Raw genomic sequence first — 71,731 nt, forward strand, 5'->3', positions numbered from 1 at the left:
GTGTGTGTGTGTGTGTGTGTGTGTGTGTGTGTGTTTTGTTTTTTGAGACAGGGTTTCTCTGTGTAGCCTTGGCTGTCCTGGAACTTGCTCCATAGGCCAGGCTGGCCTCAAACTCAGAGATCCACCTGCCTCTGCCTCTGGAATGCTGGGATTAAAGGTGCCACTGCCGCTCAGTGTTCACGTATTTGAATGCTTAGTCACCAGGAAGTGGGACTTGTTTGGAAAAGATGAGGAGGTGTGGTCTTGTTAGAGGAGATGTCACTGGCTTTGAGGTTTCAAAAGCCCATGCCCACAAGACCCAGTCTCTGTCTGTCTGTCTGTCTCTCTCTCTGCCTGCCAACATACTCTTTTTTTCTCTTAAGTTGCCTTGTCATGGTGTCTCCTCCTCACAGCAATAGAGCAGTGACTAAGACAACTCTCAAGGGCTCTGTATCGAGAACTGACCTCATCAGCTTTGTGCACCTGCTTGCCCTGCCTCCATCAACTTGAGCCTACTCTGGGCAATCTAGCCCAGACACTTCTGTGTCTCCCTACTCTGCCCTGGTTTCTGCCTCTTCTCTCAATCCTTCCAGCAATACCCTGTCAGTGGATGCCCTTGGGGGTCCAAGACCTTACCAGTATTCCGGGAAATTCGCATAGCAATGGGATCTGCTCTGAACATTGCAACACCCAAGGAGCTCTCTTTGCACAGAGTGGAAGTCGGTCCAGCAAGAACACAGAGGTAAACATGGACCAGGCTGTGTAGGTGGAGTCCGTATCCTAAAGGAGAGGAACTCTGTATACACACACTCCATACACTCCCTCTCCCCCAGCTTGGCCCTCTGGACTCACCGGTCTGTCTCCTTCCTGTTCCCAAACTACCTCACAGCATCTGACTCCCTTGGTTCATCACAAAGAAAAGACTAGATGGGATACAAGGAGATCTTCGGTTGTAGAGAGAGACTCAACTTAAAGCCCCATGCATGCTGGTCAAGTGTTCTCTCACTGAACTAACCTCTGGGCCCTCACTGGGGGATTAGGCAGGTATGTATGCTACCACTTAGCTATGGCCTCACTTGTGGGTTCTAGGCAAGCATTCTACCACAGACAGACACATGACCCCTACACATCATTGGTGGACTCTAGGCAAGTGGACTGTTTCGAAGCCACGCTCCCAGCTCCTCGCTGTTAGATTCTAGGCAAGGTCCTTCAAACCAAGTTGTGTCACCATCCCTTGATATGAACTGAATGTAAGCTGTACTGCTGAGTCACACCCCCAAACCCCTCAGTCACTTACTGGTAGATTCTAGGCAGGACCTCTGTCAGAGTCTTCCCCCACCCTACCTCTCCATCTAAGCGCCCGTCCCCCTACCTCCCCACCCCCACACACAACCTCTCCAGGGAGCTCTTGCCCCGGAAAAGAATGAAAACACCAGTGACCTCCAGGCTTCCTCTTACCCTTCATCTTTAGGGTTAGGAAACCAAGGCCCAGGGAGCAGACACCAAGCCTCTCCTTTCTCCTGCTGTCCCCCCACTTCAGCATCCCAGGCCAACTTGAGCCAAGTGTCCCAAGCTTGCAACAGAAAGGCAGCGTGGGGGTGGCAGGGGCCGACCACAGAGTCTGACATTTCTGGGCAAAAACAAGGGGACATTTCAATCACTGGAGCTTCATGGAGATGCTGGAAGATGTCCGATTCCAAGGAGCAAGCCTTCCAGAGTGTCCCTCCTGCACAAAGTGGCTTCTAAGCTGGCAGGGAGTGAACCTGGCATCTGAGGCAGTCAGCCACTGTTCAGGAGATTCCCCAAGGGTGACATCCCCTCCCTCTGCAAAGCCACGCTTACCATAGCTCCTAGCTATGGTAAGGTATTTTGTTAATACCTGGAAACTTCACAAAGCTTGCAAATCTTCAAAATCCTGAACACACCCAAGTGGCTGCTTCTGTGCTCCAATAACAACAAAGCTTTGGGGGGGGGGCACTTGCCCTCCCACCCACCCTCACCCACCTCCACCCACTCTCACCCACCCCCACCCACCCTCACCCACCTCCACCCACCCTCACCCACCCCCACCCACCCTCACCCACCCCCAAGGAGCAAAGCCATTGACCTGTTTCAGTTCTGAGGCAATCATCCTCTTCTGGTCTGGGAGAGTTCCTGAGTGTCTCCTGGAACCAGGGAGTCCATGGAAAGAGAAAGAAGGAGAGCATCCTAGAGCCATGCAAATACCCTACCCTACATGTGTGCTGACAAGGCACATTCCAGGGGGCTGAAGGGTACTGCTTACACAGGAAGGACGGATGCAAGGCTCCCTCTCCTTCCTTCCTATGCTCTTAACTGGAAACAGTCCCTGCTCACAGCCCCTGCCTGCCCATCTCTGCTGGCAGTGGCAGTGTGATGCTCCCCTGAGCATCAGTCCTCTTCCTAAGGTCACCCCTGAGGACCCACTTCCTCCAAGAGCCTTGCCGTTTGCACTGGATGCTCTCATCCGTATCCTGGCTCTAGAAACAGACACCTGACTTGTGCATTGACAATGAGAACAGTCCCCAGGCTGCAAGAGCCAACCTCTCCTCTCATACCTGAGTCAGGGAGGCATGATCCCGAGGTCACAACAGCAGGTGTCCCCATGGTTTTCTCAGGAGATTCCCAGACAGCAAGTGAGCTTGACCATAGGGGGCCTTATGGTCAGGAGTCACCTCTCTGTTCTCTCTCTCTCTCTCTCTCTCTCTCTCTCTCTCTGTGTGTGTGTGTGTGTGTGTGTGTGTGTGTGTCTTCCTCTCTCCTTCCCTCCCTTTCCTCCTCCCCCTCCCCCACCCCTTCCCTCTCTCCTGTGTATGGGTAATTGGCTTGCATGTATGTATTTGTACCACGTGCTTGTCTGGTTCCCATGGAAGCCAGAAAAGGGCGTCAGATCTCTGGCAACTGGAGTTACAGCTGATTGTGAGCCACCATGTGGTGGCTGGGAACCGAACCTGAGTCCTCTGGAAGACCATCTGGTGTTCTTAACCACTGAGCCATCTCTTCAGCCCTGTGCAGATTTTTGTTGAGAAGGAAATCATCTAACAATAAACAGCTCAAGCCAGATAGTGGAATAACAGGGTATCCAAAACCACAATGGACACAGAGGCCCCTTTATTCAAGTCACAAACAAGTCAGTCTTTTTTGCCTCCTGAGCCAGTTCCTATGAGTCACAGCCCAGAAAGAAACACAATTCAGATAGAACTTGATTTGGGGGTACAAAGGCCTCTCAGCCCTCCTCAACTTAGAAAAATATTGATGCAGTAAGACCATTGGGTAGACGTACTGTGGCACAGCAGCCTGAGCCCTCCTGTCAGTCACAAGGGCCTGAGCAGCCCTCCTGTACTTGTGCACATTGATTCCACAGAGATGGAGGGGGGGGGGGTGTCTGTGTCTTAAAAGAAGTCCTTGGAAGAACTAGCAGGAGGCCTGATAGAGAACAAGAGGGTCAGTCCACGCCACTGTTCCCCTTCGTCCCACCTCCCTCCATTTTTCCTTTCACCTTCCTTGAAAACATTGTTTATTTCTCGGTGGTACCCAGCATTGAGCCTAGGCCTGTGCCCATGCTAGACCAGCTCCTTACCCACGGAGCCATGCCCCCAGCCTCCATCATTTGTGTGCATGTGTGTGTGTGTGTGTGAGAGAGAGAGAGAGAGAGAGAGAGAGAGAGAGAGAGAGAGAGAGAGAGAGAGAGACTGGAGACTGGGTCGTACTAAATTACTCAGGCTGGCCTGGGACTTACTACATAGGCCCTGAACTTGTCATCTTCCTGCCTCAGTGTCCTTGGTGGCCGAAATGGAGTTGTACCCACCAGGCTTGGAGTTGGCTCTTTTGTTTCTGTTCTCTTTGCAGTGCTGGAGATGGAACCCAGAGTCTTGCACATGTAAGGCAAGTAAGCTCTACACCACACAGCTTCTCCCCAAACACTCTTCCTGCTGTATGTGGAGACGCACGAGACTCAGTAAGTGGTTCCGGAGAGCAATACACTCACTCTGTAGCCCTGGCAAGCTTCAAACTTGTGATCCTCTTGTCTCAGTCTCCCAAGGAGCTGGGACCCCAAGTCTGAACCACTGGCTTTGATTTCTCCCCTCCCCCACTTTCTCTTAATTGCTATGAAACCTCCCTCTGGTGAAGCACATATGTCTTTTCAAGGATTTGTTTTTCTTAATTTAAATTATGGAGTAAGGGTCATATATATGCACATGAGTGCAGTTGCTTCAGAGGCCAGATAAGGGCATCTGATCCCCTGAGCTGGAGTTACAGGCAATTCTGAGCTGCCTGGCATGGGTGCTGGGAACTGAACCCAAGTCCTCTGCAGGAGTGGAAGACTGGTATGTATTTTTTTTTTTTTTTTTTTTTTTTTTTTTTTTTTGAGGCATAGTCTCACTGGCTAGTCTGGAGCTCAATATGTAGACTAGGATGCCTTGAATTTACAAAAATCCTCTTGCCTCTGCCTCCCACCTCCCAAGTGTAGAGATTAAATGCATGCAATACCACACCCAGCTGATATACACTCTTAACCACAGAGCCATCTTTCTAGTCCTTAGCACACTCTGTTTTGTTTGCTTCTTGAGACAGGGTCTCACTCCACAGCCTTGGCTGACCTGGAATTCACTCTGTAGACCAGGCTGGCCTCAAACTCACAGCAATCCTCCTGCCTCTCCCTCCTGAGTGCTGGGATTAAAGGCATGCATACCACTTACCTGGAAAAGCAAGTGTCCATTGTGCTAGGAGGGCATGTCAGCAAGTGGGCGGCATGGAGCTGGAAGCTGAGAGGTCACATCTTAACCCCAAGCATGAAACAGAGGGAGCAAACTGGAAGCAGGGTGAAGCCACATAATCTCAAAACCCACCCCCCAGTGACATACTGCCTCCAGCAAGGTCACACCTCTCAAACCTCCAAATAGCACCACCACCTGGGGACATGTTCAAATGGCTGACCCGATGGGGACATTTATCATTCACTCACCACACTACAGTTTTGTAGTCCTTTGCCCAGTGGACACTCTGGTTGTATTCAGATTTCTGACCTCACACCTTGTGCTGCCATGGTATGCCTTCCTTCCTTCTCTAGGAGGTCACTGACTCCCCCCATGGGTGTCTATCTGAGCCCTAGGTCATGGGGGGCCAGGGGCCTGCCTCCAAAGGGACAGTGAATGTTTAGGAGGCACGGACACCACAGGAAAAGGGAGCGGGCTGCTTCCTGTCTTTTTCACCTTTGTTGATTGGGTCAACGAATATCTGATGAGTGCCTCCAAGAACTGGGGTTAAGGCTGTGAACAAAACAGGCAAAGCTCTCTCCTGGAGCTCACCGGTGCAGGGAGATGGACAGGAAACACATTAGAAGTCTGTTACCGAAGGAATCCAAGGAATTTCACCCACAAACAACTGTGTACCTGGGGATCAAAATAAATGAAAGGCCCTCGGTGAGCAGAAGACACTGTGAGAGGGTTCCCTCAGCTGGATGAAGGACTTTAGGCGGCACCACAAGCTCCAAAGAACATACAGAGAGGGAGAGTCAGAGAGAGAGAGACAGGCAGAGAGATACAGAGACACACAGAGAGAGACAGAGAGAGAGAGAGAGAGAGAGAGGCAGCCACGGGGCCTGGACAGATTATCAGCTGTGGTTCGTTCATCTCCCAAGGGTCATTCAGTTTCCACAGCCTCCCAAGTTCACATTCCCATCACCGGCCTCCATGAAGAAAGACACAGAGGTATCTGCACCTCGATGGCTGGCGGTAGGTAACCACTCATCCGTGACTGTCCCTCCCAGGGGGTCCTGTGGAGAGGGCAGAAGTGATCTTCTTTGGCCTTCATAAGGTCTCATATCTCCCACGTTCTCCAGGGTTAGGAAGATTTCCTGCAAAGAGGAGCCATGATGCTTGTAAGGCACATGCCTGTCCATATGAGTTCAACCCCGCCGCCGGTGTGCTTTATGCCTTGTTAAATTGAAGAGATTATCTCAATATTCTACCCTGGATACAGATTCTTTTATTGTTCTTTTGATGCAACTAATGCCTAAGAAACACAAACATGAGAGTTTATTGAGAGAAGGGAGAGAAAAAGGGGGTAGCTGGTGGCCAACCAAAAGCAGGAGAGAGAGAGAGAGAGAGAGAGCAGGGGGCAGAGAGAGCGCAAGAGAGGGCAAGAGAGAGACCAGAGAGAGAGAGAGAGACGTGCTTGGCGCGCTTGCTTTAAAAGGGGGTCTTGCACATGTGTAACTGAGTCCTCTGGCAGCCAGGTAAAGCTTGAGCTGCCAGGTAAGGCTGACGTAGTGATGACACGGCCGTGATCGTCCCGCCCATCGTGGGGGGGGGGGCGGGGGTCAGCTGGCTGCTAGTTCCTAACACCTTTCATTTTGTGGAGGGGCAGTATGCTTGTGTTTGTCAGCTTGACACTAGCTCGAGTCATCCTAGGAAAGAAGGAACTTTGATTGAGGAATTGCCTCTCTCAGATTGGCCTTTGGGCATGTCTGTGGGCCATTTTCTTAATCAATGATTGATGTGGGAGGGTCCAGTCCACATCTGCCATCCCTAGGCAGATGTTTCTGGGTTATGTGAGAAAGCAAGCTAAGTGAGACACAGGCAGCAAGTCAGTAAGTAGCATTCCTCCATGGCCCCTGCCTCAGGGCCTGTGAGATGGACTGTAAGTTCTACCCTGCAATAAACCCTTTCTTTCCCAGGTTGCTTTTGGTCATGGTGTCTATCACAGGAACTGGTGGAGGCAAGCACAGTACCATGTTTACAGATGCTAACTACTGTGGAAAAGCAGCAAGACAGGGAGGGGGGACACTGAAGCTGTGGCTGGTTTCGGATGGACCAGGTGTTGGAAACAAACAGGCACGTTCCCGGAAAAGGTGCTCATACAGAGTACCCTGCAGAGTGGGCTACAGGTAGGAGCCCCTGCACCGGAGGGACCATGACTGGGACTTGAAGGAGGAAGGCATCAGAAGATGCAGCTTGGTATCTGAGACCTCATGACGGGGCCTTAAAGGAACAGCATCAAGAGAGAGAGCCATGGTATATATAGCAAGATGGGGAGGTTGAGGGGAAGAGCCCCTCAAATCCCACGAACAAAAGGGGTACTTACTCTTAAGATTTTCAGGGAGGGTGGGAACTTCCATATCATGTCACTCAGCCTGGCCTAGCCTCTGAGCCAGAGGACACAGAGCCAGGTAAGAGCATAGAGTTATCTTGTGATTGCAAGGAGGGGGGCCCGAGCTTGCTAGCCATAGTCATGTTCTGGAATTCCCCACCTTTCCTCTGCCTCATGAGCAACCCTCCCCACCATGGAAGTTTGTCAAAATGTGCTCTCCGGGCCCCTTCTATTAGTCTCTTTTCCGTTGCTGTGATAACCAAAGTAAATTACAGAAGAAAGCGGTTATTAGGGCTCGGGGTCCAGAGCTAAGAGGCAGGAGAATGGCAGGTATGACAACTCAAACAGCTCTGAGAACACTGGTTCTGAAACACAGTCAGAAGCAGAGGCAGTAGACTGCCTCTGAGTTATGTGTCACCAGGTACCATGCACCCCTTAAAGTGTCCGCCAGGCACAGTTCCCTCTCTTACCCCTCTTGCATCCTTTACCTCTCTCGCATCTTGTTCCTCTTCCCTGTTCTCTCCCCGTTCTGGCTAGCTGACTGCCTCTCATATGCCCACTCTGAGGCCTTTCCATCTTTCCCTGTCTCCCTTCCCCCTCCCCCAATAAACTTCTTGCAGTACTGTTGTGTGTGGCATGTTTGCTTAGTGGCATACCTTGGCAAGGCCCCCCAAAAGGTACCTGTAAGGAGAAAATTAAAAAGACCCCAACTAAGTAAGTGACCACTGAGTCTACTCTTTGGGACAGGAAGTCATGAACAGATCCCACAAAGGGGAGCCTAAGCTCATCACCAACCCTGTAAACATCACTCCCCACCTCATTGATTCTTAAGAAAACTGGGAACCAGGGAGCCTCCCCAACCTGCCAGTCATTAATCCCACAGACCCCAGGATATCCTTAAAGGAACAGGGAACTAGATAACCACTGCAGATACCAGGAAATGTTAATCAACCCTGCCTGGGCAGAGGACAGTTAAGGCGCCTTTGCCTATTCTTTCCTGTTCTTTGCTCTTTAAAAATGCCTTGCATTTCAGTTCTGGGATTCAACTCTCCCAAGAGATTGATGCCCCAGCTAGCTGGTTTTTCTAAATGAACACCTCCATGTGCTTGCATTCGGGCGTTGGTGGCTCCTTGAAGCTATGGGGGTCTCTTGGTTGGCACAACAGTATCCACTCTGATGTTTTTTGTTTCTTTTTTATCTTTTCTGAGGGGCCAGGTGAGAGGTGACACATGACTTTAATTTCAGTGCTAGGGATGCAGAGGCAGGTAGACCTCTGTGAGTTCCAGAAAAGCCTTTGTGCCCAAATTCTGAACCCCCAAATCACCAAGAGACCCATTCCAATTCAAAACATAGAGTCTTTAATAATTTTTGTTGTTCTTTTCCAGACAGGGTTTCTCTGTATTGATTTGGAGCCTATCCTGGAACTAGCTCTGTAGAACAGGCTGGCCTCCAACTCACAGAGTGAGCCTCTGCTTCCCCAGTATTGAGATTAAAGACCAAAGACCAGCTGTGGCTTTAATAATTAACAAGTTAACTCAGGCCTTTTGTCTGTCCATCCCACATGTTGGGTGGAGTGAGAAGGACCTGGAAAGCTCATAAGGCAGAGAATCTACTGGGCAGAGAAAGTAGAGTGTCCAGGGTCCACAACAGTGTCAGGATTGGAGCACTTCCAAGCTTGGGTGACCTGGCCTGTGTTGATTGGTCAATAGGCTCTCCCAAGGGGGCTTGCTATGCTCTGTCTGGCCTGCCCCCTAAGTTCTGCCACTGTTACCATAGAGCACATCCAGAGCTCACTAGCTAACTTCTGATTGATTCCTTGTCATATGCAGGGTATCTGACTTCCTAGTGACTGGGGCAGGTCCAGCAAGGTCAGAAGGCCAGAAACTCAGCAAAATGTTTTGAGTCAGAGGCGTCCATTTACCTCCACTCTATGACAAAATGCCCAAGAGCAACCAGTTAGGGAAGGAGGAGTTTCCTTTCATTCCTGTTTTCAGAGGGACAGTCCATCCTGGTGGCAGATGGACAAAGAGGTGTGGCTGTGCACAGCCTGCAGGGGTTGTTCTCATTGGCTGCATGAGGAGGCAGGGCTCACGGTGAGGAAAGATGGCTCAGCAACTAAAAGCATTGTTTATGTAGAGAACCTAAGTTCAATTCCCAGGACCCACATAGCAACTCATAAGCACCCATAACTTCAGTTCCAGAATGCACAAGACACAGACATACATGAGAGCAAACCTCATACACATACAATGAAGTCTTTAAAAAAGTAAAAAAAAAAAAAATTAAAATCCAAAATATTAAATTAATGGCTACACCATGAACAGAAAAAACAAAAACAAACAAACCCACCCCATCCCCACTTCCTCTGCTGATGCTGGAGGTAGTCAGAACTCACCTCAAGGCTGTGATTCACCTAACCAAGCCAGAACCCAATCTTCTGAGCCACATTATCATAATGGCCTCTGAAGCCCCTTCAGGCTAATGAAGCTACTAATCTCCTCCCAACCAACTGGAGACTTCACACAGAAGAGGAAGAGATGGATCCTGGCATTCTGTATACAAAAAAAAAAAAAAAAAAAAAAAAAAAAAGGCTGCAGGAGACCCAGTCAGTATTCTGCACTAGGATTGTTGAAAGCTCAGGAAGTCCTCAAGCCCTCTGCATCCCAACTCATAAACCAGACCCCACTGTGGCAGCATCCTGGGTTTTCAACGGTCACCACGAGAGGGCGCTGAGACACAGCGGCGGAAAAGTGAGCGTTTGCAGCTAGTTGGTGTCTCATAACCTTCAGCTGAGTGATCACACCCACCTTGCCTCGTTTTTCGGCTATGGAGTCTTGATCCAGACCCTAGGACCTCTGTCCTGCATTCCTCCCCTGGGCTTCCTTCCAGGCTCTGACTGTCACTGATTTGACAGAATCAAAGTCAGCACCCGACACAGGTTAATAACCGCGAGAGGGCGCTGCGACCCAGCTGCGGAAAAGTGAGTGGTTCACTACTAAATTGTACCTCATCCTTGCCTCTTTGCCTTCTTTTTCGGCTATGGGGTCTTAATCCTGCATCCCTGGCCATAGGATCTCTGCCCTGCATCCTTCCACGTGCACTTCGTTCCCGGTTCTGACTGTGTCTGACTTGACATAATCAAAGTCAAGTCTTGCTGAAAATACACCGTCTGCCTGTGGGAAAAAGAATCTCTGGCGCTGTCTCCTCAGGGCCTGACACAGGTTAATAACCAGCCTCCAAGCACATGGTTGTTTTTTATAATTACCGGATCGCTTGGGCTCCTCCCCAGAGGGAGCAGGTGCGTGTCACAACCCCGAATGTGCCCTGTCACCGTTAACACCAGCTACCTATGGTTACACAGCCCTGCTGGGAGCCCCTTCTCCCCAGGGAGGCCTGGACCCAGATTAAACACATAGTTGGTTTGCTGGAGAGAACTGCAACAAGACCTGCACGCCAAATCTCCCCAAATCTTAGAGGGTAAGTTAATGAAAGATTGCGACTGAGCAGCACATAATTTTAAACCCAGCCATTTTGCTCTGAGGAATCTGTCATAATCCAAGGACTATCAAAATCCAAACTACAGAGACAGTAACATAAGCATATTCGTTGCAGTGCTTTCTTGATAAGAACTGGCCTAAAACACACCGGATCCATGCTATGTTATAAAGGATACTGTGTAACTATTGCCAGTGTTTGAGGACTGTGAGACTACCCTTAAAAGTATCAAGTTGGGGTAGACAGATGGCTTCCTGGTTGAAAGCACTGGATGCTCTTGCAGACCACTCCAGTTCAATTGCCAGCACATGCATGGTTAACTCTAATTCCTAAAAATCTGATGCCGTCTACTGGCATATGTGGATATCAGGCATACCTGTCGTCCATATATACACCCAATCACGATATATATATATATATATATATATATATATATATGATTTTAAAAAGGAATACAACTTTAGTGGTGCATATCACTGAAGAATTAATTACACATTTCTAGATTATTCTATGTTTTAGGCAAAAATCATGGACAAATAAAAGCAAATGAACTGTTTCTAAGAACTGTAAAAAAAAAAAAAAAGTTAAAGGTGGGTATGGTGGCTCATGCCTGTAATCTTTGAATTGAGGTGGCTGAGGCAGGAGGCTCATGAGTTTGAGGACAGCATCTACCTACACACTGAGACCCTGTCTCAAAAATAACACCAAACTAATCTGAACCAAACCAACCACTTCAAGGCAAACCCGGCTGCTTGTGAGTCAGCTCAGAACACTGTCCTTCACCGTTTTAGTCCTTTGGCTCCCTTTAAGTGAGCCAGGCAGCTATTAGCTACTTAAACCAAAGTTTCACAAAAATAAATAAATAAATGCATTTAAATTAAAAAAAAAAAAAATACAGGGCTACGATATCTTTAAAGAGGGAATGGAGAAGCAATCACAAAGGAAACCTGGGAAAATGCTTTCATCTCCTCAAAGAAAGGACAGAAGCAACTGGGGTGCTGGTCCTGGTGCCACTGAGTCACAGGGGGACTGGCGGTCAAGGGACCCTCACTTGAGGGCTGCTCCATCACACACAAGTCAGACAGGAATCCCCAGGCTTGGCCCTCCAAGCCTGGTGCACAGTGGAACGTCATGCAGGAGGAGAGGGGAAGGTTGGGTTCCACTGCCTAGCAAAGGGAATTCTAATGCAACCCTGCCATTTCTACATGTATGGGTGTAAGCTTGGCAGAATTTACATACTGTGCAAAATGGGGCCCAAGGCGCTACTCACAACACTGGGGAGGCTGAGGCAGGGTTGCTGAGTTCCACAACCTGGATTATATATCCATAAAGTGAAGCCCTGACTCCAAACGACGAAATAAGAAAGAAAATCTCCCCTAACCTGAAAGCCTGAACAGAGCACCATTGCCGTGCACCTGCCCAGCAGTGTCTTCACCTCCACTCACAGGGTCACTGGAGAGCCCAGGGAAGTTGAAGCAGTGGGTGTGGTCCTGACCTCAGACTTGTAATTCAAGGGACTTGGGGGTCTTCATGTTCAGCATGAAGAATAGGGAGTGTCGTCGGTTCATCCAGAGGAGCCATAGTCTGCAAAGACAGCACCAGCTCCCTGCTCCGCCCTGTCTCTGTTCTCCAGGTGTTTTCCGGGTGTCACCGAGGCCAGGGAATCTGGTAAGGGCCAGCTAGCTGAGGTATTCTGATACAAAGGCTCCGGCCCCTCCATCCCCATGGGGTGAAGTCCACAGGAGATCTCTTTAACAGATGGAGCTATCTGCCCTGCCAAGGTCCTGAGATCTCTCAGGGGCCCTCAGTCCAGCAGCTGCCTCTGGCGGCCAAAATCCTGGGCTGCAGCCATGGATGGAATCTAGGTCCCAGAACTACCTGCATTGGGACTTGTGCACAGAGGGCTAGAGCAGGATAAGCAGGACAAGCAGCCTCAGCCTAAGCTGGGCAGCTTTTTCCCATCCTGTAAAGACACATATCAAACCACCCTCCCTTTTATGTTAAGGCTTCAATTCTCAGAAGTGATTCACACAAAATACACAGAAAGTGGCTTTTTCAAGGAAAAGTAATTTATTGGTACTTTGATGACATTTGGGTTGTAGTTTTGAAAGCAAAGAGAAGATACATCAGGAAAGACTTGGGGATAGGAACATTGTCTGTGGCCCACAGCCAGTGACTCACACCTGTAATCCCAGCACTCAGGAGGCAGGAGCAGACAGATCAGAGAGTTTGAGGTCAGCCTGGATACAATGCCAGTTCCAGGACAGCCAGGGCTACATGGAGAAACCCTGTCTCAAAGACCCACCAGTGCCAGGACCCCAAAAGGAAGACTGTTTGTCATCCTGTCACTTCAGGAGCAGCATACACTTACTAAAAATATTTCATGTGGAAAACATGTCCCAGAATTCCCTAGTGAAACCACATGGTGTTTGAGTGAGGGCTCTGGGTTCTAGAGTCTCCAGGATGAACTTGGCTTCAGTGGTTAGTAGCTCTGTGGTTTCAAGATGCTTGCAAATTCACTCTAGATTTCCTTTGTCGCAGGTTCCCTTCCCAGAGGAGTTCCATAGGAAGTGATTTCAAAATAATGACCCCCCCAAAAATTTTACAGAAGCACCAGCATAGTGGTTTATCTCTATAATCCCTACACTTAGGGGGATAGAGGCAGGAGGATCATGAATTTGATGTTCACCAAAACCACACAGAGACCCCCTGTTTTGAAAAACCAATACTTAGAGTTAGGAAGGTAGTTTAGCCAATATTGCTTTTTGCAGAAGTTCTGGGTTCAGTTCCCAGCTCCTTCCTACATGACTGTAACTCCAGTTTCAGGATGTCCAGTGCCCCCTTCTGGCATCTGTGGGATTCACACACATACATACTGTACTTGCATAAATGCAGACAAAACACGAAAAAAAGAAAAAAGGAAAACAACAGAAATACAAAAGTCATCAGTACATAGCAATATATATATATATATAGTGTCTGCCACATAGAAGCCATGGTGATAGGAGGGGTAATGAAGACACCCAGCTCCTTCCCTCCCTGAGTGCACATCTCTCATAGGGGAAAAAAGAAGGGACAAATGTTTCATCCTGTGCCCGGTGTCATTGGTTGAGCTCCAGCACTAGGACCAACTAGCCAAAGCAAAACTGAGCCACTCAAGGGCTGGGACTAGACTCAGCATTACAGCATTTGCTTTGGATCTACAAAAAGTGGGCTGAAGTAGGGCTCACTGGTGGAATTTACCTAGCTCCTGCAGGGCCCTGGGTTCCATCCACTGCACCACAAGGAAAGAAAAGCATCAAACAAGCTGTTTTTCAGATCTGAGCTGCTGTCACTTAGGGCAATCAAAGACAAGCTAACCAAATCCCAAAAGAGCCAGTTTCACCCCAGGTGATAAGGTGCCTACCCGTGGGTTAACCTTCCTGTTGGTATTTCTGCCCTTCCCTTAGTCTCCTCTGTCATCCTCCTCAATCCAGCTCATCAGAGCACCCACTGCATGTTGATTCTGTGATTGCAAATAAAAGGCAAGTAAGGTGATCAGTTATGTCCCCACCTCCTATCTCCCGGCTTCCTGAATGTTGTCCTGGTTGGTCTTGAACTCCTGGGCTCAAAGATGCTCTCGCTTTGGCCTTTCACTTATCTGGGACCCTGGATGTGCATCCCAGCCCCTAGCTCAGTTATGGCCTCTGAACTCAATTCATCGTTAATTTTGGCTTTTCGCACGAGTGAAGTGTAGATTGCACCAGTGCAGGGAGGAAACTGGTCTGGGACAGAGACCCTGAAAGAACTAACTGATCTGAAGTGGCAGAGACAACAGCCTTTGAGGTAAAGCTGGGTATGGGGGCACAAGCCTGCAGTCATAGGCACGTAGCAAAATCACTTGAGCCAAGAGTTCAAGTCCAGCCTAGGCAACACAGGAAGAAAAAAAATTGGAGTTAATTAACTTACACTACAAAAGTATAAAGAATCAAAAGGGCCCAGAACTGACAATAAAAGGAAGAGATAAATAAGTGCCATGATTTCCCACACGAAGGCAAAACAACTCTAGAAACTTAATCGGAGTTACTCAGGACAGCCTGGGAATTAGATAGACTCAGAGTACAGAAAGTGCCTGGCAGCTGTGGCTTCACTTAAATAGGAACCACTGTTATCATAAGGCCACGGGGAAATCCCTGGGGGAAGACGGGGAACACTCAGAAGGTAAGCACAATCCTGGCAAGAGCTGGCTCTGAATCCCAAGATCCCATAGCCTATGGGGGTCTAATCCTGTGACAGGTACCTAGAGGTCCTCTTCACAGGAAGAGGGGCATCTGTCACAGCTGGACAGCCAATGTAAGAACTTCAGTGAGAGCCACAGGAACTGTACTCCCAAGCTGTTTGTGGATGCCAACAGCCAGTACGTTTCAAGAGCACACACCTCTCCAGCAGAGGACAGTCCAACAGGATGTACCCACACTCCTGCTTACTACAGTCAATGCTCAAGATATGCAGGTTTCTCAGAGGTACCTGTCAGGTATCCCCCACTCCCAGGTCACTTTCTGGGAGCCATAGAATCATCCCCCAGGTAAAGTGGCCTAGTCACCATAGCAGATCTCAGCCCCCAGCTTCTTGGTTATATAAGTGGTTAGCATGGCCAGGAGTTTCTGCTGCATGGCCTCATTGCTCATGACCAGAGAAATGAGCTGTATAGCGTCTGTCCAGTCCAAGTTCCAGATGATGGCCTTGGCTTCGTTAACCAGTTTCTGCTGTTCAGCAGGGGGCAGCTCCATCAAGATCTGAGGTACAGGCTTAAACTGTCCACTTGTCATCCAGGCACCTAATAGACCCCCAACAGTCCCACCTGGAAAACAAGGAAGGATCAATTAGTCAGCCTCAACCTCCAACAGTGGCCTTGGTTTCCTTCGAGAAATGTGGCCACTATCATGACAAATGGGCACATTCATGAACAGGTCACGGCCAGCTAAGATTCAGCCTGATTACCAGCAGAGCAGAGGATTAGGTCCTCTCTAGTCCATTTGTCCAGGTGATTGACACCCATGCATGTCCCTCCCAATGCCCCCCACTTACACCCTCCCCACATCAGACCTGTGTCCACTAAGATCCCCTTCATATCTGAGCACTCCCACTCACTCCTGAGGTTCCTGAACAATCTGTCTCCACAAAGGGGTCTGACAGGGAAATGGTCTTCCGAGAAACCACTTGCCTGGACAGGATGAGAGGCTGAGCAGTTTCCATGGTATGGCTGTGATAAAACACCACGACAATAAACAACATGGGTGGAAAGAGTTCATTTCATCTTATGCTTCTCAGGTCACACTTGCTCACTGACAGAAGTCAGGGCAGGAACTAACTCAAGGCAGAAGGCAGGAGCTGATGCAAAGGCTTGGAGAGTGCTGCTTCCTGGCTCGCTTGACCTGCTTCCCTAAAGCATCCAGAACCACCAGCCCAGGGATGACCCTCCACAATGAGCCACACTCTTCCACATCAGCAGTCGCTCAAGAAAAACACAGTGAGCTTGCCCACAGGCCAGCCCAGTGGGGGTATTTCCTCATTGCAATTCTCCCTTCCAAAATAACTCAAGCTTGTGTCAAGTGGATACTAAATCAGTGGCTGGCAGGAAACAAGCCCGAGAGGCTAGCAAATCCCCAGAGAACTCACATGGGAAATGACTCTGGATGCAACTCATGTGCTTCCCTGGGAAACTGTCTTTTATTCCATCTCTCAGAAACAAAACAAAAACCAACATAATTTACCATTTCCTTTCCAATACTGGAACACTTCTACTGTCTCTTGCTTTTGTTTTTTTGGAGACCAAGTCCTGTTGCATAGCCCAGGGTAGCCTACAACTTTTGCTCTTACTGCCACAGCATCGCAGCCGAGAATCACAAGTGTGTGCCAGCCACCAAGCAAGCTAGAAATACTGTTTTTAGATTTCTGCTTCCTTCTTTTCCAGATCTTGTAGGATGGGGGTGGGAGGGTGGGTCGAGAATTGCAGCTAAGTACTCTAACACAAAGATATAACCTCAGCTAAAAACACTGGTTTTACGTTTTAATTTTATTTTATATTTCTCGAGGCAGGGTTTGTCTGTATAAGAGCCCAGGCTGTCCTGGAGCTCACACAGATCTGCCTGCTCTGCCTCTGGGATTAAAGGTGTCGATGGCCACTGCCTGGTTTAGAAATATTGTTTTCTAAAAAGATCTACATATTTATTTATTATATATACTGTGTTCTTCCTCCATGGCACAGGAGGGCCCCAGGTGGCTGTGAACCACTATGTGTTTGCTGGGAATTGAACTCAAAACCTATGGAAGGGAGTCAGTGCCCTTAACCACTGAGCCATCTCTCCAGCCCCTAGGTATATTGCTTTTAAATTTAACTTTCTGGTCACAGTTAAGGCATGCTGTTAATGAACCTGAAGATCTTGTAGGATGGAAAATGCCATGTCACCAGGTCCTGTGCTGCAGGACACAAGGTAAAGGAACAGTAGGGGCAGAGGTATCAGACTCAACACCTTCAAGGTCAGGGAAGTGATCCAAAGTGATGAAGAGAGCACCGGTCTGGCGGTAGACTCTTTTAAACCAGCCCTTGAGAGAAAGAGGCAGGTGCAGCTTGGAAGAGTTTGAGGCCAGCCTAAATAGCAAGAGTCTTTCTCAAAATAGCAAATGTTAAAGGGGGCAGAGGGGTCTGTGGTGGCCCGGGAAGCTAGGTTCCTGCCTGAAGGAAAAGCTACTATCATATTGTAGGCAGCCAACGGCTGCCACTGGGAACATCAGATCTGAGTTCGAAGGTCTCCTGTGAACTGCATATAACAACAATCAGATGCTCACAGACGCAGCCTGGCTGGACTTGGGAGTCTTTCCCAAGGAACAGAATATGGGAGGAGGTGCTGGGCGGTGGTGGTGCACGCCTTCAATGCCAACACTCGGGAGGCAGAGACCCCTGTGAGGTTGAGACCAGCCTGGTCTACAAGAGCTAGTTCCATGACAGCCTCTAAAACCACACACAAAAAAAAAAAAAAAAAAAAAAAAAAAAAAAAAAAACAGTAACAGAATACGGGATGAGAAACAGAAACTTGAGAGTAGAAATATCCAGCACACATGGCCTTGACCATGTTGCCAAGGTCAGTCTCACTGGAGGTGCCACAGGATGTCACATCTGGACTGCCACAGAACACACATAACCTCTGAGGCTTTCCCTCCCAAGACTACTGAGAAGCACATCACACAGCGGAGAATTTTACAGAACACCGCCCAGCCACTTCCCAAACCCAACTATGAAAAGCACAGCCTAGGAAACTGCCACAGGCCACAAGAGACTACTGGAAATGGACTCATTCAAAGGAGTGTCAACTTGGGTAGTGTCATCTGTCACATACCCTTGATCCCAGTACTTGGGAGGCAGAGGCAAGGGGATCTCTGTGAGTTCCAGGCCAGCCCAGTCTGCATAGTGAGTTCTAGGAGAGCTAGTGCTACATAGTGAGACCCTGTCTCAAAAAAAAAAAAAAAAAAATGGAAAAAAAATGGGGTATTTCAGAGCAAAACAAGGCTGTTGTGCAAAGTCTGGTCAAATGAAAATGTTTCACAGGCTGCATTAGTGCTGACTGCTCGGGCCCCACCGAGGATGCGAAACACATTCCCACCAGAACTAAATCTGAGAGAGGGACAAACCAGGACTTTCTGAACAATCTTTGCAACTTCTACACGTACAATGAGGATCTCGGGTGTGAGGTCCAATCTGTAATATATAGTTTCAGACCAGCTTGACGTACACAGAGAGACCACAGCTTAAAAGGTGTGGGTGGGACTGACCAGTTGGTTCAGTGGTTCAGAGCAGGGCACTGGATGCTCTTGCTGTGAGCTGATGTACACCCACATGGCAGCTCCAAGAAATCCTTAACTCCAGCTTCACAGAGCCTGATGCCCTCTTCTGGTCTCTGTGGGTATTGCAGCATACAGAACATGGACATACTATACAGGAAAACATCATACACATAAAATAAAAACAAACAAATCACTTTAGAAATATGCAATTAGGTAAACAGACAACACAGCTCAGTGAGAACCCACTGGTAGGCTGGGCTCAGAAGACAGAGGGCGACACACAAGTTTTCTGAATCTAAACAGGGTAGCCCCTGGGAGCAGACACTCCCCCTGGCTCCCAGTACAGGGGCAGCCAGTCTCTAAGGAAAGGATGATTGCAGGGGAAGAAAACCAGTTCATTCACACGTTTGACTGACTCTTTTTCCTCTTGAGCTGACTGTGCTACACACGTTTGTATGAACTCCTCACAATCATCAATATTTGACTTACAACAGCACTTCATTCGAAGGGTTATCGAGACACAGATGAACAAATTACTACTAGGTCTTAGAAGACAGGAGAATACCTATGTCTTTTGTGGAAAACCAAGCACCCACCCACGACCAGGGGCCAGAAGCAGCGAGTCCTTACCAGCGTTGCTCAATGTGAGTAAAATAATGGCTCCCACGACAGAGACAGCACACAGGTATATGATAAAACAGCCCCAACCCGGCTTCCCCTGAGCACTTAGATAGGAGTGGTGAGTCGAGGCAGTCACTGGGGAACAAGAAATGGGCTTGGCTTCTGCTTTTGTGGGAAGAAGCTGACGTCGGGACTACGGAAGTCACAGATTTGGGGAACACAAAAGGTGAAAGTCTGGGGCTATCATGTATTGAGGGGATACAGGGATACACTTGTCAGAAAACAGAACAGAAGTCAGCCTCAGTACTAAAGAGCTTCTCTCTGTCCAGCCTGTCCCAACCTGGGGACTGAAACCACCTAGCAATAGCTTCTAGAAGACTGGGGTCAAAGAACGGCTGTACCACTAGGTTGTTGGCTCTCAACAGTAGTCAGTAAAAAGCCACCCAGCTGCACATGGCAGGTGCCCAGCCTGTCATGGGGATGCCAGCCAAACTGTACTGAACGGTCCACAGTGGCCATCTCAGGAGAAGGCAAGCAGAGTGAGTGAGCAGCGATCTATGGCTTTTGCTTCGGTTCCTGCCTTGAGTTCCTGCCCTGACTTTTCTTCATAATGAACTCTAAGCTGCTCCAAGGTGCTTTATGTCCTGATGTTTTTTCACAGCAACAGAGAACAAACTAAGACACAGCCAGGCTGTGAGTAACTGATCATGGAAAGAACTTGGCAAACGTAGCTCCCTTCTCAGCTAACACGGTAACAATGATGTACGGAGGGGGGACATCGCGAGGGCCCAGGCACCCCAGTACCTTGAGACTCAAGGACACATTTCTAGGGAAAGGGCAGAGCCATGGGTTCCTAGAGGGAAGGTGCCTCCCAGGTCTGACAGATGCAAACACGAAGCTAAGAGAATCCTGTATCCCACGGAAGCTGTGAGGACATACTACATACATATACATACTACATACATACAGAAGCCACCGGCCTTATAAACTCCCAGCTCAGGGTATGAGGTAGGTACCATTCTTACTTACCAAGTCATTCTCCCATGAGGTTCCAAAATAACCTCAAGCATACATACCAGAAGCCTGGAATGTACTATATAGCCCAGGCTACCCTGCCTCCCCAGGGGCAAGGGATAACACATCTGAACTAGCTGTGAAGACACACTCACCAACAGCAATTCCTGGTGGGCCACCAACCAAACCTCCGACAAAGGCCATGATCCCTGTAACCATGGCACCCCTCATAGAGTGCTTGATGGCCGCCTTCATTTTTTTCTTCTCAGAAATGTAACACAGGAGCTTCATGATTTCATTCACCACGTTGGGCATCTTGGCAGACCTTAAAGGATGATTCAAAGAGATGGGTGGGTTGATGGGAGATGTCATTCTGTAAATATGTTTCTCTTAGTGGTTAATGAATAAAGCACTCTTGGCAAATAGGAAGGCAAGATAAGTGGTACTGGAAGACAAGGAGGATTGTGGGAGATGGAGGAGAGGAGTCAAGATGTAGGAACTTGAGAGAAAAGGTCTGTACCCTCTCTCCTATAAGCCAAGACTATTTGGAAACACTTAGATTAATATAAATGGGTTAACTCAATTGAAGAATGGTTAATGAAGATGTGGCACATCTACACAATGGAATACTACTCTGCAGAAAAAAATAATGGTATCTTGAAATTCGCAGGCAAGTGGATGGCACTTGAAGAAACCATCCTGAATGAGGTAACCCAGTCACAAAAAGAGAAACACAGTATGTACTCACTCATATATGGATTTTAGAACTAGATCAAATGATCACCAGCCTATAATTCACATCACCAGAGGAACTAGGATGCAAGGTGTATTCTAAGAGATTCATATAAAGTCCCTCGCAGAACTGGGAAGGGACAAGTCCCCCAGAGCTCAGGTAAAGTGGGGGGAGGACAGCTAATGAAGAGAGAAGTAGGAGAAAATGAGGGGGAGGAGAGGAAGGCATGTGCGACCAGGAGGATTGAGCCTGGTTAGGAATGGAAAATAGGAGAGAGAGAGAGAGAGAGAGAGAGAGAGAGAGAGAGAGAGAGAGAACATAAAAGAGGGAGCCAATATTGGTTTGAAGATAAAGTTGAACACAAAGAAAGGTCGAGGGAACTACAAGACTGCTCCCAACTAACAATCTCAGCTCCCGTGGAAAGGCTATCATAAATGCCCTTCCCGGAGAGTGAGATCAACAACTAACTTCTCCATGGAGTCCTCAACTAATGCCTGTTGAAAATAGGAGCAAACACCCATACATAAACAGTGAGCCGAACTAGAACCCAGAAGCAGATGGAGAGGACAAGACCATGCGGTAGAAGTACATAGAGACAGCTTACCTGAACAAGGAAGAGCTAAGGGCCACTAGACTGATAGCTGGGAAGCCAACAGGGGACTGACTCAGGCCCCCCTGAATATGGGTCTCAGCCAGAAGGTCTGAGCAGTCTAAGAGACCTCAGACAGTGGAGCCAGGATGTATCCCTGGTGCATAAAAGGACTTTGCAAACATATCCCCCAAGGAGGGATAACTGCCTTATTCTAGAGATAGGAGAGAAGCCCTAGTCCCTACTTCACAGGACCTGTCAGATCTACATGACCCCAACTGGATGGCATTCCCCTACATATGGTATTGTGGTGGGGGGTTGGGAGGGGAGGGTGTTTAGAATGAATGTGAGAGGGCAGAGAGGGTAAAAGGGAGGGAAGGGGGGAGAGAGGGATGGATGGGAGGGAGGGGGGGAGGGAGAGGGAACTGGGATAGACATGTAAAATAATAAATAAAAAAAAAAAAAAAAAAAAAAAAAACGCTTTGGCTCCAAAATTTAAGTTGAAGAACAAGTTACTGGGGAAAAGGATTTCTATTTTTGTTTCCACAGAAAATGAAAAGATGTGGATTCCTTCCAGACTAATGTGGTTTGATCACACCAGACCGCCTGAAACAGAGTACAAGCTGATCCTACATTCCAAACAGCTGGACAAAACAGCCCTACAGACTACAGCTAGGATATCTGAATCTTCTTCGAATCCCCCAAGACAGCGCCCCTTACCAGCAGGAAGTAGTTTGGAAAGAACGACGCCCAAATTCCCAAATATTGTGTATAAATGTTTGTTTTCATTTAATTGGACTTTGTTATATAAAATTAAATAAAAAATATTAAAAAAAATAGAAATGGGTTAATATTTAAGACGGAAGTAACCAATAAGAAATGCTAGTAACAGGCCAACAGCCTGATATCTAATACAGTGTCTCAGTGTGTTATTTGGGATTGATGCGGCTGTGGAACCAGGCTGGTGGGGAATCAGCGCATAACAGTGGTTTAGTGTTTGCTCAAGTGTGTACCTTAAACAAGGTGTTTCCAGGTGTTCTGTTGCATGGATGTCTGTGTACCACATGTGTTCAGTGCCCTTGCAGGCCAGTGGTCCCATGGAACTGCAGTTACAGACATGTGTGAGATACCATGTGGGTGCTGGGATTGAAACCTGGGTCCTTGAAAAGGGCGGCCAGGCCTCTCGACCTGTGAGTCTTTTCTCCAACCCCTGTTTTTGTATTTTGGTTTTATTTTTGAGAAAGTCCTCCCTTGCTACATACTCCAGATCAATCTATTTACTTTATTTATTTTCTTGAGATAATGCCTTACTACATACTCAGGACCATAATCCGTTTGCCTCAGGCTTTTGCCTGGGGGGAGAACAGGAGAGTAACAGCATACTCTGTGACTGAATGGGAGAGCTTTAATGACTTCTGAGTATATTGACCCAAATGCATCAGTTTCTTGAATCTCAAGAAGAGCACCAACCTTCCCATAAGAAGTTGCTTGGCCTTGTGCATGCCACATGGGCACCCAGTCCTGTGTGTTCTCTGCTGCCAAGGAGCCGGGCAGCTGCTAACAAGGAAACGGGAGTGGCAGAGTGGATGAAAGGTCTTTTCTGCCCTCAGAATGGGTTTAGACCTCAGACAAATGAGGAAGCATCCTCAGCCACAGGCTTTACCAGGCCCCTAGCAAGCTAAGCCTGACCTCTCTCACACCAACAGCCTTTCAAGTGGCTCCCACAACCTTTAACACACAAAGCCTGGCAGGGACAAGAACGTCCCAGCCACATGGCCTCTCACATGTGACAAGGCTTTGAAACAAGCCAGAAAGGGGGAAAAGACATGACTCTGTGGCCACACTGGCATCTGCCTGCTGGGTAACCCAGAGCCAGGAGTCAGATCGTTAGCTTTAAGGTGGAAGTTAAAAATGGAGCTGAAAGGAACTTCCTGGGTCTGCTCTGCAAATAGTGGGCCTGACCCACCACTCAGGATCATCTGCAGCCTGCCTCCTCTTAATCTTGGCCCTCGTAGGCCCTCTGCGAGAAGTGAGTGTTTGCCACCTGGGTCCAGAACCCCCACTCTCTCCTTATAACTTCTTGTGTTGGCTCTGTGCGTATGGACACGCCCCGCCATGGGGAACCATCCAGAGCCTGCCCTCACCTGACTCTTCGGCCCCCTGTGCCCTCTGCTTGAGCTGAGTCTTGGGCCAGCTCACTTCCATTACCTCCCCCCAATCCTTTCCTTGGAACTCCCTGGGTCAGCTGTGCATCGTGATACCCTACAACCTCTGCTGGAGTGGTCCCATGCTGACACGCCAGACCATCCGGAGCATGCTCTCAACTCAATCTTGGACACCTACACCCTCTGCTTGAGACCTCCAAGAGAGCTTGGATCATCCAGATTTACTGACATCGAAGTCCTAACCCAACTACACCCACCGGGAGAGGAGAGGAGAGGAGAGGAGAGGAGAGGAGAGGAGAGGAGAGGAGAGGAGAGGAGAGGAGAGGAGAGGAGAGGAGAGGAGAGGAGAGGAGAGGAGAGGAGAGGAGAGGAGAGGAGAGAAGAGGAGAGAGACCCTACCTGCACCCACTGGAAGAAGGGATGGGAAGAAGGCAGTACAAGAACATATTCAACAACAGAAAGACCAATACAACACCACCAGAATCTAGGGACTCCACACACCAACAAGAACTGAACACTCCAAAGCAGATGAAGCTGAAGTGAATGACCTTAAAAATAACTTCATGAACATGATAGAAGCCCTCAAAGAGGATATGAGAAAAATACCTTAAAGAAATGGAAGAAAAAAACAAACAAAAATTTGGAAAAAATAGAAGAACAGACCAACCCGCCCCCCAAAAAAATGCAAGAAATGAACACACCTCTTAAAGAAAGGAAGGAAAGCCAAGAAAAAACAATCAAGCAGATGAAACAATTCAAACAGTTCAAGACCTGAAAACTGATATAGAGACAATAAAGAAGACACAAACTGAGGAAATGCTGAAAATAAAAAAAGCTGGGTAAACAATCGGGAACTACGCATAGAAGCATAACCACCAGAATGCAATTATAAAATGGGATCTCCTGGAACTGAGAAGCTTCTGTAAAGCAAAGGACACAGTCAACAAGACCAAACAGCGGCCCACATTTATAGAGGATTGAACTCCAAATATACAAAGAAGTCAAGGAGCTAGTCATCAAAACACCAAATAGAGAATTCTCCATAGAAGAGTCTAAAATGGCTGAAAGACACTTAAGAAAATGCTCAACATCCTTAGCCATCAGGGAAATGCAACTCAAAACAACTGTGAGATACCATCTTACAACTGTCAGAATGGCTTAAATAAAAGAAAAAAAAGAAAAAAGAAAAAAGAAAAACAATGACAATCGATGCTGGAGAGGATGTGGAGAAAGGGGAACACTCCTCCATTGCTGGTGGGAGTGCAAACTTGCACAGCCACTTCGGATATCAGCATGACAGTTCCTTAGGAAAACTGGAATCAGTCTACCACAAGATCTAGCAATTCCACTCTTAGGCACATACCCAAAAGATCCACATTCATGCAACAAAGGCATGTGCTCAACTATGTTCATAGCAGACTTATTTGTAATAGCCACAACCTGGAAGCAAGTTAGGTGAAGAATGGGTAAAGAAAATGTGGTCCATTTACACAATGGAGTATGACTAGGAAGGAAAAAACAATGGAATCTTGAAATTCGCAGGCAAGGGGATGGAACTTGAAGAAAGCTTCCTGAGTGAGGAATCCAAGTCACAAAAGTTGAACATAATATGTACTCACTCATAAATGGATTTTAGACTTAGAGCAAAGAATTACCAGCCTAAAATTCACACTAGCCAGAGAAGCTACGATAAAAGGAGGATCCTAAGAGAGTCATCACACATGGTCCCTCACAGAAGGGGAAAGAGACAAGATGTCATGAGCAAAATTGCAGTGGGGGAGTTGGGGAGAAGGAGTTAGGAGAAACAGGAGAGGAGAAGAGGAGGGTAGAAGAGAACATGTGTGACCAGGAAGACAGAGTGGATAGATGAATAGAGCAGAGCAAGAAATGTGATACCATGATGGTGGATAAGTTAGTCGTTGATCTCATTATCAGGGAGGGCATTTATGGTAGCCTTTCCACTGTAGCTCAAATTGTTATTTGGGGTCAGTCTTGTAGGTCTCTGGACATTTCTTTACGTTCAGTTTTCTATTCAACCCTATAATGGCTCCCCTTTTTATGTTCTCTCTCTCTCTCTCTCTCTCTCTCTCTCTCTTTGTCTCCATCTCTCCTCTCCCTCTCTCTGTTTCTCTCTCTCTCTCTCCTCTCCTCTATTCCTCCCCTGACTGAATCTTCCTAGTCCCACATGATTTCCTCTTCTCCCCTTCTCTTTCTCCTACTTCCCTCTCCACTTATTGCCCCCCCCACTCCCCATGTGTTCTGGAGAACTTGTCCCTTCCCCCTTCTGTGATGCATTTTATATGAATCTCTTAGAATCCTCCTTGTATCCTAGTTCCTTTGGCGGTGTGAATTATAGGCTGGTGAGCATTTGCTCTGTCTAAAATCCATAGTACCTGATGGAAACAGAAGGAAATACTCACAACTAAACTCTGAGCTGAACTAGAATCCAGATGCAGAGAGCGAGGACAACACCAAGTTGCAGAAACACATAGAGACAGCTCACCTGAACAAGGAGGAGCTAACGGACCCCCAGACAGATAGCTGGGAATCCAGCATGGGACTGACTCAGACCCCCTGAACATGAGTCTCAGTTAGAAGGACTGAGCAGTCTAAGGGACCTCAGACAGTGGAACCAGGATGTATTCCTGGTGCACAAAAGGACTTTGCGGGCACATTCCGCATGGAGGGATACTCTCTTAACCTAGAGACAGGAGAGAAGTCCTAATCCCTACTCAAAAGACTTAACAGATTTAGATGACCCCTCCTGGAGGGCGTCACCCTTTTTGTGGAGAAGGGGATGGGAGAAGAGGGGTGTTGGGCTGCATGTGACGGTAGGAGAGAGGGAACTGGAATTGATATGTAAAATAAAAATAAAATAAAGAAAAAGAAAAGAGATACCATAATAGAGGGAGCCATTATAGGTTTACTAAGAAATCTCAACCTAGGGAAATACCCAGAGACCTACAAGAATGACCCCAACTAAAAATCTAAGCAGTAGTGAACAGGCTACCTTACATACCCTTCCCTGATAAGAAGATTGATGACTTCCTTATATGCCATCCGAGAGATCTCACCCAGTAGCTGATAGAAGCAGAAGCAGACACCCACAGCTAACTAAGCATGGAGCTGAACTCCCTCCTGGAATCCAGTAGCAGAGAGGGAGGAATGATGAGCAAAGGGGTAAGACCAGATTGGAGAAACCCACAGCAACAGCTGACCTGGACAAGGGGGAGCTCATGGAGCCCAGATTGATAGCTAGGGAACCAGCATAAGACTGACCTAGACCCCTGAACATGGGTCTGAGTTACAGGGCCTGGGAAGTCTATGGTATCTCTGACAGAAGAACCAGGATGTATCCCTAGTGCAGGAACAGACTTCAGGAGCCCATTCTCCATGGAAGGATATTCCCTTAGCCTAGAGACATGGGGGGAGGGCCTAGGCCCTGCCCCAAATGATTTCACAGACTTTGAAGACCCCTAATGGAAGGCCTCACCCACCCTGGGGAGTGGATGGGGGACAGGATGGGCAGGAGTCTGTGGGGACATGGGAGGATGGGAGGGATAGGGAACTGGAATCGATATGTAAACTAAGACAAAAATATTTTCAAAAAAATTTAAAAATGAGTTGAAAATGCAGTTCTTTCTGGTAGACATGAATATGTTCTGAGTTTGAGCCCCAGTGCAAAAAAAAAAAAAAAAAAAAAAAGGAGGGAGCCCCCTTACAATGGATCCATAGAAGGGACGCAGAGTGACTGAGAGGAGCCGAGGGCACTGCAGACCCTGTTGGCATAAGAGATAGGTTTTAGGCATAGGCTGTCCTCTCAGTACTTGGGAAGCTAAAGCAGGGGTTTATGAACCCATGGGCAGCCTGGATTAGACAGCTAGACTTCCTAATAACAAAAAAAAATAGTGATTATCTAATTAATAATAAAGCAAAGCAGGAACACTATGAATTAGCAAGATGAACCTATCACAGAACAAAGTAAATCAGATTTCTGAGGCTTGGCAATGGACATGGTAGCTCATAGCTGCAATTTCAGCAGCTGGGAACTAGAAGAAGGATCAGGACAAGTCTGAGGCCAACCTGGCTACATAGTGAGAACCTGGCTGGCCTATGTATCAGAGAAAGACCCTGTCTCAAAACAACAAGAGAATTCCAGGAGTATTCTCCAGGAGCTCGCAAGACACATGAAACGGTAGACAGAGGGCCCTTAAGAACAATGCTTGTGTCACCAGGCAGAGGCAGCACACACCTTTAATGCCAGCACTTGGGAGGCAGAGGCAGTCGGGTCTCTGTGAGTTCCAGTCCTGCCTGCTCTACAGAGTGAGTTCCAGGACAGGCTCCAAAGCTACACATAGAAACCCTGTCTCTCGGTAACTTAATGGCAATAAATGAGTTAAATATTAAAAAAAAAACAAAAAAAAAAAAAAACTCTGTCTCAAAAAAAGCACAATCAAAATGAAAAAAAAGTATTATGATCCTAAGCAACTTGCTAGGATCAGGACACATTGCCATGCTGGCCGAGAAGTAATAGGCAGAGGTATAGCCATAGGTAGGAGCACAGGGCCCCACAGGGGGATGACACGCCACTTCATACGGCTGGGGAGAAAAGGCTGCAGAGCTGACACTTGTAGAAGACTCCCACACATCCTGCTCCCGTGAAGCTGGGGTTCCTGTCTGCTGAGAGAGTCTTAGGCTACTGTCAACAGCCTTGGGTTATACCAGGCTTTGCTCGGTTGGTTCATTCCTCTACATTGCCTTCCTAAGCCCTGGCATTACAGGTCTCCACTGTCATCTCGGGCATCCTTACCCATTCTGATAAACTGTTGACGAAAGTCTTCCTTTCAAAAGACTAACACCCCACTCCTATCCTGGAAGGTAGCTAACCACTTCCAAGTTCAGTTCTGGTGCAGATCCAGCTTTTTGTTTAAACTGTCAGTTACACTGGTGCAGCCCAGGTCTCAGAAGACGGCACGACAGCACCCATGCACAGGGCCACAAGGCTAGTGACATTCCTGTCCGGAAGCACGAGCACACAGACACCGCCCCACAGACATATCGAGTCTCTGAAGGACAACAGATCTGCACTCCCAAAATGGCTTTTGCATAACAAGGCGATGGCTGTGAAAGAGACAGGACAGAGATGCATTCAATAGCTCCCCACTCTCCATAAGGAAGACATCCTGAGCCTCCAGTAGATGCCTGTTGGGAAATTTCAATACTTGTCCCTTATAGCTCACTTCCTCCCCCACCCAGCTGAAGAACTTCCATCAAACAAGGTTGAGCAAACAAGGTTGTTTTCAGAACTTTCCGGTGTGCAGTGCCTGTACCTTGATCACAGGTGTGCTTGGTATGTGATTTCCTTCTATGATTAGCCCATCCCCTGGTTAGGTTATATAAGCCCACAACTCTCTGTAATAAATGGCAGCAGCTTCTCCTTCACTTCTCTTGGTGGTCTGTTAAGTGTTTCAAACCTGACACCCTCCGGACACTGGTCGCATGGGCGCAGCAGATGCCTGAAAGCTGGGTCATTCTTTCTGTTGGGAACCATCAGCCTGCTGACCCTGCCCCCAACGATGGGCAGGACACTCATGGCCATGTCATGGCCACCTCAGGCTTTACCTGGCTGCTCAAGCTTTACCTGGCTGCCAGAGGACTCGGTTAAGTATGCACAAGCCCCCCTTTTAAAGCAAGCACGCCAAGCGCGCCCCCCTCTCTCTGGCCTTCTCTCTCTGCTCTCTCTACTCTCCCCCCCCCCCCGTTTTCTCTTGGCCACCAGCTATCCCCCTTTCTCTCCCTTCCCTCAATAAACCCCACATGGGCGCCGAGTCTCGTGTTTGTGTTTCTTAGGCAATAGCTGTATCAAAAGAACAACACTGTTTCTCCCCCCCCCCCAGCTTTTATGCCCTGGTTCCTTTGCCTTGTGACTCTCCAGCTTTGGAGACTTCATTAAGTAAGATGGGTTACTTGAGCACGTGCACTGGGCACCCACACATGACAGCTGAGGGCTGCTGAGTGACTATGTGTGGGGAGAGGAGACTCTGGGACACACTAGACAAAGGGAAGACTTGCATCCTAGGCAAAACGCAGCAGGAGGGCATGAGATTTCCCATAAGACTTAGAAATCCTCTGATCTGAAACCTACTACATATTTAAAACTCATGGAGTGTTTATTTCTGAGAAATTTCACTTCATATTTGGCTGCAGGTTACCTGAAACTACAGAAGGCAAAACTGTGCACAAGGGGAGCAGGCTCATGTAACCACCCATTTCCCCCTCCATTATCTCCAAACCTGCTCTGAATAACTTTCACTGAGAACCCAAGGAGCAGATGATGTACCAACATGCACATGCCATTCCCTATCTCCACCCAGCCCAGCTGAATCAGTGCAAGAGGAGAAGCCAGGCTCTTCAGCGGGTGCCAGGGAGCAGGGAGCAGGGCCAGAGATGCTCCAGCTGGGCTTTTGCAGTCTGTGGCTACACGGCAAGGGTGATTTCAGTTTCTTGAATAATCCCAGCAGTTACAGCAGCAACAGGCTCTTGTTGTGTTAGAAAGGTTTGCAGCCCGGCTCCTGAGTCCCTGTTCTCCATTCCCTGCATTCTTCAGGTCCAAGAGACTGAAAGAAACAAGCTCTTTTCTCCTCCTCCCAGCCCAGGGCCACCTGTGTCTCTAAGTGACAGGGAGAGATGAGAACCAACAGACAGGGCCTCCCCACAGTAGTACAACTACTTCAATAACGCTGTCTTCAGAACGGGTCGTGACCACCTGCCAGCCCCAGGGAAGGCAGATGCTGAGAGCTCTGATGTTTTAGTCATCCAGGCTAGTGGGAAGATGACAGCAGGGCTCTGGGACACACACAGAGCAGGTGAAAAGTCAAGCCTTTGCACAGCAGTCTGGGTGAGTTCAATCCAGTTGTCAGGGACGAGGGAGGGGGGCTTCAGGCCTAACAGGAACCTCCATGTTCTTTACAGCAATATTAGACAAAGCCGGGAGACCAGTTTCCAGTGTGGAAGGAGGAAGTGTGTGGCGGGAGAGAAAAGAAACAGAAAGAGAGTGAGTGCCCGGAAGTCACCATCTTGTTCACCTTCCGGGAATTTACAGACTCCGGGCTGTAATCCAGCATCACAACGTTCAGCACCCCGTTCTTCCACCACACAAAGTTGTTTTTTTTTTTAATGGCTTGACTGTTGGTATTTAAAAATAAGACTCCGAAGCCGGCGTTGGTGGCACAGACAGCACATGGAAGGCAGAGGAAGGTGGATCTCTGTAAATTCGAGTCCAGCCTGGTGTACAAGAGCTAGTTCCAGGACAGATTCCAAAGCAATACAGAGAAACCCTGTCTCAAAAAACAAAAACGAACAAAAGCAAACAAACAACATGCTGACACACCCCTGTAAGTTCAGCACTGGGGAGGCTACGGTAAGAGGACTCACAGTTCAAGACCAGCAGTAACGAACCTTAAACCTTAGATGTTCTTGATTTCTCTTGAAAGATCAGCAGGCGACAGTGGTAGGTTCCCAGCTGGCAGACTGGGCTGGCCAGGTGCTGAAACCCAGCACTGGTGAAGTCTGCAGGGCAATGTCCTCTGCCCTGGCCTCGCCCCTGCCTACATGCATCCTTTTTACTTAGTCGTAGCAGAACGCTTCTCAACCTCAGCTCCAACTAATGTGGCCTTCTGCGCCCCTGACATCCCTTCCTGACCATCTCTAAACTGGCACCCAGGTCCTGCAGTCCACTAAGACTAAGCTGTGGGAGCCAGTGCACTGCACACTCGCGCTCCTGCAGGCCAGGCTGAGGCTGGCTGAGATCGGAGCTGGCCAGACTCTAACCTGGCACTGCAGCTTAGACCTGTCGGTGCCTCGGTTCCTTCCCATGAACATGAACAAGACCAGCAGTGTTGACACTGTGGAGTCCCCGACCGACTGCCCCGTGTACGCCTTTACCGTTCTGGTGTCTGGGATCGCCGGGACACTGAGGCCCGCCGCGGACTGCGCTGCTGGCTCCGCTTTGCCAGCTCCACAGAGGCTCTCACAGGCCGTTTCCACCTTGGCTCCAACTGCTCGTATTCCGGCTCTGCGACCCTGGGTCCCCACAGGTTCTGGTCCTCAAGCTCGACCAGTTCTGGGGAAAGATCCCTGGTCATCGCCTGAGCATATGCCATTCTTCTCTGCCCCGCTTGGCTCTGGTTGGCTGGAAACTACTGGAGAAACGTCTGGAGAGGACTTTGTGTCCCGAAGACCCGCTGCCCCCCACCTATCTGTCTTCGAATTGCCTGAGTTTGAGTTGCTTTCAAGAACCAAAGTTTACCGAGGCCAAAGTTAGGTCAGCTGGCTGCTCCTCCTCTGCTTGCACCCAGGGAGGTGCTTCAGTGTCTCCCCGCCCCGGGAGCGCCCTCTGGTGGCACGTTAGACAACCGGACCGTCGTCTCCTTTGCCTAAGAATTGAAAGCACAAGAGGCAACTAGCAAGGGAAAATCTCAGAGGAGAAGCGAGGACAGAATAGAAGACATTCAAACAAATGATGAATGAAGCACAAAATGAACACGTTAGAGGCTAAAAATGTCACACACAGTTCCCTAGCGGACGAGGCTGTCTGCGACGGAAGCACCACAATAGGGCTAGGTGGCATAAATCCTTAGTCCCAACTTTTGGGACCCACTCAAGAGGCAGATCTCTTTAGTTTGTGGTCATCATGAACTACATAGAGAGTTCCAGATGGGCCTAATTAGTAATTAGTAAGATGGGTTAAAAATTGTAATCATACCAGCTTAATTCTGTTTAAAAGGTCTGCTTATTTATCAAAAGAAAATTATATGTACTTGTTAAAAAGTTCTATCTGTGTTTTCTGGTATAAATATAAGTTTGTTACGAACATAGAGGTAAAACAAAACTGCTTTAGATATTTCTGCTGTCTAATGCTAACAGCAGTCAGTCATTTATGGACCTAGTTCAAAATTTATCTCTGAGCTCTGGTCATTAAATTCAGATAACACTGTTTTATGGTTAAATCTGTTAAAAATTAAAACTACTTAAGACATTAAAACGAGTAACACTGGAAAGTAATAATATAAGTTTAACAGTCACCCAGGTGACGATGGTTTTAAAGACATAAAGGGAGATTTATTTCTGCTATTACAAAAAGACATTAAAGATTTTTAATTGTTTTTAAAAACAATTTTTAAATTGTTTAAATTTATAAGGTTACAGGATATTTGAGCTTACATTATATTGTTAGTGTTTGTACTTAAATCAAAGGGCTAAATTTTAAGAGCACAGCCATAAGCTCTATACACTACTAACCAAAAGTTGAGATGCTCATTTTTTATGACACAGTATGACAATGCATCCTTGTTTTTGCTAAATTTGGTAAGCTCAAGCTTGTGAGATAAACTGAATCACATAGATGTTTCATGTATCCCTAAAAAGAGCTTCAATTTAAAATCGTTCTTTTTAAAGCTAATCCTAACAATGTAAAGTTCTAGTTTTATAAAAGCTTTTAACCTATTATAAAATGTTAAGACATACCAGTTACTAGCCATCCTTATAAATAAACTGTTGGTTACAATCAAGCTAAGTTATAAATGATTAATAACGGGGTAGCCTTACTCAGTCACATGTATATGTTTTCAAAAGCTAAGCTTAAAACAAGAAACAAAAAACAAAGTGGTCTATTCAGATCTTCTAAGGCAGACTTCTAATACTACAGAGATCTATAGAATATGGTGTTTAAACTGGTAACTAAAAAGCTTATAATATCAGACAGAGAAGCTCAGATCCTAACAATGACCCAAGGTCTCTAGAGAAGATTATGGGGCACCTAGGATTGTGACGACGCTGACCAGTGAGCAAGATGCTCAAATGGGATGCCTGTTGCCAGGCAGGACCCGGCTCAGACTATGGACAAGCTGCAGGGAACTGGAAAATGGATTGTGCCACCTTTGCCTAGACAAAATAACCTCAGTCTTTTCCATATCCCTCTTCCACGGAAAGAAAAAAAAACTCACTTCATGAACCTGGCAAAAAATTTCTGCTGCCCCCCAATGCTATAGCCACTTGGTATGGCTAAGTGTATATGGACCGGTCGCTGTCATTTTTTAATAGATTCAAAAGTTACATAAAATTTATCCTTATAGATCTCTGGTAGTATTGATGTCTGGTCTAGCCACAACATTGTCAGCTTGGAAGTATTAGGCAGCCTTGATATGGCTCCTAAATAAGGATCTAAAAATATAAACAACATATAAGTCTTAAAAGTATGAAATATAAAAATACAAAATTTAAAATACAAAAATTCAGAGCTTAACAGTTCATAAAGTTCTGATAAGCTAAATGAGCACTGACTACTTGCTGTTCAGTCACAAGTTTTTATTATTTATTTTATTGTCATCTAACTAGAATTGGAAGAAATAGAGGAAAAGACCAAGCAAAAAATGCAAGAAATGAACAAATCTCTTAAAGAAAGTAAGGAAAGCCGGGGAAACGAATCAAACAGTTGAAGGAAACAACTCAAACAGTTCAAGACTTGAAACTGAAATTGAGACAATAAAGAACACACATACTAGGGAATGCTGGAAATAGGAAAACTGGGCAAACGATCAGGTACTACAGATGCAAGCATAACCAACAGAATACAAGAGATGGAAGAGAGAATCTGAGGGGCTGGAGATAAGCAAGAGGAAGTAGATTCATCCACCAAAAGCTCTTAAACACAACAAATCCTTAAAACAAAACATCCAGGAAATGTGGGACACTGTGAAAAGGCCAAACCTAAGAATAATAGGCATAGAAGAAGGTGAAGAAGCCCAGCTTAAAGGTGGAGAAAACATATTCAACAAAATCATTGAAGGAAACTTTCCCAATCTGAAGAAGGACATGCCTATGAAAGTACAAGAAGCTTACCGAACACCAAATAGATGGACCAAAGAAAAAAGACCCCTGGACACATAATAACCAAAACACCTACCATACAGAATAAAGAAAGAATATTAAGAGTAGTGAAGGAAAAAGACCAGGTAACATATAAAAGCAGACCTATCAAAATTACACCTGACTTCTCCAGGGGATCTCTCAAGGCCAGTAGGTCCTGGATAGATGTTCTACGAGTACTAAGAATGCACGGATGCCAGCCCAGACTATAATACCCAGCAAAACTCTCAGTCATTACAGACAGAGAAAACAAGATATTCAATGACAAAGCCAGATTTTCACAATATTCATCTACAAATCCAGCCCTAAAGAAAGTCCTGGAAAGAAACTCCAACCAAGAAACTTAACTACATTCACAAAGACATAGGCAATAGATAATCCCACTCCACCAGAACCCAAATGATAAACTAAGGCAAATATATGCACATTAACAACAACAACAACAACAACAACAATTCTAAAACAAACAAGAATTAACAATAAATAGTCCTTTCTTTCCCTCAACATTAATGGTCTTAACCTATAAAAAAAAAAAAAAGCCTATAAAAAGACACAGGCTAACAGAATGGATACGAAAACAGAATCAATCCTTGTGCTGCATACATGAAATACATCTAAGCTTTAAAGACAGACATTAACTCAGGGTAAAGGGTTGGGAAGAGAGCTTCCGATCAAATGAACACAAGAAGCAAGCAGGTGTGGCTACCCAGATAGCTAACAAGTTACACTTCAACCCAAAATTAATCAAAAGGGATGAGGATGGTCATTTCTTATTCAACACAGGAGAAATCCATCAGTACAAAGTCTCAATTCTGAACAACTATGCCCCAAATACAAAGGCACCACATTGCTAAAAGAAACACTACGAAAACACAAGGCTCATATAAAACCACACACACTCGTAGTGGGAGACTTCAACACCCCACTCTCACCACTAGACAGGACCACCAATCAGAAACTCAACAAAGAAACAAAGACCACCGTGCTTTAAAGTTGGAATTCAGCAACAACACAATCACAGAAACCTTACAAACTAATGGAAACTGAACAATGTTCAATTGCACCATACCTGGATCAAAGAAGAATTAAAGAAAGAAATTAAAGACTTCCTAGAATTAAACAAGCATGAGGACACAACATGCCCGAACTTATGGGACACTTTGAAAGCCACACTACGAGGGAAGTTCATTGCACTAAGTGCCCATATGAAGAAAGCAGAGGATAGTCACTTTAGAGAATTAACAGCACAACTGAATGCCTCAGAACAAAAAGAAGCAAATTCACCCCAGAGGAGTAGAGACAAGGAAATAATCATTTGGAGGGCTGAAATAATAATGTAGAAACCAGGAATACAATACAAAAAAAATCAATGCAACAATGAGTTGGTTTTTTGAGAAAATCAACAATATAGACAAACCTTTATTCAAACTAACCAAAAAGCAGAGAGAGAACATGCAAATTAACAAAATTAGACATGAAAAGGGGGACATAATAATGGACACCCAGAAATTCCAGACAATTTCCAGGTCATACTTTGACAACCTGTACTCCACAAAATATGAAAATCAAAGGAAATGGACAAATTTCTGGATAACAATCACCATATATAAACCAAGAACAAATAAGCAACTTAAATAAACCCCTGATGATATAGAAGCAGTCATCAAAAGTATCCCAACCAAAAATAGCCCAGAGCCAGGTGGCTTCAGGGCAGAATTCTACCAGAAATTCAAAGAAGAGCTAATACCAATACTCCTCAAATTGTTCCACACAAGAGAAGCAGAAGGTTCATTACCAAATTCTTTTTACCAGGCCACAATTACCTTGGTACTCAAGCCACACAAAGACGCAACTAAGAAAGGGAACTACAGACCAATATCACTCATGAACATCGATGCAAAAATACTCCATAAAATACTAGCAAATCATATCCAAGAACACATCAGAGAAATCATCTACCATGACCAAGTAGGCTTCATCCCTGGATTGCAGGGATGGTCAACATACAAAAATCTATCAAGGAGATATACCATATAAACAAACTAAAAAAGAAAAACCACATGATCATATCACTAGATGCTGAAAAAGCCTTTGACAAAATTCAACACCCTTTCATGATAAAGGTCGTGGAGTGATCAGGGATCACAGGAACATACCTAAACATAATAAAAGCAATGTACAGTAAACCAACAGCCAACATCCAACTGAATGGAGAGAAGCTTAAGACGATTCCTCTGAAATCAGGAACAAGACAAGGCTGCCCTCTCTCTTCAATATTGTACTTGAAGTTCTAGCTAAAACAATAAGACAGAAAAGGAGATCAAGGGAGTAAAGATTGGAAAGGAAGAAGTCAAACTGTCACTATTTGCAGAAGATATGATAGTTTACATAAGTGACTCATAAGTGACTTACATAAGTACCAGGGAACTTCTACAGCTGATAAACACCATCTGCAAAGTAGCAGGATACAAGATAAACTAAAAAAAAAAAAAAATCAGAAGACTCACTATATATAGATGACAAAGGGGCTGAGAAACAAATCGGAGAAACATCACCCTTTACAATAGCCACAAACAACATAAAGTATCTTGAGGAAATGCTTACCAAACAAGTGAAAGACCTATATAGCAAGAATTTGTGTCTTTAATGAAAGAAATTAAAGAAGATACCAGAAAATGGAAAGATCTTTCATGCTTGTGGATAGGTAAGATAAACATATTAAAAATGGCAATCTTGCCAAAAGCAATCTACAATTTCAATGCAATCCCCATCAAAATCCTAGCACACTTCTTCACTGACCTTGAAAGGATAAGAATCAACTTTATATGGAAAAACAAAAGACCCAGGATAGGCAAAAATAAATCCTGTACAATAAAGGAATTTCAGGAGGCATCACTATCCCAGACTTCAAACTCTACTATATAGTTTGAAAAGAACTGGGTATTGGCACAAAAATAGAGAGGTAGACCAATGAAATCAAATAGGAAATCCTGATATTAACCCACACACCTAAGATCACCTGATTTTTGACAAAACAGCTAAAAGTATACAATGGGAGGAGGAAAGCATCTTCAAGAAGTGGTGGCAGCACAACTGGAGGATGGTGTGTAGAAGACTGAAGATAGACTCAAGTCCAAATGGATCAAAGACATGAACATAAATCCAGCCACACTGAACCTCTTAGAAGAGAAAGTGGGAGGTACCCTTGAACAAAATGGTACAGGAGACCGCTTCCTGAACATAACTCCAGGGGCACAGACACTGAGATCGACAATTGATAAATGAGACCTCCTCAAACTGAAGTCCTGTAAGGCAAAGGACACAGCTGACAAGACCAAACAGCAGCCCACAGACTGGGAAAAGACCTTCACCAACCCCACATCTGACAGAGGGCTGATCTCCAAAATATACAAAGAACTCAAGAAACTAGACACCAAAACACCAAATAACCCCATTAAAAAATGGGGTACAGAACTGAAGAGACAGTTCTCAATGGAGGAAATCAAAATGGCTGAAAGACACTTAACAAAGTGCTCAACATCTTTAGCTGCTATCAGGGAAATACAAATCAAAACAACTCGGAGACACCATCTTACTCCTGCCAGAATGGCTAAAATTAGAAACACCAATGACAACTCATTCTGGAGAGGATGTGCAGAAAAGGGAACACTCCTTCACTGCTGGTGGGAGTGCAAACATGTACAGCAATTTTGGACAACTGTATGGCGGTTCCTCTGGAAATGGGAATCAGTCTACCACAGGACATGACAATCCCACTCTTAGGCATATACTCAAAGGATCCAAATCCATGCAACAAAGACATCTGTTCAATTATGTTCATAGCAGCAGTATTTGTAATAGCAAGAACCTGGAAGCAACCTAGATGCCCCTCAGCTGAAAAATGGATAAAGAAGATGTGGCACATGTACACAGTAGAATACTACTCTGCGGAAAAAAAAACAATGGAATCTTGAAATTCGAAGGCAAATGGATGGAACTTGAAGAAACCATCCTGAGGTAATCTAGCCACAAAAAGAGGAACATGGTATGTACTCACTCATATATGGATTTTAGACATAGAGCAAAGGATCACCAGCCTATTATTCACACCGCCAGAGAAACTAGAATACAAGGATGAATCTAAGAGATTCATACAAGAGTCCTCATCTAGTAGCTGATAGAAACAGAAGCAGACACCCACAGCTAAACACTGAGCTAAACTGGAATCCAGATGCAGAGAGGGAGGACAAGACCAGGCTACAGATGCCCACAGAGGCAGATGACCTGAACAAGGAGAAGCTAATGGACCACCAGGATGATAGCTGGGAACCCAGCATTGGACCTACTCAGAGCCCCTGAACATGAGTCTCAGTTAGAAGGCCTGAAAAATCTAAGGGTCTCTGACTGTGGAACCAGGATGCATCCCTGGTGCACAAAAGGACTTCCTCCATGGAGGGATACTCCCTTAACCAAGAGGCAGTCGGGAGGGCCTAGTGCCTACTCCAAAGGCCTTGACAGATTTTGTGGACACCTCCTGGAAGGCATCACCCTCCCTGTGGAGTGGGGGAGGGGAATGAGATGGGAGGGTGGTGTTGGGAGGAATGGGAGGGTTGGGAAGAGGGAACTGGGATCGATATGTAAAACAAGACAATAAGTGGAGTCAGAATAAAACAGCATGTCCATTTTAATATTTGTACAGTTTTAGCTTTACATTTTTGTCTGGAAAAATATGAACAAGCCCAGGTATACCATGCCTCTCATATGCCCACTCTGAGGCCTTTCCATCTTTCACTGACTCCCTTCCCCCTCCCCCAATAAACTTCTTGCAGTACTCTGTTGTGTGTGGCATGTTTGCTTAGTGGCATACCTTGGCAAGGCCCCCCAAATGGTACCTGTAAGGAGAAAATTAAAAAGACCCCAACTAAGTAAGTGACCACTGAGTCTACTCTTTGGGACAGGAAGTCATGAACAGATCCCACAAGGGGGAGCCTGAGCTCATCACCAACCCTGTAAACATCACTCCCCACCTCATTGATTCTTAAGAAAACTGGGAACCAGGGAGCCTCCCCAACCTGCCAGTCATTAATCCCACAGACCCCAGGATATCCTTAAAGGAACAGGGAACTAGATAACCACTGCAGATTCCAGGAAATGTCAATCAACCCTGCCTGGGCAGAGGACAGTTAAGGCGCCTTTGCCTATTCTTTCCTGTTCTTTGCTCTTTAAAAATGCCTTGCATTTCAGTTCTGGGATTCAACTCTCCCAAGAGATTGATGCCCCAGCTAGCTGGTTTTTCTAAATGAACACCTCCATGTGCTTGCATTCGGGCGTTGGTGGCTCCTTGAAGCTATGGGGGTCTCTTGGTTGGTACAACAGTACCCACTCTGATGTTTTTTGTTTCTCTTTTATCTTTTCTGAGGGGCCAGGTGAGAGGTGACACATGACTTTAATTTCAGTGCTAGGGATGCAGAGGCAGGTAGACCTCTGTGAGTTCCAGAAAAGCCTTTGTGCCCAAATTCTGAACCCCCAAATCACCAAGAGACCCATTCCGATGCAAAACAAAGAGTCTTTAATAGTTTTTGTTGTTGTTTTCCAGACAGAGCTTCTCTGTATTGATTTGGAGCCTATCCTGGAACTAGCTCTGTAGAACAGGCTGGCCTCCAACTCACAGAGTGAGCCTCTGCTTCCCCAGTGTTGAGATTAAAGACCAAAGACCAGCTGTGGCTTTAATAATTAACAAGTTAACTCAGGCCTTTTGTCTGTCCATCCCACATGTTGGGTGGAGTGAGAAGGACCTGGAAAGCTCATAAGGCAGAGAATCTATTGGGTAGAGCAAGTAGAGTGTCTAGGGTCCACAACAGTGTCAGGATTGGAGCACTTCCAAGCTTGGGTGACCTGGCCTGTGTTGATTGGTCAATAGTCCCTCCCAAGGGGGCTTGCTATGCTCTGTATGCCCCACCCCCCATGTTCTGCCACTGTTACCATAGAGCACATCCAGAGCTCACTAGCTAACTTCTGATTGATTCCTTGCCATATGCAGGGTATCTGACTTCCTAGTGACTGGGGCAGGTCCAGCAAGGTCAGAAGGCCAGAAACTCAGCAAAATGTTTTGAGTCAGAGGCCTGAATTTTGCAGGGTGTTTTCTGCAGCCTGTCATGTCTGCTAAAGCAGGGTGCTGGGTGAAAGCCTGGTCCCTTCAAGCCTAGTCTACATGGTAAGTTCCAGGTCACCAGGGTCATTAGACCCTGTTCCAAAAAAGAGAGAAAGGAAGGAAAAAAGGAAGGAAGGAAGGAAGCAAGGAAGGGAGGAAGGAAGGAAGGAAGGAAGAAATGAAAGGCAGAGTAAGTGTCCAGAATCAAGGAATTGCTTTTGGCATAATCACTGTGCGTCCTGCTGCCCCACCCCCCCCCCACCCACCAGCCAAGAAAGGTGAAATGGAGAGCTAGCTCATGTTTGGTAAAATACGGACCAGAGATAAAATGGCTGCCTGGAAAACACAGGCCCAAGGTAATGAGCACTGGAAATGCCCCCAGGGGTCCTATTACAAAGGGCAGGATGGAGACAAATGAACAGTGAGTGGCCAGAGGGCAGAGGTGCCTCAGAAAGGTCCAGGACTGTTTTGTTTTTTTGTTTTTGTTGTTGTTGTGTTTTGTTTTTCCAAACAGGGTTTCTCTGTATTGCTTTGGAACCTGTATTGAAACTCCCTCTGGAGACCAGGCAGACCTCTAACTCACAGAGATCCCCCTTCCTCTGCCTCCCGAGTCCTGGGATTAAAGGCCTGGCCACCAATGCCTGGCTGAGCGGTTGGTGTTTTGGCAGTCTTAATTTTTAGTTAAAAAATAATTACTTTCTGTCTGTGGGTATTGTGTCTCCATGTATGTCTTTTCACCATAAGCATACCAGTTGCCCATGCAGGTCTGGAGAGGGGGTCTGATCCCCAGAAACTAGAGTTACAGATGGTTGTGAGCCAGGTGAGGACCCAGGCCTCAGGACAGGAAGCCAGTGCAATTAACCTCTCAGTCATCTCCAGGTCCCCTTAACAGTCTTATTGAGATGTAAATCACACCTCCTAAAATCCATTTACCTCCACTCTGTGACAAAATGCCCAAGAGCAACCAGTTAGGGAAGGAGGAGTTTCCTTTCATTCCTGTTTTCAGAGGGACAGTCCATCCTGGTGACAGATGGACAAAGAGGTGTGGCTGTGCACAGCCTGCAGGGGTTGTTCTCATTGGCTGCATGAGGAGGCAGGGCTCATGGTGAGGAAAGATGGCTCAGCAACTAAAAGCTGTAGTTTTTATGTAGAGAACCTAAGTTCAATTCCCAGGACCCACATAGCAACTCATAAGCACCCATAACTTCAGTTCCAGAATGCACAACACAGACATACATACATAAGAGCAAACCTCATACACGTACAATAAATTCTTTAAAAATAGTAAAAAAAGAAAAAAAATTAAAATCCAAAATAATAAACGAATGGCTACACCATGAACAGAAAAAACAAAAACAAACAAACCCACCCCATCCCCACTTCCTCTGCTGATGCTGGAGGTAGTCAGAACTCACCTCAAGGCTGTGATTCCCTAGCCAAGCCAGAACCCAATCTTCTGAGCCACATTATCATAATGGCCTCTGAAGCCCCTTCTTGCTAATGAAGCTACTAATCTCCTCCCAACCAACTGGAGACTTCACACAGAAGAGGAAGATATGAATCCTGGCATTCTGTATGCAAAAAGAGGCTGCAAGAGACCCAGTCAGTATTCTGCACTAGGATTGTAAAAAGCTCAGTTAGTCCTCAAGCCCTCTGCATCCCAACTCATAAACCAGACCCCACTGTGGCAGCATCCTGGGTTTTCAACGGTCACCACGAGAGGGCGCTGAGACAACAGCTGCGGAAAAGTGAGCATTCGCTGCTAGTAGGTGCCTCATAATCTTCCATTGAGGGGTCACACCCAGCTACCCTACCTTGCCTCGTTTTTTCGGCTATGGAGTCTTGATTCTGCATCCCTGGCCATAGGACCTCTGCCCAGCATTCCTCTCCTGTTTTTCGTTCCAGGCGCTGACTGTGACTGAATGACAGAATCAAAGTCAGCACCAGACACAGGTTAATAACCGCGAGAGGGCGCTGAGACGTAGCTGCAGAAAATTGAGTGGCTCACTGCTAGATGGTGCCCCATCCTTGCCTCTGCCTCCTTTTTCAGCTATGGGGTCTTAATCCTGCATCCCTGGCCTTAGGACATCTGCCCTGCTTCCCTCCACATGCGTTTCGTTCCCGGTTCTGACTGTGTCTGACTTCACAGAATCAAAGTCAAGTCTTGCTGAAAATATACCCTCTGCCTTTGGGAAAAAAATCTCTGGCACTGTCTCCTCAGAGCCTGACACAGGTTAATAACCAGCCTCCAAGCACATTGTTGTTTTTTATAATTACCGGATCGCTTTGGCTCCTCCCCAGAGGGAGCAGGTGCGTGTCACAACCCCGAGTGTGCCCTGTCACTGTTGCCACCAGCTACCTATGTTTACACAGCCCTGCTGGGAGCCCCTTCTCAGGGAGGCCTAGACCCAGATTAAACACATAGTTGGTTTGCTGGAGAGAACTGCAACAAGACCTGCACGCCAAATCTCCCCAAATCTTAGAGGGTAAGTTAATGAAAGATTGCGACTGAGCAGCACATAATTTTAAACCCAGCCATTTTGCTCTGAGGAATCTGTCATAATCCAAGGACTATCAAAATCCAAACTACAGAGACAGTAACATAAGCATATTCGTTGCAGTGCTTTCTTGATAAGAACTGGCCTAAAACACACCGGATCCATGCTGTGTTATAAAGGATACTGTGTAACTATTGCCAGTGTTTGAGGACTGTGAGACTACGCTTAAAAGTATCAAGTTGGGCTAGACAGATGGCTTCCTGGTTGAAAGCACTGGATGCTCTTGCAGACCACTCCAGTTCAATTGCCAGCACATGCATGATTAACTCTAATTCCTGAAAATCTGATGCCGTCTACTGGCATATGTGGATATCAGGCATACCTGTCGTCCATATATACACCCAATTTTAAAAAGGAATACAACTTTAGTGGTGCATATCACTGAAGAATTAATTACACATTTCTAGATTATTCTATGTTTTAGGCAAAAATCATGGACAAATAAAAGCAAATGAACTGTTTCTAAGAACTGTAAAAAAAAAAAAAAAGTTAAAGGTGGGTATGGTGGCTCATGCCTGTAATCTTTGAATTGAGGTGGCTGAGGCAGGAGGCTCATGAGTTTGAGGACAGCATCTACCTACACACTGAGACCCTGTCTCAAAAATAACACCAAACTAATCTGAATCAAACCAACCACTTCAAGGCAAACCCGGCTGCTTGTGAGTCAGCTCAGAACACTGTCCTTCACCATTTTAGTCCTTTGGCTCCCTTTAAGTGAGCCGGGCAGCTATTAGCTACTTAAACCAAAGTTTAACAAAAATAAATAAATAAATGCATTTAAATTAAAAAAAAAAAAAATACAGGGCTACGATATCTTTAAAGAGGGAATGGAGAAGCAATCACAAAGGAAACCTGGGAAAATGCTTTCATCTCCTCAAAGAAAGGACAGAAGCAACTGGGGTGCTGGTCCTGGTGCCACTGAGTCACAGCAGGACTGGCGGTCAAGGGACCCTCACTTGAGGGCTGCTCCATCACACACAAGTCAGACAGGAATCCCCAGGCTTGGCCCTCCAAGCCTGGTGCACAGTGGAACATCATGCAGGAGGAGAGGGGAAGGTTGGGTTCCACTGCCTAGCAAAGGGAATTCTAATGCAACCCTGCCGTTTCTACATGTATGGGTGTAAGCCATGGCAGAATTTACATACTGTGCAAAATGGGGCCCAAGGCGCTACTCACAGCACTGGGGAGGCTGAGGCAGGGTTGTTGAGTTCCACAACCTGGATTATATATCCATAAAGTGAAGCCCTGACTCCAAACGACGAAATAAGAAAATCTCCCCTAACCTGAAAGCCTGAACAGAGCACCATTGCCGTGCACCTGCCCAGCAGTGTCTTCACCTCCACTCACAGGGTCACTGGAGAGCCCAGGGAAGTTGAAGCAGTGGGTGTGGTCCTGACCTCAGACTTGTAATTCAAGGGACTTGGGGGTCTTCATGTTCAGCATGAAGAATAGGGAGTGTCGTCGGTTCATCCAGAGGAGCCATCGTCTGCAAAGACAGCACCTGCTCCCTGCTCCGCCCTGTCTCTGTTCTCCAGGTGTTTTCCGGGTGTCACAGAGGCCAGGGAATCTGGTAAGGGCCAGCTAGCTGAGGTACTCTGATACAAAGGCTCTGGCCCCTCCATCCCCATGGGGTGAAATCCACAGGAGATCTCTTTAACAGATGGAGCTATCTGCCCTGCCAAGGTCCTGAGATCTCTCAGGGGCCCTCAGTCCAGCAGCTGCCTCTGGCGGCCAAAATCCTGGGCTGCAGCCATGGATGGAATCTGGGTCCCAGAACTACCTGCATTGGGACTTGTGCACAGAGGGCTAGAGCAAGATAAGCAGGACAAGCAGCCTCAGCCTAAGCTGGGCAGCTTTTTCCCATCCTGTAAAGACACATATCAAACCACTCTCCCTTTTATGTTAAGGCTTCAATTCTCAGAAGTGATTCACACAAAATACACAGAAAGTGGCATTTTCAAGGAAAAGTAATTTATTGGTAATCTGATGACATTTGGGTTGTAGTTTTGAAAGCAAAGAGAAGATACATCAGGAAAGACTTGGGGATAGAAACATTGTCTGTGGCCCACAGCCAGTGACTCACACCTGTAATCCCAGCACTGAGGAGGCAGGAGCAGACAGATCAGAGAGTTTGAGGTCAGCCTGGATACAATGCCAATTCCAGGATAGCCAGGGCTACATGGAGAAACCCTGTCTCAAAGACCCACCAGTGCCAGGACCCCAAAAGGAAGTCTGTTTGTCATCCTGTCACTTCAGAAGCAGCATACACTTACTAAAAATATTTCATGTGGAAAACATGTCCGAGAATTCCCTTGTGAAACCACATGGTGTTTGAGTGAGGGCTCTGGGTTCTAGAGTCTCCAGGATGAACTTGGCTTCAGTGCTTAGTAGCTCTGTGGCTTCAAGATGCTTGCAAATTCACTCTAGGTTTCCTTTGTCACAGGTTCCCTTCCCAGAGGAGTTCCATAGGAAGTGATTTCAAAATAATGACCCCCCCAAAAAAATTTTACAGGAGCACCAGCATAGTGGTTTATCTCTATAATCCCTACACTTAGGGGGATAGAGGCAGGAGGATCATGAATTTGATGTTCACCAAAACCACACAGAGACACCCTGTTTTGAAAAACCAATACTTAGAGTTAGGAAGGTAGTTTAGCCATTATTGCTTTTTGCAGAAGGTCTGGGATCAGTTCCCAGCTCCTTCCTACATGACTGCTTAGTCTGTAACTCCAGTTTCAGGATGTCCAGTGCCCCCTTCTGGCATCTGTGGAATTCACACACATACATACTGTACTTGCATAAATACAGACAAAACACGAAAAAAGAAAAAAGGAAAACAACAGAAAGACAAAAGACATCAAGTACATAGCATTAATATATATATAGTGTCTGCCACATAGAAGCCATGGTGCAAAGCAGGGACAAACTGGAGATAGGAGGGGTAATGAAGACACCCAGCTCCTTCCCTCCCTGCATGCACATCTCTCATAGGGGAAAAAAGAAGGGTCAAATGTTTCATCCTGTGCCCGGTGTCATTGGTTGAGCTCCAGCACTAAGACCAACTAGCCAAAGCAAAACTGAGCCACTCAAGGGCTGGGACTAGACTCAGCATTACAGCATTTGCTTTGGATCTACAAAAAGTGGGCTGAAGTAGGGCTCACTGGTGGAATTTACCTAGCTCCTGCAGGGCCCTGGGTTCCATCCACTGCACCACAAGGAAAGAAAAGCATCAAACAAGCTGTTTTTCAGATCTGAGCTGCTGTCACTTAGGGCAATCAAAGACAAGCTAACCAAATCCCGAAAGAGCCAGTTTCACCCCAGGTGATAAGTGCCTACCCGTGGGTTAACCTTCCTGTTGGTATTTCTGCCCTTCCCTTAGTCTCCTCTGTCATCCTCCTCAATCCAGCTCATCAGAGCACCCACTGCATGTTGATTCTGTGATTGCAAATAAAAGGCAAGTAAGGCGATCAGTTATGTCCCCACCTCCTATCTCCCGGCTTCCTGAATGTTGTCCTGGTTGGTCTTGGACTCCTGGGCTCAAAGATGCTCTCGCTTTGGCCTTTCACTTATCTGGGACCCTGGATGTGCATCCCAGCCCCTAGCTCAGTTATGGCCTCTGAACTCAATTCATCGTTAATTTTGGCTTTTCCCACGAGTGAAGTGTAGATTGCACCAGTGCAGGGAGGAAACTGGTCTGGGACAGAGACCCTGAAAGAAATAACTGATCTGAAGTGGCAGAGACAACAGCCTTTGAGGTAAAGCTGGGTATGGGGGCACAAGCCTGCAGTCATAGGCACGTAGCAAAATCACTTGAGCCAAGAGTTCAAGTCCAGCCTAGGCAACACAGGAAGAAAAAAAATTGGAGTTAATTAACTTACACTACAAAAGTATAAAGAATCAAAAGGGCCCAGAACTGACAATAAAAGGAAGAGATAAATAAGTGCCATGATTTCCCACACGAAGGCAAAACAACTCTAGAAACTTAATCGGAGTTACTCAGGACAGCCTGGGAATTAGATAGACTCAGAGTACAGAAAGTGCCTGGCAGCTGTGGCTTCACTTAAATAGGAACCACTGTTATCATAAGGCCACAGGGAAATCCCTGGGGGAAGACGGGGAACACTCAGAAGGTAAGCACAATCCGGCAAGAGGTGGCTCTGAACCCCAAGATCCCATAGCCTATGGGGGTCTAATCCTGTGACAGGTACCTAGAGGTCCTCTTCACAGGAAGAGGGGCATCTGTCACAGCTGGACAGCCAATGTAAGAACTTCAGTGAGAGCCACAGGATCTGGACTACCAAGCTGTTTGTGGATGCCAACAGCCTGTACGTTTCAACAGCACACACCTCTCCAGCAGAGGACAGTCCAACAGGATGTACCCACACTCCTGCTTACGACAGTCAATGCTCAAGATATACAGGTTTCTCAGAGGTACCTGTCAGGCATCACCCACTCCCAGGTCACTTTCTGGGAGCCACAGAATCATCCCCCAGGTAAAGTGGCCTAGTCACCATAGCAGATCTCAGCCCCCAGCTTCTTGGTCATATAGGTGGTTAGCATGTCCAAGAGATTCTGCTGCATGGCCTGATTGCTCATGACCAGAGCAATGAGCTCTATAGCGTCTGTCCAGTCCAAGTTCCCGATGATGGCCTTGGCTTCGTTAACCAGTTTCTGCTGTTCAACAGGGGGCAGCTCCATTAAGATCTGAGGTACAGGCTTAAACTGTCCACTTGTCATCCAGGCACCTAACAGACCCCCAACAGTCCCACCTGGAAAACAAGGAAGGATCAATTAGTCAGCCTCAACCTCCAACAGTGGCCTTGGTTTCCTTCGAGAAATGTGGCCACTGTCATGACAGTTGGGCACATTCATGAACAGGTCACAGCCAGCTAAGATTCAGCCTGATTACCAGCAGAGCAGAGGATTAGGTCCTCTCTAGTCCATTTGTCCAGGTGATTGACACCCATGCATGTCCCTCCCAATGCCCCCCACTTACACCCTCCCCACATCAGACCTGTATCCACTAAGATCCCCTTCATATCTGAGCACTCCCACTCACTCCTGAGGTTCCTGAACAATCTGTGTCCACAAAGGGGTCTGACAGGGAAATGGTCTTCCAAGAAACCACTTGCCTGGACAGGATGAGAGGCTGAGCAGTTTCCATGGTATGGCTGTGATAAAACACGACGACAATAAACAACATGGGTGGAAAGAGTTCATTTCATCTTATGCTTCTCAGGTCACACTTGCTCACTGACAGAAGTCAGGGTAGGAACTAACTCAAGGCAGGAGGCAGGAGCTGATGCAAAGGCTTGGAGAGTGCTGCTTACTGGCTCGCTTGACCTGCTTCCCTAAAGCATCCAGAACCACCAGCCCAGGGATGACCCTCCACAATGAGCCACACTCTTCCACATCAGCAGTCGCTCAAGAAAAAACACAGTGAGCTTGCCCACAGGCCAGCCCAGTGGGGGTATTTCCTCATTGCAATTCTCCCTTCCAAAATAACTCAAGCTTGTGTCAAGTGGATACTAAATCAGTGGCTGGCAGGAAACAAGCCCCAGAGGCTAGGAAATCCCCAGAGAACTCACATGGGAAATGACTCTGGATGCAACTCATGTGCTTCCCTGGGAAACTGTCTTTTATTCCATCTCTCAGAAACACAAAAACCAACATAATTTACCATTTCCCTTTCCAATACTGGAACACTTCTACTGTCTCTTGCTTGTTTTTTGGAGACCAAGTCTTGTTGCATAGCCCAGGGTAGCCTACAACTCTTGCTCTTACTGCCACAGCATCGCAGCCGAGAATCACAAGTGTGTGCCAGCCACCAAGCAAGCTAGAAATACTGTTTTTAGATTTCTGCTTCCTTCTTTTCCAGATCTGGTAGGATGGGGGTGGGAGGGTGGGTCGAGAATTGCAGCTAAGTACTCTAACACAAAGATATAACCTTAGCTAAAAACACTGGTTTTACGTTTTAATTTTATTTTATATTTCTCAAGGCAGGGTTTGTCTGTATAAGAGCCCAGGCTGTCCTGGAGCTCACACAGATCTGCCTGCTCTGCCTCTGGGATTAAAGGTGTCGATGGCCACTGCCTGGTTTAGAAATATTGTTTTCTAAAAAGATCTACATATTTATTTATTATATATACTGTGTTCTTCCTCCATGGCACAGGAGGGCCCCAGGTGGCTGTGAACCACTATGTGGTTGCTGGGAATTGAACTCAAAACCTATGGAAGGGAGTCAGTGCCCTTAACCACTGAGCCTTCTCTCCAGCCCCTAGGTATATTGCTTTTAAATGTAACTTTCTGGTCACAGTTAAGGCATGCTGTTAATGAACCTGAAGATCTGGTAGGATGGAAAATGCCATGTCACCAGGTCCTGTGCTGCAGGACACAAGGTGAAGGAACAGTAGGGGCAGAGGTATCAGACTCAACACCTTCAAGGTCAGGGAAGTGATCCAAAGTGATGAAGAGAGCACCGGTCTGGCGGTAGACTCTTTTAAACCAGCCCTTGAGAGAAAGAGGCAGGTGCAGCTTGGAACAGTTTGAGGCCAGCCTAAATAGCAAGAGTCTTTCTCAAAATAGCAAATGTTAAAGGGGGCAGAGGGGTCTGTGGTGGCCTGGGAATCTAGGTTCCTGCCTGAAGGAAAAGCTACTATCATATTGTAGGCAGCCAACGGCTGCCACTGGGAACATCAGATCTGAGTTCTAAGGTCTCCTGTGAACTGCATATAACAACAATCAGATGCTCACAGACGCAGCCTGGCTGGACTTGGGAGTCTTTCCCAAGGAACAGAATACGGGAGGAGGAGCTGGGTGGTGGTGGTGCACGCCTTTAATGCCAACACTCGGGAGGAAGTGACCCCTGTGAGGTTGAGACCAGCCTGGTCTACAAGAGCTAGTTCCATGACAGCCTCTAAAACCACAAAAAAAAAAAAAAAAAAAAAAAAAAAACCAGTAACAGAATACGGGATGAGAAACAGAAACTTGAGAGTAGAAATATCCAGCACACATGGCCTTGACCATGTTGCCAAGGTCAGTCTCACTGGAGGTGCCACAGGATGTCACATCTGGACTGCCACAGAACACACATAACCTCTGAGGCTTTCCCTCCCAAGACTACTGAGAAGCACATCATACAGCGGAGAATTTTACAGAACACCGCCCAGCCACTTCCCAAACCCAACTATGAAAAGCACAGCCTAGGAAACTGCCACAGGCCACAAGAGACTACTGGAAATGGACTCATTCAAAGGAGTGTCAACTTGGGTAGTGTCATCTGTCACATACCCTTGATCCCAGTACTTGGGAGGCAGAGGCAAGGGGATCTCTGTGAGTTCCAGGCCAGCCCGGTCTACATAGTGAGTTCTAGGACAGCTAGTGCTACATAGTGACACAATGTCTCAAAAAAAAAAAAAAAAAAAAAGGAAAAAAATGGGGCATCTCAGAGCAAAACAAGGCTGTTGTGCAAAGTCTGGTCAAATGAAAATGTTTCACAGGCTGCATTAGTGCTGACTGCTCGGTCCCCACCGAGGATGCGAAACACATTCCCACCAGAACTAAATCTGAGAGAGGGACAAACCAGGACTTTCTGAACAATCTTTGCAACTTCTACACGTACAATGAGGATCTCGGGTGTGAGGTTCAATCTGTAATATATAGTTTCAGACCAGCTTGACGTACACAGAGAGACCACAGCTCAAAAGGTGTGGGTGGGACTGACCAGTTGGTTCAGTGGTTCAGAGCAGGGCACTGGATGCTCTTTCTGTGAGCTGATGTACACCCACATGGCAGCTCCAAGAAATCCTTAACTCCAGCTTCACAGAGCCTGATGCCCTCTTTTGGTCTCTGTGGGTATTGCAGCATACAGAACATGGACATACTATACAGGGAAACATCATACACATAAAATAAAAACAAACAAATCACTTTAGAAATATGCAATTAGGTAAACAGACAACACAGCTCAGTGAGAACCCACTGGTAGGCTGGGCTCAGAAGACAGAGGGCGACACACAAGTTTTCTGAATCTAAACAGGGTAGCCCCTGGGAGCAGACACTCCCCCTGGCTCCCAGTACAGGGGCAGCCAGTCTCTAAGGAAAGGATGATTGCAGGGGAAGAAAACCAGTTCATTCACACGTTTGACTGACTCTTTTTCCTGACACCAAAGAACCTCTTGAGCTGACTGTGCTACACACGTTTGTATGAACTCCTCACAATCATCAATATTTGACTTACAACAGCACTTCATTCGAAGGGTTATCGAGACACGGATGAACAAATTACTACTAGGTCTTAGAAGACAGGAGAATTCCTATGTCTTTTGTGGAAAACCAAGCACCCACCCACGACCAGGGGCCAGAAGCAGTGAGTCCTTACCAGCGTTACTCAATGTAAAATAATGGCTCCCACGACAGAGACAGCACACAGGTATATGATAAAACAGCCCCAACCCGGCTTCCCCTAAGCACTTAGATAGGAGTGGTGAGTCGAGGCAGTCACTGGGGAACAAGAAATGGGCTTGGCTTCTCCTTTTGTGGGAAGAAGCTGACGTCGGGACTACGGAAGTCACAGATTTGGGGAACACAAAAGGTGAAAGTCTGGTGCCATCATGTATTGAGGGGATACAGGGATACTTGTCAGAAAACAGAACAGAAGCCAGCCTCAGTACTAAAGAGCTTCTCTCTGTCCAGCCTGTCCCAAACTGGGGACTGAAACCACCTAGCAATAGCTTCTAGAAGACTGGGGTCAAAGAGGGGATGTACCCCTAGGTTGTTGGCTCTCAACAGTAGTCAGTAAAAAGCCACCCAGCTGCACATGGCAGGTGCCCAGCCTGTCATGGGGATGCCAGCCAAACTGTACTGAACGGCCCATGGTGGCCATCTCAGCTGAAGGCAAGCAGAGTGAGTGAGCAGCGATCTATGGCTTTTGCTTCGGTTCCTGCCTTGAGTTCCTGCCCTGACTTTTCTTCATAATGAACTCTAAGCTGCTCCAAGGTGCTTTACGTCCTGGTGTTTTTTCACAGCAACAGAGAACAAACTAAGACACAGCCAGGCTGTGAGTAACTGATCATGGAAAGAACTTGGCAAACGTAGCTCCCTTCTCAGCTAACACGGCAACAATGATGTACGGAGGGGGGACATCGCGAGGGCCCAGGCACCCCAGTACCTTTAGACTCAAGGACACATTTCTAGGGAAAAGGCAGAGCCATGGGTTCCTAGAGGGAAGGTGCCTCCCAGGTCTGACAGATGCAAACACGAAGCTAAGAGAATCCTGTATCCCACGGAAGCTGTGAGGACATACTACATACATATACATACTACATACATACAGAAGCCACCGGCCTTATAAACTCCCAGCTCAGGGTATGAGGTAGGTACCATTCTTACTTACCAAGTCATTCTCCCATGTGGTTCCAAAAAAAACCTCAAGCATACATACCAGAAGCCTGGAATGTAGTATGTAGCCCAGGCTATCCTGCCTCCCCAGGGTCAAGGGATAACACATCTGAACTAACACTGGCTGTAGCTGTGAAGACACACTCACCAAGAGCAATTCCTGGTGGGCCACCCACCAAACCACCGAGTAAGGCCACTGTCCCTGTAACCAAGGCACCCCTCACAGAATGCTTGAAGGCCGCCTTCATTTTTCTCTCCTGGGAAATGGAACACAGGAGCTTCATGACATCATCCACCTCGATGGGCATCTTATCAGACCTTAAAAGATGATTCAAAGAGATGGGTAGTTTAGTGTTTGCTCAAGTGTGTACCTTAAACAAGGTGTTTCCAGGTGTTCTGTTGCATGGATGTCTGTGTACCACATGTGTTCAGTGCCCTTGCAGGCCAGTGGTCCTGGAACTAGAGTTACAGACATCTGTGAGATACCATGTGTGTGCTCAGAATGAAACCTGGGTCCTCTAAAAGGGCAGCCAGGGCTCTCAGCCTCTGAGTCTGTTCTCCAACCCCTTTGTATTTTAGTTTTGTTTATTTTTGAGATATGACCTCTCTTGCTACATACTCCAGATCAATCTATTTACTTTATTTATTTATTTATTTATTTATTTATTTATTTATTTATTTATTTATTTTTTGAGATAGTCTTGCTACATACTCAGGACCATAATCCTTTTGCCTCAGGCTTTTGCCTGGGGGAAAACAGGAGAGTAACAGCATACTCTGTGACTGAATGGGAGAGCTTTAATGACTTGTGAGTATTTTGACCCAAATGCATCAGTTTCTTGAATCTCAAAAAGAGCACCAACCTTCCCATAAGAAGTTGCTTGGCCTTGTGCATGCCACATGGGCACCCAGTCCTGTGTGTTCTCTGCTGCCAAGGAGCCGGGCAGCTGCTAACAAGGAAACAGGAGTGGCAGAGTGGATGAAAGGTCTTTTCTGCCCTCAGAATGGGTTTAGACCTCAGACAAATGAGGAAGCATCCTCAGCCACAGGCTTTACCAGTCCCCTAGCAAGCTAAGCCTGACCTCTCTCACACCAACAGCCTTTCAAGTGGCTCCCACAACCTTTAACACACAAAGCCTGGCAGGGACAAGAACGTCCCAGCCACATGGCCTCTCACATGTGACAAGGCTTTGAATCAAGCCAGAAGGGGGAAAGGACATGACTCTGTGGCCACACTGGCATCTGCCTGCTGGGTAACCCAGAGCCAGGAGTCAGATCGTTAGCTTTAAGGTGGAAGTTAAAAGTGGGACGAAAAAGCAGTTCTTTCTGGTAGACTGGGAAATGCTCTGAGTTTGAGCCCCAATACCAAAAAAAAAAAAAAAAAAAAAAAAAAAAGGGTGGACCCTTATAAGGAGTACATAGGAGGATGTAGTGTTGACTGAGAGGAGCCATGGGCACTGTAGATCCTGTTGGGACAATAGTTCAGTATACTAGCATGGTCCATCCTCTCAGTACTTGGGAAGCTAAAACAGGGGGTTTTTGAACCCATGGGCAGCCTGGATTAGTCAGTTAGACCCCCTAATAGCTAAATAAAAATGATGATTAGTTAATTAATAATAAAGAAAAGCACAAACAATATGAAGTAGCAAGATGAAGCCATTACAGAGCAAAGTAAATCAGATTCCTGGGTGCTTGCCCATGGGCACGATAGCTCACAGCTGCAATTTCAGCACTTGGGAAGTAGAAGAAAAATCATAACACATCTGAGACCAACCTGTGCTACACGGTGAGATCCAGGGTGGCCTACATTACAGAGCAAGACCCTGTCTCAAAACAAAAAGAGAATTCCAGGAGCTTGCATGATACATGAAAGGATCGACTTGGGCCCTTAAGAAGAGTGTCCCAGCACTGGGGAGGCAGAGGCAGAGGCAGAAAGATCTTTGTGAGTTCAAGGCCAGCCATGGCTAAGAGTGAGTGCCAAGATAGGCTCAAAAGCTACACAGAGAATCTCTGGCTGGAAACACACACACACACACCAAAAGAACAATGATTGTGTCACCAGGCAGTGGTAGCACATGCCTTTAATGGCAGCACTTGGGAGGCAGAGGCAGTCGGATCTCTGTGAGTTCGAGTCCTGCCTAGTCTACAAGAGCTAGTTCCAGGACAGATTCCAAAGCAATACAGAGAAACCCTATCTCAAAAAACAAAAAGGAACAAAAGCAAACAAACAACATGCTGACACACCCCTGTAAGTTCAGCACTGGGGAGGCTACGGTAAGAGGACTCACAGTTCAAGACCAGCAGTAAGGAACCTTAAACCTTAGATGTTCTTGATATCTCTTGAAAGATCAGCAGGTGACAGTGGTAGGTTTCCTACATAGCTGACAGACTGGGCTGGCCAGGTGCTGAAACCCAGCACTGGTGAAGTCTGCAGGGCAATGTCCTCTGCCCGGGCCTCGCCCCTGCCTACATGCATCCTTTTTACTTAGTCGTAGCGGAACGCTTCTCAACCTCACCTCCAACTAATGTGGCCTTCTGCGCCCCTGACATCCCTTCCCGACCATCTCTAAGCTGGCACCCAGGTCCTGCAGTCCGCTAAGGCTAAGCTGTGGGAGCCACCGCACCGCGCACGCGCGCTCCTGCACACCCGGGGATGCTGGCTGAGCTCGGAGCCGGCCTGACTCTAATCTCAGCCCGTGCCTCAGTTCCTCCCCACGAAGATGAACAGGCCCAGCAGTGAGCCCGACACTGTGGAGTCCCCAGCCGGCTCCGCAGATCCTGGCTTCCCTGCGCACACCTTTACCGTGCTGTGTTTGAGATCACCGGGATACTGTGGTCCGCTCTGCTCCGCCGGCTCCGCTTTGCCAGCTCCAGAGAGGCGCTCACAGGCCACGGCCACCCTGGCTCCGCCTTCTCGCCTTCCGGCTCAGCGGGCCTTCCGGGTCGCAGTGTCCTGGGTCCCTGTCTTCACGCGGATCGGGCCTGGAAAAGGACCTTGCGGACTCAGCCGAGCGTCCGCTGTTCCTCCCTGCCCCGTCCCAGCATCTGGTTGACTGACACCGAGACTATGACCTTGAACCCAAGCGGGGGACGTCTGGAGAGGACTTTGTTTCCAGTAGACCCGCTGCGCCCCACCCCCACCCCCAGGGCTACCCAGCCCTACACCCAACCTGATGTCTAGGATCCAGGGTCGCTTCTGAAAGGTCCTCTCCGAGCAACTTTTATGCTGGATCTGTGACCCCGGGAGTCTTGGTCGTGGTAGATGCTGCAGGCGGTTGAACTGTCAGGAAGTACTACTGATTAACTCTGGGGCCTGCGTGGGACTTGCAGGGCCTGGCCTAGCTCTCAGACCTCCTAGGGTTACAAAGGAGTCTGTGCCACTTGCAGTGAAAGGAAGACCACTAGCAGTCAAAGGGAGGTCGCTTGAGAAGAGAGCAAGAGTAGTAAAAACAAAACAGGAGAGGCCCATAGGTACAAGAGTCCCCTATTCCTGACTCCAGGAACCCTAGGGCTAGCCTTGTACTATCCCAAACTCAAAAACGGCTTCTGGAAGCGCTCCCAATACTGTGAACTATAACCCTGAGCAAACAAAGTCTTGCTGAGTAGGTGAGGACCACTGACACTCTAGTCTTGGGAGATCTTGACTCTGAACATGCAGTCAGAGGAGGCAAAATTGTCTGGAGACTGATGGCAGTCTCGCCTTGGGCTCCATCACTCTTCTTCTAAAGGTTCATTCATCATCCATCCTTCACATTTCCATAGACATCCCCTTTCCATTGTATCCCTTTTGTTACCACTGAGCACGTCTGCATGCTTGCTGTGGCCATTCCATGCATTGTCATCACTGCCAGGATTATTGTTATTCCTGACTCCCTCAGCCATCATCACCACCTGAATCTCCCCCAAGTCCCCAGCCTTCCAAGTGCCCACTTACCCAAGGTGGGACATTAAAGATCTTTAGTAGAGCCAGGAGATGGCTGCCAGGCTCTATGAACCTTCATTCCTCTCTAGTCACTATTACTTTCCCCATTTAAAAGGAAACAGCAAAGCTCGGTGGAAACGTAAGTGCAAATACAACTTCCAGACAAAGCCCTAGGCTGGCTCCCGAATCACCCTCACTGTCCTCAAGTACAGAATGAGACAAGAACTCAGGCTCTCAACAACCTGGGCTTATTGAGACAACTAAATGAAAACACAGACGAAAAGTGCTGTGTCTGCTGAGAACAGGAGACCAGCTGTGCCAGTGTGCTGCCAGTGACCAGTGTCTACAAGGCACCCTGAGGATTCTAAGGGAGAACTTACAAATGAATTCAACAGAGCTCTGGTGCACCGCAAGTCTGTCTGATGAAGGGTTATAAGTGCCAGGCGGAGGTGCCATGCACCTATGGTCTCAGTTGAAGCAAGAGGATCATTAAAACTTCGAGGACAGGGGAACTGGAGAAATGGCTCAGCGGTTAACACCACACTGACTGCTCCTCGAGAAGAACCGGGTTCAGTTCCCAGACCCCATGTGGCAGCTAACAAATGTCTGTAACTCCAAGATCTGACACCCTCATACATGCATACATGCATGCAAAACACCAATGCAAATAAAAATATATCACAAAAACAAACAAAAAACCTTTGAGAGGCCAGCCTTAGCTACACAGCAAGATCCTACCTTGGGGAAAAAAAAAAAGGAATATGCAATGCAGGCATAAAGAGATGGCTCAGCAGTTAAGAGCACTAACTGCTCTTCCAGAGGGTCCTGGGTTAGATTTCCAGCACCCACATGGCAGCTGGCTGTAACTCTAGTTCTTGGGATCTGATGCCCTCTTCTGGCCTTTGTGGGTAGCAAGCACACAAGTGGCTCACAGACCTACATTCAGGCAAAATACCCATTCACATAAAATGAAATTAAATTTAAATGAAGAACCATACTCTACGAAAGTAGAAAGAACACTATTTGGGACAGCATGGGTACCAGAGAGGGTAACGGGGGGTGAGCATATGATATATGGTTTCAGTATATGATATATTTGAACAAAAATGTCATGAAACCTAGCCCTTCATACAATAAATATATGCTAATAAATTTGTTTTATTTGGTGAGGGCTGAGACAGGGTCTCACTATGTAGCCTTAGCTGACCTAGAACTCACTACATGGATCAGGGGTGGCCTTGAATTTATGTTTATACTTCTGTTTCTTCCTCCCAAGTGCTAGGATTGAAAGCATGCAACCTCATACCGAGCTAATATTTTTTTAAAGACTGGAAAAAGAATTAGAACCTACTTCAAACCCCACTAATAAATTTTAGCTGTCCAGATATGGCATAGAGCTGACTCCTGGATGAGGCCAAGGGAATGTATCACAGATGGTCCTGAGGGGACTTGGAACGTTAAAACACCATAAAAAGATTGGGAGTTGGGGGAATCACCTTGCCTTCCTCTAGGAGAGTGGGCATGGGAGAGTTTCCCACTTGGAAGACTTATTTTTCAGTCTGAGAACAATGCATTTCAATGGTTCTGTTGAACATGCACTTCTCACACAAGTATTTCTATAATTATCCTGTTTCAGTTATGATACAGTTTCTGGAACAATGGGACTTTTATTGTATTGCTATATCTGTTATAATAGATGTTTTATTACAGAAAATTATGGTAGAGTCACTCTTACAATTCTGAAGTTTTCATTGCAAATTGCTCACAGGATGGAAATCTTCTCTCTCTCTCTCTCTCTCTCTCTCTCTCTCTCTCTCTCTCTCTCCTTCTCGCTCTCTTAAGTAGTTTTACTTTAATGCTGCAATGGGTGCATATTTTTTAACCCTAGTTGGCTTGAGGCATTCTTCACTAGCAGAATATTTTCTTTTGCTTCAGATACATAGTGTGATATCACTTGTGGTGTTTACTGGCTAGCCATCCTGGCCAGTACGCTTTAAAATTCTTTTTATCTAATGGATGCTGTAGAGGTGGCTTAGAAGTCCAGAATACTTAGTGCTCTCATAGAGTACTGGGACTCAATGCCCACCTGCCACACGGCAACCCACAATTACCTGCATAAGGGCAGAGGAAAAAGTGATAGGGGCCAGGGCAAGCTAAAATACCCTCGGGACCACTTCTTCCGTCCACGCTTTGCCTTCCACCACTGCCACTGCGTGACTGGTCCAGTGACTATGTCCGAGTCCACAGAATACATTTCCGAGAATACTATCACAGGCATTCCTGGGAGTCTGCCTCACTAACACTCACCCCTGGCCCCATCAACTGCCTGTCCCTCCTCCTCTCTTCTCCCCTCCTCCTTCTCTTCTTCCCTCCTGTGAGGACTCACACATTATGCTGGCCGGCCCCTGTCACCTGGTAGAATGCACTCAGAGTTCCCGGGTCAACCCAGGGTTCCATGATTTCCTAGTCTTCTCTGTCTCTGTGTCTCTTTGCCTCTTTTCTCTTTCCTTCCCCCCTCTCCCCTTTCTAATAAAACTTCTCACTTAAGCTCGGTCTGCCTGGAGTGTTTGTCCCCACCTAAGCCACCCATGACATCATGGAATCCACCAAAGTTCCCCAAGCAAGGTTCCCCTCAAGCTTTACCATAACACCTCCTCCCCCACTTTCTTTAGAGTCTCACTATGAAACCCTGGTCTCGAACACACTATGGAGACCAGGCTGTCCTCAAACTCACAGAGATCCTCCTGCCTCTGCTCCCATCGTACTGTCCTTAAAGCCCTGTACCACAGCATGCTCCCTCGCCCTCACTGGTCTTGTGAGACAGTCTAGCTATGTAGACTAAACTGTCTTAGAGCTCATGATCCTCCTGCCTCAGCCAACCCAGGCCCCGCTTTGTAGTATAGTTTAAATAATAATAATAATAATAATAAGTCTAGTTGGGGGGTGGCAGTGCACGCCTTTAATCCCAGCACTCAGGAAACAAAGACAGATGGATCTAGAGTAAGCTCCAGAACAACCAGGACTATACAGAGAAGCCCTGTCTCTGAAAACTAAGGAGAAAAAAATGTTTGATTCTGTTAAGATTGAGGGGGTGTTAGTTGCCACATGTGAGCCTCTTCTGTCATTAGTGATGGAGAAACCAGAGGCTTAACCTATCCAGTGCACAGGCCGGCATACCATGCCCACCTTACTAAATGTTTCTTAGTCCAGTCAAGCTGGCAGCTCAAATTAACCGTCAAATGGCAGTGGCTTCAGATCATCCCTGGGAAGAAAGAATCTCAAGTCCTGGAGTGCACACCCGACTTTTAGGTTGTTCATCTTTCCCACAAGAGAAGAGGAACTATGGAAAGCCCCCAAATATCTGTCCACATCAGCGCTACACTCTGAGAAGCTGCTGCTTACCTAATGCCATTTACACACTGTCCTTGGTGGAACCCACTGCAGGCTAAGTCAAGAGATGCTGATGGAGGTCCAGATTCTAGGTCCTGGGAATCACAGAGCCCTCTCCTCCCCTAGTTGTAAATAATGTTAGTGGGAGGTCATGGGGGTGTAATGAATGCAGGTGCCCCTGAGGCCAGGAGCCTCCAAACCCCCAGAAACTGAAGTGATGGGCAATTATGAACTACCAGATGTGGGTGCTAGGCTCGGGTCACCTGATTTCTGTGTTCTTAACCACTCAGTCTCTCCAGCTGTTGCAGGTGACTTTTAGGCTGCTCAGAAGAGAAGAAGTGGGTACTCATCGTCACACACACTGCTAGGAACAAAATCAAAGCAGAGCTGTGTCTCCTGGGCCTCTCTGCTTTTCCCATCACACCAGCTCAGGCAGAGGGCAAACAAGGTGCACTGGGTATAGAAAGGCTGAGGACACACACACACACACACACACACACACACACACACACACACACACATTCAGTATGGAAAAAACAGAATCTAAGACCTGCTGTTTGAGCCTTCCACAGGAAGGCACTTTGGAATGTACATAAGTGAACCAACAGTTGTTAAGGTTGTCTTGATGTGACTGGCAGGGGCACCTCCCCTGGCTGACCGAAACACACCAGTCACCTTAAGTATGCAGGCGTCCTGTGCCATGCCTTACCCAGTCCTGTACTGGAAACCCTCTCTTACATCAAAGCACAGAGTCCCACTTCTGCTGGGGACTCCGTGGGTTCAGGTCTGGAATAGGGTGCCAGATCATCATTGTGTCTGTATTTCAGGGACACCCCGAGATTCCTTTGGGGAATCTACCTCCTTGTTGTGTGCCAGGCCTAACCCCACTGATTGGTTTCTCTGAGGCCTAAATCCCCTCCGCAGGTTGACACTGCTCCAGGGACCAGAGGCACACCCTCTTTGCAGGCTATTGAACTGGGGGGGGGGGGGGCTCGAAGGAGGCCGACCTCAGCAACCCAAATGATGTGTTGAGTAGCTCCTTGCAATATCTGCAGAAACTCACCATTTGCACAATGGAGGCAAAGCGACTTGCAGCCAGGTGGTAGACAATGCGGCGGGCGGGAAGGAGGGGGACTGTGCTCAGGGACTCCCGACACACGTGCGCCCCACTCTCTGTGTCTCGGCCTCTAAAACAAAAGCGGGGCGGCATCTGTGCGGCGGGGCTACACGCGCGGCACCCGCTCCACGAAGAGAGCCAGGGAAACAAAGGGCCCAGCCTCGCTGCCGGGGGCGGGGTTGGGGGGGGGGACAATTATACACCCAGGAAATCGTATCTGTGGATTTGAAACGAACGAGGACCGCACTCCCAAACAATGCCTGTTGTTTGCACCAAGCTGCTTTCTGCTTAGTTTCATCTTGTCATTTGCATGCCGTTTCAATAACATTAATGAATCACGGCCGGGTTTTTGTTTTGTTTACACGAAATAAAATTTTTTTCCTGTCCTTATTATTGAGATAATCACCCCTCCAGGATGCACAGGCGATCCAGATACCAGCTTCCTTTCTGCTGGGCTGGGGTGGAGAGTCCATTCCCCACCTGCTTTGAACTTTCTTAAGCCCACACAATTTCTTTGCACTGGGGACCGAGAGGCAACAAAGTAATTAAAGGGTCGGGGGGGGGACGAGTGGAACCACAAAACAGGCTGGAAGGGGCCTCTCTTGAAGTTGTATTTGCAAAACAACTGTTAGGAAGAATTTCTGTTGTTTCTTAAAAGGTCACGTTTTCAGAGGAAAACTCCCTAACTCCCAAAAGGTCCTGCAGCATTCAAAACACCAGGAGACTGTGGGCGGGGAGAAGGGGGGGGGTCTGAGACTAAGCCCTCGGGGCATTTATGGTTGCCCAGAATCAGAGCAGCCTGCTGCTAGCGCTTCTCCTCAGCTCTGGTACCATCTTTGCTTAGTGTCCCGGCTTGAAGGATCAAGCTTGCTGCTGGGGTAGGTCCTCAAAGGATTGCTTATAAAAGTGCATGCTGCGACAGACCTTCTACAAGCTTTTGCCTGAAGTAGCCATGTGTTTTGTTTGTTTGTTTTTAAGTTAGCTATTTCTCCTATGCATATATGTGTGTGAGAGTGAGTTTATACACACCATGTGCGTGCCTGCCTAGTACCCCTAAGGCTAGAAGAGGGCACTGAATTCCCAGGAACTGGAGTGACAAGTGGTAGTGAGTCACCTGATGTGGGTACTGGGTACCCATATTGGGTGCTCTGCAAGAGCAGCAAGTGCTCTTAATCGAGGAGTCATCCTTTCAGCCCCCAGAGTTTGTTATTAAAACTCATTTGGTCCTACTGAGCATAGACCTCAGTGACAGCTGTCATTCACAAGGCTTTGAGTCAATCACCAGAATGCAAAAGAAAACACAAACAAACAAAAAAGCAAGTCTCTTGGGGAAGCCAGACTCTATGCCTCTCACTGAGCTTTCATCTAAACTCTGTTTAATGGACCAGCCTCCATGTCAGTTCTACAGTCTCAGTGAGTTCCTGTTTCCCAAAGCCAGTATCAGCAAGATGCTTATCCTCTATTGACATTCAATATGTAGGATGTATGTAGATGGTTTTACATTCTACATGGTGTGGCAGTGGGAACAAAGGCAAACAAGTCGCACAATGCCCTTCCTCTTTAGAAGTCAAGTGTCTCCTGGCAAAGTGATAAATGCAGGGGCTCTACCATTAAGCCACTCCCCTCAGCCCCCCCCCACACACACACACTGGGAGATCCAGGCAGGGGCTCTACCACTAACCCCCATCCGGCCCTTTAATAGGAGATTCCAGATAGGTGCTCTACCACTGGGCCACATCCCTAACCCACTGGGGGATTCTAGACAGGTGCTCTACCACTGAGCCACACCCCCAGTCTCTCACTGGGGGATTCTAGGAAGGGGCTCTAACACTAAGCCATGCCCCAGACCCTCACTAATGAGTTCTAGGCAAGCACTCTGCCACTGAGCTACATTCCCAGCCTTCTTTGCACTTAGCATTTTGAGGCAGAGTCTGAGTTTGAATTCTTTGTGCCACACGGGCATCCTTGAACCTGGAATCCTCCTGCCTCCTAAGTAGCTGAGATTACAGGCTTGGACAACCAGGCTGACAAACTTTCTAGATTTTGATGTCTGTCATCCCAGCTACACAGAAGTATATACTAGTCTCCTCATGGCTGATGGGTTAAAAAAAAACAAACATGGTTTTGAAAATATAAACCATTCTTGTTTTAAGACAGTGTAATAGGGTTCTCTAGAGAAAAGAACTGATAGAGTGAATTCAAATATATAAAAGGGGAATTTTTAGAGTGGCTTACGAGCTGTGGTCCAGCTAGTCTAACAATGGCTGCTTCCATAGGAAAGTGCAAATATCCAATAGCTGTTTAGTTGACAAGACTGGTTGTCCCAGATGTTTTACAGTATATATTAGAATCCCGAAGAAGTAGGCTCTAATGCCAGTTAAATGAGAGGGGGAGCAAGCAGGCAAAGAGCAAATGCTTTCTTCTCCTATGTCCTTTATATGGGCTGCCATGAGAAAGTATGACCCAGATTTAAGGTTGGTCTTCCCACCGCAAGTGATCTGTATTTAAGGTGGGACTTTGTTGTAGTTTAAATGTAATTGGCCCCCATAACCTCATAGGGCGGTGGCACTATTAGGACATGTGGCTTTGTGGGAGTGAGTATGACCTTGTTGGAGAAAGCGTGTCACTGTGGAGGCTTTAAGGTTTCCAGTGCTCAGGATACTGCCAAGTGTGTCTCAGTAGACTTCCTGTTGGCTGCAAGATGTAAGACTCTCAACTTCTTTGCCAACACCATGTCTGCCTGCATAATGCCATGCTCCCCACCGTGACGATATTGGACTGACCCTCTATGCATCCCTCCATGGCTGTCTTGGAATTCACTATATAGACCAGGCTGGCCATGAACTCACAGAGATCCCCCTGCCTCTGCCTCCTGAATGCTGGGATTAAAGACATATGCCACCATGCCCGGCTAGAAACAAGTACTGTTAATTGCTAAGACATCTCTCCATCCTCAGGAATATAAATCTAAAATTTGTTTCTTTTAAGATAGTTTGATGGGCTACAGAAGTAGCCAGCAGTCGAGAAGACTTAATGCTCTTACAAAGGACTATAGTCAGACTTTCTTTGGGATTACCAGCTCCCCAATAATGACACGGAGACTTATTAATTATGAAAGCTTGGCTTTTAGTTTAGGCTTGTTCCCAACTAGCTCTTATAACTTAAATTACTCTGTTTCTATTAGTTTAGTTCTAACACATGGTTATTTACCTCACTTCCACTTGTATGTCCAACTTTCTCCATGGCTCGCTGTCATCTCTCACATGCCTACATTCTCCCAAGTTCCTGTCTCTGCCTGGAAGTCCTGTCTAACCTCTCCTGACTAGCTGTTGGCCATTTAGCTCTTTATTTAAAAAACATCTTTACACAGTATAAGCAAATATCCTGCAACAAGTCATGGGATCTGGTTCCTTACACATTCATCCACTATTTTACAACTGTCCTAACTCCTGAGCACATCACCTTCTTCTGGCCTCCGAGCACTCCTGCACACACATAACACATATAAGCACACACGGGTGCACTCACATGTAAAAATAACAAGTAAAATTCATCTTTAGGGTATTTTTTGATGTGTCAAACCCCGTCAATTTGCACAATTTTCTATCCCACAGGGACTTGAGTGCATTTCTGAGATTTTGTGTTCTTGGGAGTTCAGGCATACTAGAAAAATTCCTGCCATTTTGTGAACAGGTAGACAGGGCAAGAAGTTTGTGGGCCATCCTTGAGTGCCTTGCAATGATCCAGACACAAATTTAACATCTTTTTTCCTTCTCTGTAGAGTCTGGAACTAAATTCACACTTTTTTTTTTCTTCCCATCACTTAAAATCAAATTCTTGCCCTTAATACTTCCTTTGAAAACTACACCCCAAAAGATGCTGTCATCTCATGCATACGAATTACCCAAAGTGCAGGATAGATCCCACTCTGGAGTGTGCCAAAGCCTTTATGGCACACAATGTAGAGCTTCTGAGACCCAACTGCGGCAGAGAGAGCTTTATTTAAATAGGGAAATGATTAGGCCAGCATTCAACAACCTACACAGTTGCTCTGAAGTCGATGTGGGGCAGACTATAAACAGAGCAGACACTCTCTAGATCTGTCTCCCAGCCAGGTGGAATGGCGGGATTCAGATGGGACACTAGGAGACGATTTCTCCCTTAGGCCTTATCTAGCTGCTTCCTGTAGTGAAAACGTGGGCATTTTTATTTGGAACCACATACAAAGCTCTGTTTTAAACATAGGGGTAACACAAAATTTAGTTTTCAAAGACTTCAACATTCTTCTTGGAGAACAAACAATGAAAGGAGCAGTGGGCGAGTTTTTGCTGAGACTCAATTCCAGTCTTTATTCAGAACCGGGGTTATAAATCAAAAGTACCACTAGGGGGCGATATATATCAGGAAATCCATGAGCCATTGCTACTATCTCCGCAGGCACAAGAGCCTGTCTCTGGTCTTTTCCATGAGGTGAAAAAGACACAGCAAATAACTTGTGCTTTCCTCAGATGTTGTGTGATGAAACTATTCTGGATATGTTGAATTTGAAATTTTCACATAATGATAATTAAATAGGATGCCCAGACTGTCTTGGGACAGTAGATCTGAGTGGCTGTGTTCCATTCACTCTGTTGTTGTCTTGTTATCTAATCTCCAGGGCAGTTGGAGCTTGGATCATTAACAAGGCTGCTCACTGCTGTGGGCTGCAGGCTTCTGAGGAGTCCATAGAAACCCTCACAGAATTTCATACATATTCCCCACTCATAGGGCCATTGGTTGCTTATCTGTAAGTGTGCTCAGCCACGCCACGCCACACCACAGCATTAGGGAAACCACAGACCCAAAGTAAGCATGCTTCCCAGACAAAGTGCAACAAAGCACAGGAAACAGACTTCACACAAAGTAACCACAGCCAGCTGAGGCCTGGTGATTGACAAGAGTGTATTTATCCAACCCCTTAGATCCCCCAGGGCGGTTCCGTCACACACCTGCAAGGCAGAAGCCAGACAAAACCCTGCAGTGAATGGTCTTAAGACCATCTTTGGTGTACAACAACTCAATTTTGGCAAAGGGTGTGGTTTGGATAGCCTCCAGGCTTCCTTGGAGGTGGCAAAACCATTGGGAGGAAGGTCACTGATGACAGGAAGTCTTCTCTAAACTCTATTCACTGGTTATCTGATGAGGACTGATTCTTGGGGGATGGGATAGACAGCTCAGCAGTTACGAGCACTTTACCTCGTGCAGAAGACCTGGGTTTTAGTTCCTGGCACCCACATGGTGGCTCACAACTGTCCATAATTCCAGTTCCAGGGGATCTGATGCCTTCTTCTGACCTCTTTGGGCACCAGGCACATGGTGCAGGCATTTATCCAGGCAAAACACTTATACACCTAAAATAAAATAAACCAATTTAAAAGAAACCTTTGAAGATGTGATTATGGCTGGGCAGGTGGTGGTGCCCATCTAATTCCAGCACTCAGCACACCACCCTGATTTGTTTCGGTTGTGTGCAGTCACTCAAGCATACTTTCACCCTCCAGGGTCTGAGTCCTTAGTTACTTTGTCATCCTTGGCCCATGCTGCTTTGGCTGCTCATTTATTATTATTGCAAGTCATTGACTTACAGAGGGACTCCCGTATCCTGAGCCCCAAGCTTTCTCAACTCTCACTGATACACAGCCATGACCTTGTCTGTCTTCCCCCGAAATCTTTAGTTTCCTCTGCCACTATTATTATTGCCTTCTTTGTTATTTTGGTAAAATGTGTCTAGCCCAAACTTTTCCACTTGGATCATACATTCAGTAGCATTATTTATATTAATACTGATTCCTAATTTCAAAACTCTGGGATGTAGAGAACTAAGCTCAGCATTTAAGAGTTTACACTGCTCTTGCAAATGACCTGAGTCCGTTCCCAGCACCCATATGAGCAGCTTACAACCTCCTGGAACTCCAGTTCCAGGGAACCCGATGCCTTCTTTTCTGGCCTACTTGGGTTCCTACACACATGAGGCACACACACAAATTGAATAAAATAACTTGTTCATTGCTGCAAACTGAAATATTATACCCATTAAGCGGCTGCTCCCCACTCTTCACCCCTCACCAGCAACCCTATTGGCTTATCTGCCAATTAGCTTTGTCTCTGTGGATTTGCCTGTTCTGGGGATTTCAAATCAGTAGAATCCTGTGTTCGGCCAGGTGAAGTCTGTTTCTGCAGCAGCGGGTGCCTCCCGGGCTCCTCCTAGTGGTAGCTTGAATCTGACTTCTTTTGCATGGATGATGCTCCATGCACACAGTGTATCTGTCAGGGGATAGACGTGGGTTGTTCCTGTCTTTCAGCTGTCACAAACAAAGCTCGGAAGAACACGTGTGGCAAGTATCTGTCTGAGCCTCTGAGGCCAATCTTTTGGCTCCAGTCTTACACTGGCATTTCTGGGCTGTGTAAAAATTCTGTTTATAGATTAAAAATAAAAAAAAAAAAAAAAAAAAAAACTAAAAACAAAACACGACATTGTTTTCCACAGTGGCTTCCTCATTTTAAAGTCTCATCAACCCCAGCTTCTCATCCCACACAGCCTTTTCTGTCTCATTTTGTCCTTTAGCTCACAGTAGGCGTTCTAACGGATGTGCGATGATGTCTCATTTTGGTTTTGATTTGTGTCTCCCTAATTAGTGAGGCTGAGAGTATTTTTGTTGGAGGTATAACTATTCCAGTCCTTTGTTCATTCTAAACATCGACATTGTGTTTATTTGGGGGTCTGGTGATGCTGGGCATTGAGCTGAAGGTCAAGTGCCTGTGAGCTAGTCAAGCACTGCACCCAGGCAGGCACCGCACGCAGGCAAGCCTTGCACCCAGGCAGGCACCACATCAAGACAGGCCCTGCACCCAGGTAAACACTGCACCCAGGCAGGTACCGCACCCAGGCAAGTCCTGCACTCAGGTAAACACTGCACCCAGGCAGGCCCTGCACCCAGGTAAACACTGTACCCAGGCAGGCACTGTGCATAGGCAGGCACCGTACACAGGCAGGCCCCGCACCCAGGCAGGCACCGCACCCAGGTAAACACTGCACCGCTGAGCTACATCCCAGCCCTATGTCTACTTTTTACTTTGAGCCCACTTTACACAGTTTTCCCAGGCTGACCTTGAACTCGTCCTATGGGAGCCTTAAATGTGCAGTCCTTCTGCCTCAGTTTCCCTAGCAGCTGTACTACAAGGGTTGATCTGTCTTTATTGTTATGCGGTAGTCATTCTTTATGAATATTTACATGTTGAGCTCCTATCCAATAAATGATTTACAAATACTGCACCATTTCATACGATTGTATTTTTGCAGTTTTGTCTGTCACCCAGTGTTACTGTTCCCTTTCTGCGCTCCTTACTGAGCCTGCCTCAGCTTGAAATTTTTGATATTTTGCTTCTTGTGCCCATTAGCTTTAACTCTGAAAGCATGGAAAAGTATGGAATTAACTTTTTCTTTTTTCTTTCTTTCTCTTTTCTTTCTTTTTTTTTTTTTTTTCTTTCTTTTTTATTTTCTTTTTCTTTTCTTTCTTTTTTTTTTTTTTTTTTGTCTGATTTCAGACAAGGTCTCACTATGTACTGGAACTTGCTATGAAGATCAGGCTGACCTCAAGCCTGCCTCTGCCCCACTGAGTGCTGGGACTAAAGGCATGCATGACCACTCCTGCCCCAGCCATGTTGCCTCCTCACCCAAGGAGCATGGAGATGAATCCTAGCAGCAGTTTGCTCCTTGCCCAGACCAATACACAAATGTATCGAAACCCACCCCACAACCCTCACCCCCCCCACCCACTCCCCACCCGGAGTCCCAGGGTTCATAGTGAACTCCAGCTGTTCACCAGGCCCCATACAGGTCTACCTGGCCTACCCACAAACACCAGGGCCCGTCCTCATGCCTTGCCAGCCTCCCAGCAGCCTTCCCTCAGCTTCTCATAGGCCTGAGACCATGGCCCAAGCAGTGTGCCCGTACGCCATTCTGACTATGTTGTGACAGAGCGTTTTCTCAGAAGTGGCTGCCCTGGTTGGTTCTAGAAGACACAATAAGTGAACTCTCTGGATCATAAAAGCTGCAGCGTAGAGAAGAAAGCAAAGGCATTGGGATAAAGAAGGAGAAAAAACAGCATCTTCACGGCATTTAGTGCGTTAGTTGGACAGAGTCCTCCGCCAGTTCGAGCCTGGTTTTGGTTGGACAGCAGGACAGGTGAATCCCAAGCTGCTGGTTGAGTAATGCAGGTAGAGTAGGTCCACTGTGTCCAAACCAGGGGAACCAAGAATAATATCAGATGTCAAAAATGTCACCTTCAAGTCCCTAAAATCCCAGGGCAGCAGTAAAGGATTTGGGGATAACTGAATGAAGATTGTGTGCTTTGAGAGAGAGGGGAACTGTATGTGTAACTTACCCTAATTTCCAAAAACAAAGAAATCACCTACCTTCCTGCCTATCAAGAGAAAATGATGAGACACTCATGTGAAGACCAGCATTTAGGGATGGGGTGGAGCATATAAGAGTTCTTAGTACTTCAGGAAATATTTGCTTTTTTTTCCATTATTATTTTTATGTGTATGAACATTTGTCTGCATGAGTATTTTCATGTGTATATGTATGTGTACCACATGTGTGTAATGCCCATCGAGGCCAGACAAGGGCATCATATCTCTTGGGAGTGGAGTCACATGGTTGTGAGCTGTCATGTACGTCTGGGAAATGACACCTGTCTGCAAGAGAAACCAGTGCCCCCTTAACCACTGAGCCACCTCTCCAGTGCCCCAAGTTTCCTAGTGAACTGAGCCACCTCTAATGCCCCGTGTCTTTAGTTTCTTTGTCCTGTTTTTGCAGTTTTCCCATAAAGTTTAAGTTATTTAAAGATGAAATGGAAGCATTAAAATTTTTGGTTAGCAATGGGATCCGTCACAATTCGTCGATTTCATCAAAACAACAAAGGTTCAACAAGAAACCGGACAAAGAAATACCCACTCACGGTCCTAGTTAAGGGCAGAGACAAGAGGGTTGAAAGCCAGGCTATCCTAGGCCACACAGGCAGCGCTTGTTGCGAACAGACAAAAACACAAAGAAGAAATCAAACCCTTGAAGAGACATGATAGGTTTATTTACAATAAGAAGTGAACAAAAAAGCCAGGCGTTGATGGCGCACACCTTTCATCCCAGCACTCGGGAGGCAGAGGCAGAGGATCTCTGTGAGTTCAAGGCCAGCTTGGTCTACAGAGCTAGTTCCAGGACAGGCTCCAAAGCCACAGAGAAACCCTGTCTCAAAAAAAAAAAAGAAAGAAAGAAAAGAAGTGAACAAAAAGGCCATAAAGATGGCTCAGTGGGGGAGACAGAGGAATGCAGATCTCTGTGAGTTCAAGGCAAGCCTGGTCTTCAAAGTGAGTTCCAGGACAGCTAGACCCCTGTGTTGAAAAACCAAGAAAAGAAAAGAAATAATAATAATAAATAATATGGCACCAAACGTGACAACCTTATTTTCGCCCCCACACCTAAATGGTAGAAGGACAGAATCCACTCCTGAGAGGTGTCCTTTGACCTCTGTATGTGCACAAATGGCACATACATCCTTGCCTACAATAAATAAGTAAATAAATGTTTTAAAAAATTAAAAAATAAATGTACAAAAATCCCAGTCAGAATCCGCCTAAAATGGATGGCATGATTTGATCATTTATCCCTCCTGAAAACTGCTAGAAATCCATTTGTTTTCAGTTTTTGATTGAACTAAAGTAAAACCTAAGTGGTAACTGCTACCTTTCTGCAGACGGTGTGATGTCATCCCGTGGCGCTGTTCTCTCCTGCAGGCGCGGCCTTGTGAACTTCTGTCACTAGCGTCTGTCCCTCTGTCTCTTATTGTGTGGCCTGTCTGGCCTCAGCCAGCAGATGCCTCCCATGGCTTCATACTAGATGAAGGCAGCTCTGGTTATGGAGTACATCAACCCCACTCAGACGTGAAGCCCACATCTGGGCGTGTCTGTGATGGACGCAGGCCGTTACTGGGAGGTGGTGAAAGGGAGGGACTTACTGGAAGAAGAAGGTTCCAGAAGCAGTACAAACCCCCCCCCCCCCCAGACTAGGTCTTGTCCTGGCCCTTCCTGCTCACACTGTCTCTGTTTCCTGGCTGCCATGTGAACTGCTCTTCTCTGTCACACCCTGTCCACAGTGATGGACTCACGCCTCTGAAACTGTGCCTTTCCTCACTTTGTCTGGCATTCCATCACAGCCACACAGATGCAAGAAGTCTAGATGGAGTTTGGTCTTAGGAAGAAAGAGGAGTTTGAGTGACTGGTGTTTTTCCATGTGCTGTGTAACCTGGGGCACTCAGTTCAAGGGACCTGCACTTTCTCTGAGCAGCCCTGAGCCACAGGAGTGGGAAATATGTGGCCAAAGCAGTCTTCCCTCCCCGGAATCCAGAAGGAAGCTGTGTGCCATCTGGCTCATCAGGTCTCTCTGGAATCGGGTCCTCTTGAGGTCTAAGGCTTGTGCTGAGATTGGAGGGTGATAGGCAAGAGTTGGAGACATGGGTAAAAAGCCAGCCAACTCTTCAATTTACAGACTCCAGTTTTGTAGGGAGGACTTCCTCTCTAGCTCCTGGGACATCTTTGATTTTTAAATTTTAGAGTTTGAGACAGTAGGTGTTAAGTGAAGGTGTGCGTGAGGGGTTTACAAAAAGAGGTATGGATGTTTGAAATCGGAGAAAATAATTATAGC

The 71,731-nt window shown here is 46.8% G+C and overlaps 2 protein-coding genes across 2 annotated transcripts; both read right to left on the reverse strand.

Annotated features, from left to right (window-relative positions):
* Positions 1–12,633: 12,633 nt before the first annotated feature.
* LOC127238671 (protein C19orf12 homolog) lies at positions 12,634–31,806 on the reverse strand. The gene is made up of 3 exons (XM_051207334.1): positions 31,472–31,806; positions 20,196–20,365; positions 12,634–15,424 (listed from the first exon to the last, which is right to left on the reverse strand). Exons 1-3 carry the CDS (start codon positions 31,687–31,689, stop codon positions 15,159–15,161), a joined length of 654 nt encoding a protein of 217 aa, XP_051063291.1. The 5' UTR covers positions 31,690–31,806; the 3' UTR covers positions 12,634–15,158.
* A 15,769-nt stretch (positions 31,807–47,575) lies between these two features.
* On the reverse strand, positions 47,576–55,517 carry LOC127238672 (protein C19orf12 homolog). The gene is made up of 3 exons (XM_051207336.1): positions 55,359–55,517; positions 52,710–52,879; positions 47,576–47,931 (listed from the first exon to the last, which is right to left on the reverse strand). Exons 2-3 carry the CDS (start codon positions 52,867–52,869, stop codon positions 47,666–47,668), a joined length of 426 nt encoding a protein of 141 aa, XP_051063293.1. The 5' UTR covers positions 52,870–52,879; positions 55,359–55,517; the 3' UTR covers positions 47,576–47,665.
* Between the last annotated feature and the right edge of the window lie 16,214 nt (positions 55,518–71,731).

Source organism: Phodopus roborovskii, unplaced genomic scaffold (genome assembly GCF_943737965.1).
Source record: "Phodopus roborovskii unplaced genomic scaffold, PHOROB, whole genome shotgun sequence".
NCBI lineage: Eukaryota > Metazoa > Chordata > Mammalia > Rodentia > Cricetidae > Phodopus > Phodopus roborovskii.

Coding starts and splice junctions, on each gene's coding strand:
- LOC127238672 (XM_051207336.1), bottom strand. CDS start 52,869: ATGCCCATCGAGGTGGATGATGTCATGAAGCTCCTGTGTTCCATTTCC. Junction 47,932..52,709: donor CCCACCAGGAATTGCTCTTG/GTGAGTGTGTCT, acceptor CTTGTTTTCCAG/GTGGGACTGTTGGGGGTCTG.
- LOC127238671 (XM_051207334.1), bottom strand. CDS start 31,689: ATGGCATATGCTCAGGCGATGACCAGGGATCTTTCCCCAGAACTGGTC. Junction 20,366..31,471: donor CGATCCCAGACACCAGAACG/GTAAAGGCGTAC, acceptor TCATCCTTTAAG/GTCTGCCAAGATGCCCAACG. Junction 15,425..20,195: donor CCCACCAGGAATTGCTGTTG/GTGAGTGTGTCT, acceptor CTTGTTTTCCAG/GTGGGACTGTTGGGGGTCTA.